Source organism: Gymnodraco acuticeps, unplaced genomic scaffold, assembly GCF_902827175.1.
Source record: "Gymnodraco acuticeps unplaced genomic scaffold, fGymAcu1.1, whole genome shotgun sequence".
In the NCBI taxonomy this organism is placed as follows: domain Eukaryota; kingdom Metazoa; phylum Chordata; class Actinopteri; order Perciformes; family Bathydraconidae; genus Gymnodraco; species Gymnodraco acuticeps.
Window position 1 is genome coordinate 7025313 of NW_022989768.1, and position 72089 is coordinate 7097401.

General features: G+C 42.1%; 2 protein-coding genes across 2 annotated transcripts in view; both read left to right on the plus strand.

Annotated features, from left to right (window-relative positions):
* The window catches only part of LOC117548055 (switch-associated protein 70-like), a 2263-nt gene extending 1726 nt beyond the window's left edge, over window positions 1–537 (plus strand). Inside the window, exon 4 of the mRNA XM_034218998.1 lies at window positions 19–537. Within this exon, the coding sequence (XP_034074889.1) occupies window positions 19–137 (119 nt within the window). The 3' untranslated portion in view covers window positions 138–537. The remainder of the gene's footprint in view (window positions 1–18) is intronic.
* A 17077-nt stretch (window positions 538–17614) lies between these two features.
* On the plus strand, window positions 17615–31564 carry LOC117547979 (neuronal tyrosine-phosphorylated phosphoinositide-3-kinase adapter 2-like; the record flags this gene model as incomplete). The annotated part of the gene is made up of 4 exons (XM_034218896.1): window positions 17615–18635; window positions 19511–19633; window positions 24021–24121; window positions 31279–31564. Coding segments are annotated over 4 exons (1458 nt in total), but the record flags the coding sequence as incomplete, so codon positions are not given.
* Between the last annotated feature and the right edge of the window lie 40525 nt (window positions 31565–72089).

Sequence of the window (72089 nt, forward strand, 5' to 3'; positions counted from 1 at the left end):
TGCGATCTGATTTCTTAGGTCATAAAGGTCCTCAGAGGATCACTAACTGGGGTCCGGCTTCATTCACTGACGTTGAGCTGGAGCTGAGGAAGAAGTCGTGGCAGGAGAGGAAGAACCAGGGCGCTCCGGCTCAGTGAACACACCTCACTGAGGAGGACAGTCTAGGTCTGATAATGTTTAATAACATACACTTACTGAGCCATCTGCAGCGTTAAACGTTTTACTGATATGATTTGGCCTACTTTCTTCTGTAACAAAAAATCTCATCAAGCAATTGTAGGAAGCAGTTCTCTAAAATAATCTGATCATGAGATGCAATTGAAATAGCAGAAAAATACAACTAATAAGTGAATATTTAGTTATTATTTTATGAAGAAATACATCCAGTTTCTTAGTTTGTGCTTTCTGACTTCCTGTGTTTTAATTCATTTTACTGACATGTAATAGAGTACAGCAGTAGATTAATATGTGTATTGCTTTGTCACATTTAAACTTGTATGAAAAACATATAATAAAACACCACTTTTTTTTTCAAAAGTGTATGACTAATTCCATTCAGAGGTCCCAGTATTTCATAGTTTGAGAAGCTGTTAAGACTCTTAAATGTGTCAAAATGCAGCAAGTTCTTTCTGTTTTGGAGGTATCGAGCCTGCTTTCATTCATCATGACTCGTCTACATTTCGATCATGACAAAGAGTGTCCACTAGATGTCACCATATGAACGGTATCATCAGTAAGACAAACCCCAAAATACTGACATTCAGTCTTCTGTTGTTTAAGTGCCTGAATAAGTGTAAGGTGGATACTTATAAGATGTGTTTAAAGAGCCATAGTGTGTCTTCTTCACCAGTGAGTGATGAAGGTGGCTTCTGTCATGTTGTCCAGATGTTATAAGGTGGATGTGTTTTTCCCTCGTCTGGTCGGTGTTATTCTGAACAAGTTCATCTCCAAACACCTTGCCTACCATGTTTATTCCTACTCAGGACGTACATTTTGAAGAAAACCCGCCAAAAAACCCACATTGTTTCACTTTTTGCAAAGCAGCTGGACTTTGTTTGAGTTTTTCTATTCTTTTTCATATTGGGTTTTTGCAGGATTATACAACATTTGTATCTAATACAATTAAAGCTTTTATTGTGTGCCATCAAGGAACAAAGGCAAGGCAAGACAAGTTTATTTATATAGCACCTTTCAATACAAGGCAATTCAAAGTGCTTTACAAAAAATAAAAGACATTAAGAAAATGGCATTTAAAATCATTAAAAAGAAAAGATAATAAAATAAACATTAAAAGAAAAATACATGGATAAAAGTTACAGTGCAGTTTAAGATGTGAATAGTTCAATTAAAAGCAGCTGCAAAAATAAAAGTCTTCAGCCTGGATTTAAAAGTAGTCAGAGTTGCAGCGGACCTGCAGCTTTCTGGGAGTTTGTTCCAGATATTTGGAGCATAATAACTGAACGCTGCTTTTCCATGTTTAGTTCTGACTCTGGGGACAGAAAGCTGACCAGTCCCTGAAGACCTGAGAGATCTGGATGGTTCATCATTTAGCAGGAGGTCAGAAATGTATTTTGGGCCTAAACCATTCAGTGCTTTATAAACCAGCAGCAGTATTTTGAAATCTATTCTTTGACACACAGGAAGCCAGTGTAAAGACTTCAGAACAGGAGTGTTGTGATACACTTTATTAGTGTTGGTAAGGACTCGAGCAGCAGCGTTCTGAATTAGCTGCAGCTTTCTAATAGATTTTTTTAGTGAGACTTGTAAAGACATCATTACAGTAGTCCAGTCTACTGAAGATAAAAGCATGCACACGTTTTTCCAAATCCTGCTGTGACATTAGTCTTTTAATCCTAGATATATTCTTTAGGTTCTTTAGATTCTTTAGGTCTGTTGTTTAGTAGGCAGACTTAGTAACTGTTTTAAAGTGACTGTTGAAACTCAGGTCAGAGTCCATGACTACACCTAGATTTCTGGCTTTATCTGTTGTTTTGAACATTGCAGACTGAAGCTCAGCGCTAACTTTTATACGTTCTGCCTTGGCTCCAAAAACCATTACCTCAGTTTTATCTTTGTTTAATTGGAGAAAGTTCTGACACATGCAGTCATTGATTTGTTCAATGCACTTACTCAGTGTTTGAATTGGAGCATAGTCTCCTGGTGAAATGGTTACGTACATTTGTGTGTCATCTGCATAACTATGGTAACTTATTTTGTTGTTTTTCATTATCTGAGCCAGTGGTAGCATGTAGATGTTAAAGAGAAGAGGCCCCAAGATGGAGCCTTGAGGTACCCCACATGTCATATTTGTCAACTCAGATGTGTATTTACCTATAGAAACAAAGTTGTTTCTGTCCTTTAAGTAGGATTCAAACCAATTTCTTCTTATTATAACAAAGACATGTGTTTTTATAAGGAAGTGGGCACCGACCCCACTAGACCCGGAGCAATAACACACAAATACCAGCAAGGATAAAAGCAAATCAAAACACATAATAACAAGAGCATTCAACAGCACATTAACACGTCATAGAAATCATTCATTTATTTAAAAGAAAGACTCCCATTGCCAACTTTACAACAAACATGTATTTGTTTAGAATATCTGAAATAGTATAATTCTGAATACAATTGAGAAAAGGGGGTGCGGAGACTTTTTACCTTCTTTGAAGAGAGTGTCTTATTTTCTTGAATTAAAGAAAGTATTGGTCTTCTTCTCAGCAGTTTTGTTGGGGACTATTTTCAGCCAATTATTCAAATCTGTGGCACCAAGGACTTCCTGTACAGAGACACTTGTTTGTAAAGTCAACTCATTGTTGGTTTGGGCTTTTTCTTGGGATTTGCTAACAATAAGACACATTTTTAATATTGCAAGCCTTATCTTATAAGTCAGGAAAGTTGAAAGTTCATTTTATTTTTATTTTTCAAAAGGCATTTCCGTTGTTATCTGATTTGCCTGATGGGTATCAGCCAGGATATGGTTGATCCACATACACATTTTCTTTGTCATTATAAAACTCAGTATTTCCCGTATATGTTACATTTGTTCATTCACAGTTTTTGGTACCACAGCAACAGCTTGCCTTTCCAAATATTGTCACACAGTAAGGTAAATCGAGTATTTTACTTTGGCGAGGGACTGGTATCAGATGTTTATTCTCGGTATTTGCAAATTGAGTCACGGTATCAGAAACTTCAGGTGGACAAAGCCAAATGTGTGCTTCCCTAGTAACCAGCCTGTTTGTGTTACAGGTCTGTACAGCTTAATATTACTTCATTGTTCCAGTTATCATGTAAACAGATAAATCACACCTGATGCACGCGACTTGCAGCAGCAAAGGCTCCGTTCTTCTGCGTCTGTGTCAAAACAAATCATTTTGTGCAACAAAGGATCTCTGTTCTGCAGGTACACCTCACCTTTGTTTTTCAACCCTCATGTTTCGGTAATGAAAGAAACTAAGTTACAGAATCTATCCGTGGGTAGCCTACTTGTGTGTCTCGTGTCTACCAGCCCACACAAAGATCATCTTTACTTTCTGTTGTAAAAACTCTCAATCTTAATTTGTTGGAGGGAAAGAGTCAGTTCATGTTGAGTTCAGAGTTGTCAGAGCGGGAGAAGAGATAAGAGCCTGCATTCATTCGCTGATCTGACAGTCAGCAGCATGCAGATCTCTCTCTACCGGTGGGTCACTGATAAGATCAGACAGAGACACGGATTGCAGGAATCTCTGAGCTAATACTATTAAAGTGGGTTTTTTGTACTGCCATTAAAGACGTTTTGCACATAGCTTCTCCTTTTAAGGACATTTTGTTAGTAACAGTTCACATAAGGAAACACAAAGATTAAAACATGTTAAATGAAGAGCTAATGATTGATAGGTTTCAGGATTTTCCATGCATTATTTGTCTTGAGTTGTTAATCTGGTGTATGATAAATGGATTAGCTGCTCACATTTCTTCTAAGAGATATTTATATCTCAGACTCTCAAAAAGTATGTTGGCGTTTTTTCCCCTCCCATTCTCAGAATTGAGTTTCTAATCTGCATTGCTAAATTGCACAAGCCCCCCGCCCAGACATTCCAAAAATAAGGATATCCCCCGCTGTCTCACCCTCGCCACATGTGTCCCAAAAGCACCCTAATGCCCCTGACCAATTCATCTGAAACTGATTTTAAACAGGAACATTTTTTGGGGGGGATTGTCTGCTGGTGAAGAAATGCCTGGCAGATGCCTCTTTTCAGGGTTAGATGACTTCCCACAGTGACTTCACAGCCTCAAGCTTTCACACAGCTGAATGGACTCTGAGTTTCGCTGCACAGAAAAACCGTGGATCACTTACCCTGGCAAGAGAACAACATCAGGGCTTCAGACAAACACCTCAAAGTGGGTCAAGGAAACATCAACTTTAGTAAACCCCACCCTTAAAGTTATAAATCAAATGTGTAATTGTCCTTTTCTGCTCATGGATGAGCGGGCGGTGTCCGGATAAGATCATCTGGAGCTCAGTTGAATCGTGTGTTTGATCATCTCCCAATCTGACCCCCATGTGCTGCAGGCAGCTGAGATCATCCTGGTTGCTAGGGTGGGACTCGTGATGAGTGACTAGATGGTGAGATCAACATTTGGAGCAGGTGCCCTCGGCAAGGGCCACAACCCATAATACATTTTACCATAGTATGTACCATGGTATACCATGGTACTACCATGGTACCTCAGATGTTACCATAGTGTACCATAGTACGTACCATGGTACCTCCGATACTATAGTACATGCCGCGGTACCTCAGATAACTGGTACTCCATAGAGTGTTCAAATGGTACTACAGACATTACCATGGTATGTATCATGATAATCACTCAAGACCCATTGTATGAATTTTTTTTAGTTTAGTATTTTTTATTGCTGGTTTGAGTTGGTTTCCCTTTAGGTAACATATATCTTTAAGGCTGCGAGGCCCCTGAGCAGTCAGTTATCAGCCCCTTCATTGCCCACATTGCAGAGGCACCCAGGAAATAGAAACTGCGACATAGTCCACATTCATAGCAACCATAGGGCTTCATGGAAATCAGGATTTCGAGGGCCGATAAAACAAATCAGTATCATCTGTCACCAGAGTATTTTTGGGCTCATTTGAAAGGCTAATAAGCATTCTTCTCAGAAAAATGCACTGCAGCTGTGCCTGTTCACGAAGCATACGGGACCCAAAATCCAACAATATGCCATTTTGAATTTAGACTGCTTTTGATTTGTCTTTTAATGTGAGAGCAGCACGGTTCTCTAACCACACTGAACTCAGGAAACAACATCTAGCATAGTTACACAAGATCCCAAAGACACAGCACTGCATTTTAGAATACTGCTGCTCTCAGGGAAAATAGATGCTTTCATCAGTAATGTGTCTTAAGTTTCAGAGAAGAAGTCAGAGGCAGTCATGAAGCCAACTCATGCCATACTTATGTAGCAAGATGTTTCCCTCCTAAAGTTTTAAACTGCTAATTTTCATGAATCTGCAACATTTCACTGAGAGGACGAACAGCTTTGTGGATTCAATGTGTAAAATGGCTCTTGAGTATTTCTGGCTCTGGAGGAAAGGATTCCTATCATGCCACTCCTCACAATCCCGCTGGATAACTTCCGCTGCTCCCTCTGTTCGTGGGCAGGGGTCCTAATCTCCGTGCCCAAAGCAAGAGGCTAAAAATGGAGAGGACTGCCAAGGGATCTGCCCAGATGTTGGCTTGCTGCAGCTGTGCACCTGCTCTGCAAGCTGGGAGATCGTACTGAGGGACAAACAACCAAACTCTGCTTTCCCAAAAACAGCCCCCTTCTTCTGACACCCCGCTTCCTCTCAGAGACAAACCCTCTTTGGACCACAGGAGTCCCGTTCAGAGCGCCAACCAGGCGCCACAGAGTGAGCTGGGGCTTGTGCTCGGGCCCATATTCATTGCTGGCAAGTTAGACACCCATTATAATCATCATCATCATCATCATCATCATCGTCCCCTTCAGGCCCTGTTGGCTGTGAGCAAAAACAAAACACGAGCAGCAGCCGTGTCTGATTACCTTTCATTGAGTCAATTCTGTAATAAAGACAATGTGTTCATAGGAGGCCAAAAAAGTGGTACCTCCTGTATCCAATGAGCCATTGTTTTATAAAGATACGAGTCATGTTATCAACTCTGTGTGGCACAGCGGTGCTTTGTGCTCTGCATCATTATACTCTATATTAGCCTGAGTACAAATAATAACTAAATAATCAATCAATCAATCAATCAATGTTTATTTATATAGCCCAATATCACAAATGTTACATTTGTCTCAGTGGACTTCACAGTTTTACAGAATATCAGTATGACAATACGACACCCTCTGTCCTTAGACCCTCACATCGTACAAGGAAAAACTTCCAGAGAAAACCCACAGTTTAAAGGGAAAAATGGGAGAAACCTCAGGGAGAGCAACAGAGGAGGGATCCCTCTCCCAGGACGGACAGACGTGCAATAGATGCCGTGTGTAAATCGAAGAGATAATACATTTTACAACATAGGTAGTCCAAATGTTTGGAAATGCATGTGTCTATAATAATAAGATGAATCCACGAGGATGTCAACAATCCTGTGGGAGCCATCAGGGAAGTAGTATGGTGAGAGTCTGGCAGGACCGCAGAGACAGGTTCAGCCACGACTTGAAGTCCAGGACTCAGATCCAGTGCTCAGGATAGAGGATCCAGGACTCAGGATCCAGGACTCCGGATCCAGGACACATGACCACAGCAATAGGATCAGCCTCGACTCAGGATCCCGGCGTATACAGACACAAAAAAAGAGATTTGGGGGAAGCTGGGTTAATCGGAACATGAGAGTACACAGGTACAGACAGACAGAAGGAAGAAGTAAGGTGTCCCCCGACAGTCCAAGCCTATAGCAGCTAAACTAACGTGTCTACGTACATGCACTCCCTTAGGATAGGTTGAGGGATAAGGGGTAGCAAGTAAGAAGTAAGGAACAGAGGTGGAGAGGCACCACGTATCTACGTACATGCACTCCCTTAGGATAGGTTGAGGGAAAAGAGTAGTAGGTAATAACTATGTCATTAGTTCTGCAGGTACTTGTCAATGATACATTTGCACTCTTGGTTCTTGATCTAATTTTAATTGTGGTTTATGAATAATGCATTTAATCCACAGCAAGATTACTGCATAATGTTAGAGATTTAAAGGGATATCTGGTCCGCTTTTCAAATCTCCGCGCGTCCCTATCAAGCTGGTTAATACAGGAAGGAATCCAGAGCTACCAAGTAACCGTTAAACAATAATCTACTTTAATGGTAATATGACAATGCAATACAATCATTACAATACAACATAATATATTACAATTATATTGTAATGGTTAAGGAGTATGCCGGCCTACTCCTGCCCTGGTTCGCGTGCTGCTGAGATCCTTTCGGTCGGGGCAGCATGTGAAGAGAGACCGAACGCCAGGGATCTCCAGGAGATATACCAGAATAAGAAGGAGGGGTTAGGGGTTAGGTCAGCTGGTCATCTTTTCAGGTCATCTCATTGGGAGACGCAACGCTGGCCAGCAGGAAACCAAACAGGCTCACTTTCCAACAAAAGGTCTCAAGGCCTGCATACCTACACCTCCCCCACAGAGCAATAAAACCCTGTTTACTCCAACCAGCCCAGAATGTTTATAGCCATTTTTAGTCCTTACATTTATGAAAGGATAAAACAGAGAAATCAATATAAAACACAAACATAGGTATTGTTTGAACAGTATTCACTTAACTGCTACTATTGATAACCACCAGAGAAACCCAAGGGACCTCTCTTAATATCTATCTGGAATTTGCAACAAGACTTTCTGCCATTTCAAATGTAACACATTTCTTAAATATCAGATGATAATACTCTACAATCCCCCTTTTTATCTCCTTCTCCAGAGATAAACTTAGACAAGGCATTTTGAAAGATACCCACTGTCATTCTTTCCTACTGTGTCCGTCCCCCAAACATTGTATAAACCTTCATGGAGACAGAACACCACTTTCCATGGCAGTGAAGGAACCATGAGGGGGCAGCTGAGTGCTAGAATTATCAGCCCCCCCCCCCCCTCGGAGGATTAGCCCACAAGGACAGCTAATAGGGAGGGGGAGATGCGGCTTTCCCTTCACGGGTGGAACTGATCAGAGAGAAGTAGACTCCTCTGCTGCCTCGACAAGTCCCCTGTGCCGTCCTGGCTTGCCGTGTCTTTGTCCCCCCGATCCGCTGACGGCAGCTTCTGGGCTGCCTGCTAGAGAGATGTCTTCCTCCTCCTCCGGCCCGCTGATGGCGGCTTCCGGGTCGATGCTGTAGAGATGTCTTCCCGATCCTCCTTCTCCGGCCCGCTGATGATGCCTCCCGGGTCGTCTGCTGTAAGGATGTCTCCAGGGTCCTGCTCCTCCAGTCCGCTGCTTCCGAGTAGTCCACGTCTGCCAGGGCCACGTCCGTCCTGATGTCGTCCCCTGGTCCTAGCAGGTGGTTTCCCCGCCGCACACTGGCTCCCGTGGTACGAGCTGTCCCCCTTTTCTCCCAGGCAGACGGCATAAGAGGTCCGCTGGGTCACTCGGTCGGGGCCGGAGAGCCTGGGGTTGAGCCACTTTGTCCTGATGACTTTCAGCCAGACGAACTCTGCTGTGTCGGCCTCGTGCTTCTCGGGTCCCCCTTTTGGCGCCAGCAACCTGTGTGGAGAAATCTGATACAACTCCCTCAAGTCTACGCTCAGCTGTTTTGACCCACTTGGAGCCTGTTGGTGGGGTGTCTTGAAACAACAGCCGTCTGTGAACAGGTTTTCCAAATTAATTGTAGACCTCCTATCTGCCAGTGCAGCTTCAGAATCTTAATACTTGGATTGTGCCAACTAAATAAGAACCCCAACATCTTTAGGTAAACTAAATAACATATTTCAATAGCTCTGAATTTCTGACAAGCATCCGTGTTTATTTTTAAATGAAATCCTATTTAAAATCCAAATATAATATGAACTGCTAATGTTTCTGGTAAAGAAACACACTAATGTTATGGATTCAAAAACAACCAAAATCACGATACTAACAAAGTGAATGATTTCCTGGTGATACTGCTTTTACCTGTCAGTGCTTAGATATTATCACGCTGAAAAAATGAATACAGAATTCCAACAAACTGTCATCAAATGTCTTTCTATTCTAAATTTAGATGAAATGTATATCCCCATAATGACCTAAACAATAAAGTCTATGGCTTTTACTTCTTTACCAGGCTAGTTACATGATGTTGTCTAAATTAAATTCTGTCTCAATACACTACTATGTTTTAGCTTTAACTGTAATATGTTCTTTCTACATTTCAAACCTCAGTTACTCTAATGTCTGTTAAAATATTACAAAATTGTTTCATTATCACAGGTCAACTTCTTCAGTATTCTATTCTGGAATTACATCTCTCACAGTAGCCCCTTGGCCACTGATTCTGTGTTACCTGTTATAATTCAAATCAATATTTAGAAACATCTCAACATTCATCAAACAGTATCTTATCCCCAGATATGGAGCAGGTTAATTACATTCAATGCTCAGTTTGAACATCTGGGTTGGGGTGGAAGGTTTCTGTCAATCCATAAAAGAAAAATGTAAATTGTGAATATTACAGCCATGTTGACATTTATACATTATACACACTCCCCCCTTTTACACATGAAATCATGTGTAACAAAACCCTGTAATGGGAGGGGAACAAAAACTGTCAGGTAATTGGTTAGGGACATAACGAACATTATTTACAATTTGACATCCATTATCATTATTTCCACAGTAAACACTTCAGTGAAAAGAAGTGTTCCTCTCCGTCCTTCAGGCCTAAAAGAAACAGAATCTTCAGATTTTAGTTTTACATTTGCAAACCGCCAACTCATGTGAGAGTAAAATATCATCAAGTAGATTAGAACCGGGTCACATGTGCGGTTTCCCCTTTTTGTGGAATTTTTAGGAAACCTCTCGTTTCCCTTGGAGCACCAAAATAATATGTTAGTCCAAAAACATGCTTGGTTAGTTATTGTTTTAGAATCATGCAGTTGCACTGATCACATGCCGGCATTCATTCACACTCACACTGTCTGGTTGTCATGTCAGGTTTGGTCAGGTACACCCCAGAGTCAGTCATCCACAGTGCCTTGTCAAGTTACACTGTCGGTCAGGGTCAAAGGTCAGTTGGTCTCCGTCTTTTTTGGCCATGTGTCGTGCTCTGCAGAGACTTTGACATTTCAGCATAGGCCAGTATCCTTTGTCTACAAAAATATGTATATATGGAGCGCCATCATTTATTCTAACTTGTCATTGGGACTTCTGCCTCCCACTTTTCCTGAAACTTGGTACAAAACTCACTTCCTTCGAGTACTACTACTACTGCAATCCATTTACACCTAATTAGTATTAAAATGTCTAATGATCTATTTCAGAAACTTGTGTACATAACTATTATCTTGAGTCAAAACATTACTAGGATCTGTGTCGCTCTGCATTTCATAGCTCATTATACTCATTTATCTTTAATTCTGGTCTACTTAAAAAACAATGTTAAACTCTTTAGCAGTGTGTGGAACCTTGGGTGTCCGAACATGCAACAATTACTCCCTCCTTTATCAAGGATTTAAAACCGAAGTCGTTTTATATTTCCATCTTAAAGCCCTCCTATGGTAATAACTATGCTACAATGGTGAAATCAACACTTTAGATTGGAATTTTATATGTGGCTTGGCACCAGCTCTCCCTTTAACATTATTAATACAAATAAAGATTTGTCTTATAGAGTGGTTCCTAAAACTATCCTTTTAATGGTGATCAATATTGTAACAAATGAGATCACTACTTTATTCACACGTGAATAAAAATCTCTTAAAGAATGATTTGTTAAAAGATTGAAGAATATGGTTCTACTCTGTCATGTCTTCCCCTTTATCCCTCAGTGTGTTTTAGGATGATTCTCATTTTACTTTAATAGTTTCCTCTTTACCGCTATTTTTAATTTACCACTTGATTAATTCATGGTTAATAAATCTTTCTGTCTTTACATATTTATGAAGTTAATTCAAGTTATTTAAATGTGCGTTTTGTGAATAAGTGTGTTTATGTGTAAACTCACTCATTCCCGTTCTCCTTTTCTCCTCCCCTGGTTTTCTCAAGCCGTGACCCCGGCGTCCTCACTTCTAATCGACCATGCCAACTCCTCTGATTCTGTCTTCTCTTCAGTCCATCAGCTGTTGAATCCATCCGCTGTAACTTTTTTTAGGCAGCCATTGGCCCAGTTACATCTGCAGCCCCATCATGCCACTGTTGTTGCACTCCTCCTTTACAGTCTCTCTGCTGTTTTTATGGAGGGCGGATTCTGCTCTCATGTCCCACACTCTGCTATTGTGCCAAATCTCGCGGCGCAGTTTGGAACTTCATGTCCTGTTTGAGGGACCGATGAGAGTTTGCCTCTTTGTCAGCATGCTGGTTTGGTTCTGGATGCCTCAGGTGGAGATGGTTCTGGATGCCTCAGGTCGTTGTTGGTTCAGCTCTGGTTCTCTGTCTGTACGATGGAGAAGGAGGAGTCTCCTGTTGGATTAGGTCTTTTGTCTGTTTGGAGGGTCGGGATCGAAGCCTTTCTAACTCAGAGGGGGAGTCCAGGTCTCGGGACACATTACCTATAAGAAGTCTAGCACACTGATGTTAAATAAATCCAACCCTTTCCACTCTGTCTCTTTCTAATCATACTATCTGTCTTAGTCGTTAAATGCCATCTAAACAACATAATTAATGTCTACTAATGATATTAGAAAAACTCACTCTAAAAATTGTTTCATCCATTGTTACATATTTACCCAACACAACTCTGAAATACTTACATGTTTCCAGCATCACATATTCCACACACTACGAAAAAAAAACATCCCCATATTTTCTCTCATTCTAAATCCCACTGTTACTTCGAACAATAGTAAACCTGCAGAGCACACCAATCGGATCACAGTAATGAAATTTGAATCAAGTGTAGGCCTATGTCTACTTTCTGAACATTTATTTATATTGTCTAAATTCCTTGTCTATGATGTGCAAACAGTTCGAGTGTAAAATGTGTTTTTCACAATGTATTTACACTCTACAGATTCTTGAGTTTACTCATCTCCTGGTGCTGTCGTTGTAAAAAAATGTTCAATTCCTTATTGTTTTGTACCAGTTTTCCAAAATCAGTTCTAACTGCCGTGCCGTTTCTGGAAAGGTGGCGGTACGGCTACACAATGTGTAAGAAGGTGCCAACATGTTCCTTTTTTAACTTTGATTAATATACTGGGCTATTGTCGTTGTTACTATTAACGTGCTTCCCGTCTTCAATACCGGCCAGCAATGTAATGAAAAATGTCAAGGGTGTGCTACCCCCTTTCAGCCACTAGATGGCAGCAGAAAAATGTCAAGGGTGTGATACCCCCTTTCAGCCACTAGATGGCAGCAGCAGAAGTTTACAGACAAAGGGAAACGCTCTCCCTCGATTTAACATATAACAGACCTCTGGCTTTTAGCTTTCAGCCTTGGTCTGTTATTTAACCCCAGTTTTAAAAGGCGACCCGATCTAAAATATCGTGTTTCCAGGTTTTGTCGTGCAGGAATCAAACCTCGCACCCAAACAAACTGCACCGTCTCCACGCCACTCAGGAATAAACTACCTGCAGATCCGCGCCAAACTGCTCTATTTACGTTACGCAGGACTTTCCGTCTACCTGGCGATCAACGTTCACGTTTTGTATATAACTTTCCTAACATAGTAAAATATGCATTGTATATTCCATTTAAACTTTAAAAACACTGTGCAACGCCTACAGACAATCCTAAAGTTTTAGTGTATCCAATTACAGACAGTCGGTTTTCATAACAGGCGTCTGCGTACCTTTATTTGTAGAGTTGTGCAGGGCCCTGCCGATTGTCTGAGATGTTTGAAAGCGTTTGTTCCCGACCCATTCTGGTCGTCTGGATTCTTCCTCAGCTTCGTTATATCTGGCACGTCGAGGGTCACCATTTGTTAGAGATTTAAAGGGATAACTGATCCGCTTTTCAAATCTCCGCGCGTCCCTATCAAGCTGGTTAATACAGGAAGGAATCCAGAGCTACCAAGTAACCGTTAAACAATAATCTACTTTAATGGTAATATGACAATGCAATACAATCATTACAATACAAAATAATATATTACAATTATATTGTAATGGTTAAGGAGTATGCCGGCCTACTCCTGCCCTGGTTCGCGTGCTGCGGAGATCCTTTCGGTCGGGGCAGCATGTGAAGAGAGACCGAACGCCAGGGATCTCCAGGAGATATACCAGAATAAGAAGGAGGGGTTAGGGGTTAGGTCAGCTGGTCATCTTTTCAGGTCATCTCATTGGGAGACGCAACGCTGGCCAGCAGGAAACCAAACAGGCTCACTTTCCAACAAAAGGTCTCAAGGCCTGCATACCTACACCTCCCCCACAGAGCAATAAAACCCTGTTTACTCCAACCAGCCCAGAATGTTTATAGCCATTTTTAGTCCTTACATTTATGAAAGGATAAAACAGAGAAATCAATATAAAACACAAACATAGGTATTGTTTGAACAGTATTCACTTAACTGCTACTATTGATAACCACCAGAGAAACCCAAGGGACCTCTCTTAATATCTATCTGGAATTTGCAACAAGACTTTCTGCCATTTCAAATGTAACACATTTCTTAAATATCAGATGATAATACTCTACACTTGGGATCCCCCAGTCAGAGCTGGTTGATGTCGCCAGGGAAAAGGAAGTTTGGGGCTCTCTGCTGGAACTGCTACCTCCGCGACCCGACCACGGATAAGCGGGAGAAGATGGATGGATGGATGGAGGCTTAAATGCTAATGGGAGTTGGGTTTGCACTTCAGTCTTTTTTCTTTTGGTACCGCCGGTGATATTCACGTTCGGGTGATGCCTTTTCAAATGAGTGTGCAAGTTTGATGTATTGCCAGCCGCGTAACCAATGTTAGTTGAACAATGCCGACAAACAGCTTTGGTTTGGTCCACCTGTCTTTGTCCGTCATCCTTGTACGTAACTGTGAAACCAAAATATTCCCAAACCGGAGACTTCAATGATGCTGGAGGATTTTCCAGCTCAACTTTATCTGCGTTCGCCATTTCGACAGTTCCTCAAATTACTGACTACATTTTAACGCATCCCTGTGATCAGCTCTCTAGTATGCCTCTCGTCCAATGAAATGACTTGTACGCTCTATGACGCGTTGAACCCAATGTGAGCAAATTACTGAGACGCAGCACTTGAGATTACTTCCAAAAAGTTGTTCACGTTCTCAATTTTTTACGTTTAACGTTATATTCGTTACACACGTGTACCGAAGTGTACCGAACCGAAGGGCCCATACCGAATAATTTCGGTACGTGTCCCGTTATACCCCTATTGTTTACATAAATGGTGATCAAACTGTTTTGAGACCCACTGAGATAACTTAGACTAAAGTTAACTATCTAAACACTGAGAGAGTCCTTTACCTCACTGAGCTGACGTTATCTGACAGGAGAGGACTTTCCTTAGACACTTAGTTGTAGAAACAGCTTCTAATATCCGTTAGCGCAGCGACAACTTGCTCTCTCTCTCGCTCACTTGTGCGCTCGTGCCACACACACGGAGCTGAGCTTGAATGAAACACCCAGAAGTAGGCTACTTGTACTGTACTGTAGCATATCATTTTCGAATCAATCATTTTTCAAATTATGAATTTCACATATATAAAAAGAAAACATACATTTATTGGGGTTGCTTAGCAGTTGCTAGGCCAATTGTTGGTGTTGCTGTAGCAACTGCAAGCTACCGCCTGGCGCCGCCCCTACACCTACGATAATTACTTTATCAACAGTAATATTCACATTAATCGGGCGGCGCCGAAGATACACCTGCCTTTTACTTTTTCCTGCGGAGGGCCGAGCCCCGTTCAACTCACTAGCAACACAGAGTGGGCTTCGCTCGTGTGGAGGCTACTGCCAACTGTCATCGCCGGCGCCGAGCCCTGGGCCAGTAGTCCGGGCCCCGTCTATCCAGGACGGGTTTCCATCGGCGGATCGGGTAGGCCTATGCTTACCTGCTGAGTGGATCTTGCCCGCTCTTCCCCTCTGACTATTACGATGGCGTATTTTCCTGTGTTCCTCTGCCTTGTCGTGGCATGGAGTTTTAGCGGCTATGCTATCGGCAACCCAGACTCTTTACGCCCGCGGCTGGTTACCGCAGATGGTGTGACATCCACACGGGGCCATGAACATAATGTGTCGCATGTGATTCGTTTTGGAAATGTTTCTCATTGAAATTACTGCCCCTGGGTTCGCGAGATCTGTTGTTTTCCTGGGGCCTTCACCGTGGGAAACCCTACAGATGCCCTTTGCCAGTATTCTTCTTCTAACTCTTCTAGTCTCCCGACTATAACGAAATTTAAGCAGAAGTGCTTAATCATGTTGCTTCTACTTCTGTCTGGTATTCAGCCTAATCCTGGTCCTTTAATGGCATGTAATACCCCAACGGACTTTAAGAACTTGTCTGGGTTACACATCATCCATGTAAATGCTCGCAGCCTGCTTCCCAAAATGGATATGTTGCGAATTTGGTCAGAGTCAACTGGAGCTGATCTAATTATTGTTTCTGAGACTTGGCTTTCAAAGAAAATATTGGATAAAGATGTCGGAATTGACGGCTTCAATATTTATCGTTCGGACCGCCCCAGGAAAGGTGGTGGCGTGGCGATTTACGTAAAACATAATCTTGCTGCACAGGTCATCTTCTCCAAATCTGCTGTTAAGCAGTTTGAAATCTTAGCACTAAAGATTGATTTATCTGGTGGTCAGTTTTTAACTGTTGTTGGTTGCTATAGGCCCCCTTCTGCTACAAACGACACATTATCCTCGCTAATGCAGCTTTTATCTCAACTACAGTTTAAGGAAATCATCCTGGTAGGTGATTTTAACTGGGACTGGCTTTCACCAGTGTCTGATGATTTTAAAATTCATTGTATGTCGCTAAATTGTACACAATTAATTCAAAGTCCTACTCGTCTTCACACCAGGTGTCTAAATAAATCATCTCTTATCGATCTTTTAATTACTAATCAACCCCATAAATATACTGCAACCGGGGTCTTTGCTAATGACCTAAGTGATCATTGTCTAGTTGGTGCTATTAGGGATACCAAAATCCCCCGTACCAAACCCTGTGTTGTTCTGAAAAGAAATGTTAAGCACTTTATAGAGCAAGCCTTTCTTCATGACTTAGTTCATTTAAAATGGGATCGTATTTTATTGATTGGTGATGTTGACCATGCTTGGAAGTATTTTTATGACAGTTTTAGTTATTTTTTAGATAAACATGCTCCGTTTCGCCGGTTCAGGGTGAAGGGCCGTGATAACCCCTGGTTCACTTCTGATCTGGCAGCCCTCTTACGCAAGAGGAATCTCCTTTGGGCTGCTGCGAGGAAGACAGGTTCTGAGGCTGACTGGCTTCTTTTTCGTCAACTGCGTAATCGCTGTACTGCTTCCATTAAAAAAGCCAAAAGCGATTTTTACTTATCCCAGACCACAGACAGTTTAAACGATCCTAGGAGATTTTGGCATACCATCAAATCCCTCTCTGCCAGCTCTCGCTCCTTAGAGCTGCCTCCTAACATTGTTGTTGACTCCACCCCTGTGTCAAATAAGACAGAGATGCTTAATTGTTTTAATAAACATTTTATTGCCTCCAGTTCCTTGTTTGACACATTATCTTTTGGTAAATCATCTCCCTCCATCACCACCAGTCATGCCACTAGTAGCCACACTTTCTCCTTCAACCCCTTCAATGTTGGGGAGGTTTGTAAGGCTCTAAAGGGCCTAGACCCCAAAAAATCAGCAGGTCCGGACGATCTCCCCCCTTATTTCTTACGGCTAGCTGCAGATATTATAGCCAAACCACTTTGTCATGTTTTTTAATCTTTCTATAACAAGCAATGTCATTCCAGATGTTTGGAAAACTGCAAATGTTCTCCCCTTATTGAAAGGTGGTGATCCCATGGTGATGAATAATTACAGACCAATTTCCAAGCTCTCTATTTTAGCTAAAGTACTTGAAAGGCTGGTGAATGATCAGGAAAGGAGGGCATCTAATTCCTCCAGGAATTCCCCTACATGACCTGGTGGTAGAGAACAACCATGATTAATTGAATAAGGTAAGTTATTGTATCGGTAACATGGAGTAAAGTGTGGGAATAGGTGAAAACTCAATTTAAGGAAGATAAGAAGTGCCTCCCAGTTGGTCTGGGTGTTTGGGTGAAGCAATAGCCTGAGTTCAGAGCTGCAGGGGTGGAGGTGTTGAAGGTTGGGTGGAGGGTTGGTTGTTGTATGGTGTGATCCACGTGTCGGTGAGAGCAAGGAAATTCAGTGATTGTTGGGAGGCGTAGCCTCATAAAGCCGAGGTTAGGACCTTTTTGTGTTTCACCGTCAGTCAGACCATCAGTAACACCAGGCTCCTTAGATCAGATCAGATTCTTCTCAGTGTCTGTGCTCCTGGTTTAAAATCCCTGTCTGTCTGCAGCTCGATGCCATCTCTACAACGAGGACTACAAGAAAATGCCTCCACCCAAACCCAAGAGGAACCCGAACACTCAGCTCAGCACCTCCTTTGACGAGTCTTACATGGGCAACCTCGGCAACAGGAAGGCTTCGAGTCCGGCATCGAGAGACGGTGAGGAGCCGGTCTACATCGAGATGATGGGAAACATTCTTCGTGAGCTGAGCGGTCGGGAGGACGACGAGCAGAGCGAGGCGGTCTATGAGGAGATGAAGTACCCGATGCTGGAGGACTTCCTGCAGGACGCTCACAGTGCCATCATGGACTCTGAAGTCTGGGAGACCCGGGGTTGCGACATCCCTCCCCCATTCCCCAACCTCCTGACGCATCGTCCACCGCTGTTGGTCTTCCCCCCCGCCCCCGCTCAGTGCTCCCCAAACTCAGACGAGTCGCCCCTAACCCCTTTGGATGCCGGCCGGCTGCCCGTCATGGATAACGTTTCCTTCAGCAAGTCGGGCGGTGCTGAACATCCACAGATCTCCACCCACCATCGCAAGGACAAAGACAGAGACCGGGACCGGGACCGGGACCGGGACCGAATCCAGGACCGGGACCTGTCCTCCACCTACACCATCACCTCCTCCGGACGCTCCTCAGCTCCGCCTCTCCACCCCTACAAGTCTTCTGGCTCCACCCACAGTGGTCATGGTTACCCGCGCAGCCAATCAGCATGTCCGTCCCCGGTTAGCATGGGGCGCTCTCTGACTCCTCTGAGCCTGAAGAGGCCGCCGCCGTACGACGCTCTTATTGCGGGAGGAAGTATTCCTCGCTCTTCCTCTTCCTCATCCTCCCACCGCGGAGGAGGGGAGGGCGGAGCCAGACTCAGTAACTCCTCCTCCACTCACGGATCAATGCAGAACGTGTCGATGAGGTCAAAGACTCCCACCAGCCCATTGGACGAACTCAACCATCTGTTCACCTCAGGAAGACATGTGACCAAGAAGGGAGGCAGGAAGAGCCGTGGAAGTGAAGGTACAAAATTAGTACTGCATCACATTGGTTTCCAATTTGTATTTCTGTTCAATATGTGGGGTTTTTAGAACAAGAAAGGGTCTGAAGACAGAAAGTGAAGGTTAACCGTGAGTCCTGCCTCAAAACCACAGCAGTCGTAAACCAGCCCTCACTATAAGCTTTATAGGAGAGTCTTCAGTCTATAGCAGCAGAACTAGGAGCTGGTCCCAGGTCAGTCTGAACCAGCCCTCACTATAAGAGGAGAGTGTTTAGTCTATAGCAGCATAACTAGGAGCTGGTCCCAGGTCAGTCTGAACCAGCCCTCACTATAAGAGGAGAGTCTTCAGTCTATAGCAGCATAACTAGGAGCTGGTCCCAGGTCAGTCTGAACCAGCCCTCACTATAAGAGGAGAGTGTTCAGTCTATAGCAGCATAACTAGGAGCTGTTCCCAGGTCAGTCTGAACCAGCCCTCACTATAAGAGGAGAGTCTTCAGTCTATAGCAGCATAACTAGGAGCTGGTCCCAGGTCAGTCTGAACCAGCCCTCACTATAAGAGGAGAGTCTTCAGTCTATAGCAGCATAACTAGGAGCTGGTCCCAGGTCAGTCTGAACCAGCCCTCACTATAAGAGGAGAGTGTTCAGTCTATAGCAGCATAACTACCAGCTGGTCCCAGGTCAGTCTGAACCAGCCCTCACTGTAAGAGGAGAGTCTTCAGTATATAGCAGCAGAATTAGGAGCTGGTCCCAGGTCAGTCTGAACCAGCGCTCACTATAAGCTTCATCAGATTAAACTGGAAGCTGGTTCTTCAGGAGAGAAGTCTATGTTCTCTGTTGTCTTGGCTGAATAAACGAGGGTTTATGTCTTGTTCTCATGTCTGGTGTTGTTGTGTCTCAGGAGACTCCCGGTCTCTGCCGAGGCACGGAACCAGAGACAGAGATGGGCAGAGCAGTCCGGTTTCAGGCCGGATGGGGAGGTCGTCTGTCAGTCCGACCATGATGCTGTCCGGAGGTTCAGGAGGTGAGTCTGAGGGCTATAGGACTACTTCATATTTGTCAGATTTACCTCTTCAGTTTTTACCACATCAGATTTACCTCATCAGATTTACCTCATTAGATTCACCTCATCAGATTCACCTCATCAGATTTACCTCATTAGATTCACCTCATCAGATTCACCTCATCAGATTCACCTCATTAGATTCACCTCATCAGATTCACCTCATTAGATTCACCTCATCAGATTCACCTCATCAGATTCACCTCATTAGATTCACCTCATCAGATTTACCTCATTAGATTCACCTCATCAGATTTACCTCATCAGATTCACCTCATTAGATTCACCTCATTAGATTCACCTCATCAGATTCACCTCATTAGATTCACCTCATCCGATTCACCTAATTAGATTCACCTCATTAGATTCACCTCATCAGATTCACCTCATTAGATTCACCTCATCAGATTCACCTCATTATATTCACCTCATTATATTCACCTCATTAGATTTACCTCATTAGATTCACCTCATTAGATTCACCTCATCGGATTCACCTCATTAGATTCACCTCATTAGATTCACCTCATTAGATTCACCTCATTAGATTTACCTCATCAGATTCACCTCATTAGATTCACCTCATCAGATTCATCTCATCAGATTCACCTCATTAGATTCACCTCATCAGATTCACCTCATTAGATTCACCTCATTAGATTCACCTCATCAGATTCACCTCATTAGATTCACCTCATCAGATTCACCTCATTAGATTCACCTCATTAGATTCACCTCATTAGATTTACCTCATCAGATTCACCTCATTAGATTCACCTCATTAGATTTACCTCATTAGATTCAACTCATCAGATTCACCTCATTAGATTCACCTAATCAGATTCACCTCATCAGATTCACCTCATTAGATTTACCTCATCAGATTCACCTCATCAGATTCACCTCATCAGATTCAACTCATCAGATTCACCTCATTAGATTCACCTCATCAGATTCACCTCATTAGATTCACCTAATTAGATTCACCTCATTAGATTCACCTCATCAGATTCACCTCATTAGATTCACCTCATTAGATTCACCTCATTAGATTCACCTCATCAGATTCACCTCATTAGATTCACCTCATCAGATTCACCTCATTAGATTCACCTCATCAGATTCACCTCATTAGATTCACCTAATCAAATTCACCTCATTAGATTCACCTCATTAGATTCACCTCATTAGATTCACCTCATCAGATTCACCTCATTAGATTCACCTCATCAAATTTACCTCATCAGATTCACCTCATCAGATTCACCTCATTAGATTCACCTCATTAGATTTACCTCATCAGATTCACCTCATTAGATTTACCTCATTAGATTCACCTCATCAGATTCATCTCATTAGATTCAACTCATCAGATTCACCTCATCAGATTCACCTCATTAGATTTACCTCATTAGATTCACCTCATCAGATTCACCTCATTAGATTCACCTAATCAAATTCACCTCATTAGATTCACCTCATTAGATTCACCTCATTAGATTCACCTCATCAGATTCACCTCATTAGATTCACCTCATCAGATTCACCTCATCAGATTCACCTCATTAGATTCACCTCATTAGATTCAACTCATCAGATTCACCTCATTAGATTTACCTCATTAGATTCACCTCATCAGATTCACCTCATCAGATTCACCTCATTAGATTCACCTCATCAGATTTACCTCATTAGATTTACCTTATTAGATTTACCTCATCAGATTCACCTCATCAGATTCACCTCATCAGATTCACCTCATTAGATTTACCTCATTAGATTCACCTCATTAGATTCACCTCATCAGATTCACCTCATTAGATTCACCTCATCAAATTTACCTCATCAGATTCACCTCATCAGATTCACCTCATTAGATTCACCTCATTAGATTCACCTCATCAGATTCACCTCATTAGATTCACCTCATCAGATTCATCTCATTAGATTCAACTCATCAGATTCACCTCATCAGATTCACCTCATTAGATTTACCTCATTAGATTCACCTCATCAGATTTACCTCATCAGATTCACCTCATTAGATTTACCTCATTAGATTCACCTCATCAGATTCATCTCATTAGATTCAACTCATCAGATTCACCTCATCAGATTCACCTCATTAGATTTACCTCATTAGATTCACCTCATCAGATTCACCTCATCAGATTTACCTCATTAGATTTACCTCATTAGATTTACCTCTTCAGATTTACCTCATCAGATTACCTCATCAGATTTACCTCATCAGATTCAACTCATCAGATTTACCACATCAGATTTACCTCATCAGATTTACCACATTATATTTACCTCATTAGATTTACCTCATTAGATTCACCTCATTATATTCACCTCATTATATTCACCTCATTATATTCACCTCATTAGATTTACCTCATTAGATTCACCTCATTAGATTCACCTCATCGGATTCACCTCATTAGATTCACCTCATTAGATTCACCTCATTAGATTCACCTCATTAGATTTACCTCATCAGATTCACCTCATTAGATTCACCTCATCAGATTCATCTCATCAGATTCACCTCATTAGATTCACCTCATCAGATTCACCTCATTAGATTCACCTCATTAGATTCACCTCATCAGATTCACCTCATTAGATTCACCTCATCAGATTCACCTCATTAGATTCACCTCATTAGATTCACCTCATTAGATTTACCTCATCAGATTCACCTCATTAGATTCACCTCATTAGATTTACCTCATTAGATTCAACTCATCAGATTCACCTCATTAGATTCACCTAATCAGATTCACCTCATCAGATTCACCTCATTAGATTTACCTCATCAGATTCACCTCATCAGATTCACCTCATTAGATTTACCTCATCAGATTCACCTCATCAGATTCACCTCATCAGATTCAACTCATCAGATTCACCTCATTAGATTCACCTCATCAGATTCACCTCATTAGATTCACCTAATTAGATTCACCTCATTAGATTCACCTCATCAGATTCACCTCATTAGATTCACCTCATTAGATTCACCTCATTAGATTCACCTCATCAGATTCACCTCATTAGATTCACCTCATCAGATTCACCTCATTAGATTCACCTCATCAGATTCACCTCATTAGATTCACCTAATCAAATTCACCTCATTAGATTCACCTCATTAGATTCACCTCATTAGATTCACCTCATCAGATTCACCTCATTAGATTCACCTCATCAGATTCACCTCATCAGATTCACCTCATTAGATTCACCTCATTAGATTCAACTCATCAGATTCACCTCATTAGATTTACCTCATTAGATTCACCTCATCAGATTCACCTCATCAGATTCACCTCATTAGATTCACCTCATCAGATTTACCTCATTAGATTTACCTTATTAGATTTACCTCATCAGATTCACCTCATCAGATTCACCTCATCAGATTCACCTCATTAGATTTACCTCATTAGATTCACCTCATTAGATTCACCTCATCAGATTCACCTCATTAGATTCACCTCATCAAATTTACCTCATCAGATTCACCTCATCAGATTCACCTCATTAGATTCACCTCATTAGATTCACCTCATCAGATTCACCTCATTAGATTCACCTCATCAGATTCATCTCATTAGATTCAACTCATCAGATTCACCTCATCAGATTCACCTCATTAGATTTACCTCATTAGATTCACCTCATCAGATTTACCTCATCAGATTCACCTCATTAGATTTACCTCATTAGATTCACCTCATCAGATTCATCTCATTAGATTCAACTCATCAGATTCACCTCATCAGATTCACCTCATTAGATTTACCTCATTAGATTCACCTCATCAGATTCACCTCATCAGATTTACCTCATTAGATTTACCTCATTAGATTTACCTCTTCAGATTTACCTCATCAGATTTACCTCATCAGATTTACCTCATCAGATTCAACTCATCAGATTTACCACATCAGATTTACCTCATCAGATTTACCACATTATATTTACCTCATTAGATTTACCTCATTAGATTCACCTCATTATATTTACCTCATTATATTTACCACATTAGATTTACCTCATTAGATTTACCACATTAGATTTACCACATCAGATTTACCTCATCAGATTTACCACATTAGATTTACCTCATTAGATTTACCTCATTAGATTCACCTCATTATATTTACCTCATTAGATTTACCTCATTAGATTTACCACATTAGATTTACCTCATTAGATTTACCACATTAGATTTACCTCATCAGATTCACCTCATCAGATGTACCTAATCAGAACCTCTTCAGATTTACCTCATATATATTTCTGTTAGTTTTGACTGATGTAATAAAATCCACAGAATCAAAGTCAGTTTGTAAACTCGGCCGCTCAGCGTCGACTTCAGGAGTTCCTTCATCTCAACGTCCCCTGCAGGACCCCTCCCACCCGGCCCTCAGACAGGTACTGTGAACACCTGTCTGTCAGTTTGTCAAACACCTGTCTGTCAAACACCTGTCCGTCTGTCTGTCCGTCAAACACCTCTCTATTTACTTGTCAAACACCTGTCTGTCTGTCCGTCAAACACCTCTCTATTTACTTGTCAAACACCTGTCTGTCTGTCCGTCAAACACCTCTCTATTTACTTGTCAAACACCTGTCTGTCTGTCTGTCAAACACCTCTCTATTTACTTGTCAAACACCTTTCTGTCTGTCTGTCCGTCAAACACCTCTCTATTTACCAGTGTGAGAAAAAGTTTTTAGAGAGTACTTGTCCATGGACAAGTGAGTTTGGCAATTTACTTGTCCGAATACATTTTTCACTTGTCCATAGCTATACTTTGTGCATGCATTAATGCACCTATTTTAAATATGATTACATATCAACATAAAGCACACAAGAATCTAGGTTACTGTAGGTAACATTTTATTGTTTATTTGTTCATATTGTTCACAGTGTCTGGTTTCTGAACTTCTACCATCAAGGCACATCAAATGAATGTCAGATATAAAATAATAAGATAAAACAACTAAGTACTAACAATATAATGTTTTCTCCTCTGTGGGACTAGTAGACATGCTAGCAGAAATGTATGGCTTCAGGCTCAGGGTGGTTGTTCACTGCAGCTGTCTCCCGAGCTGTGGGGCAGCACTCCACTGGTTCTCCTCACACCGAGCTGTGGGGCAACAGGCACAGGTACGTTGCTGTTCACTGCAGCAGGCTTTGGGGCAGCTTTGACATACCTCTTGTTCTTAGCAGATGTTTTCCATTTCTGGATGGCTGGCTCTGGGTCAAACTCACCACTGTGGTGGTGATGTGACTGACCCTCATGAGTGACCCCAGAGTTTCATTGGTCATCTGGGATTTTCTGGATGTTTTTATGAGGTTCATGAGTGAAAATCCACGCTCCACGGCAGCAGAGGAGGGAGAAAGGGTGACCATCATGTACACCAGAACCAGGACGTCCTTCACATCTGGGTGGTTCTCAGTGAGAAGGTCACTTATGACCTCCTTGGGGGGCTGCCTCTGCCTGTACTTCAGTCTGGCCTTGAGAGCTGGCCACTGTCTAGGGATGTTGGTTACCTCCTCCTCACTGAGAACGGACTCGAAGTGGGTCACCATGTTCATAACCTGAACATCACCATATGTAGCTAGTTGTGCGTCTGATCTTGGGACGTTCCTGGGGTCAAGAACATGGAAATCACTGAAAGGGGTATCCTTCAGGAAGGAAAATCTCTTCTCTAGGAACTTCTCAGAATTCTCCAAGAAGGAATTCTTCACTGTTTCTGGAATACCTGTTCCTTTCAGTGAAGTGATGTGTCCATTGTTCTTACTGTCAAACTTGCCATCCTTGCAGGTTGCCATGTAGGCAGTGTAGACATCACCTCTATTATGCTTAAGGCCTTCCAACTTGATCCTGGCCTCACACAACTTTACATCAACATCATAAATGAACAGATCATTACTCTGGAATGCCAGACTCACGTTGGCCAACACTTCTAAGACATCTACCATAAAGTGGAGCCCATCAACAAACTTTGCAGACTTCAGTACCTTCAAGTACCCCACACACTTAGCTCCTTCTTCTGTTTTTCTGTTTGAAGCCTCTTCCATGTGTAGGATGACGGAGTTGTAATTTTTTATTACAGCCTTGTATGCCCGGAGTCTTGACGCCATCCACCTAGTGCCACAGGGTGCTGAGAAATAGACAGGATCCTCGTCTATAATGGCTGATATGGCATTCACCTCCCTCCTACGTTTACAAGATCCATAGTAGAATCTGTAGATGGGGTCCACTCCTTTCTCTACGATGTCAATGAAGTCAGTGGCTTTGGTGGCATCTAGGAGCGACAGCTCCAGCTTATGTGGAGCACACCAAATCGAAATGAGTACATGCCGTAACAATTCCCGCAACTTCACAATAACTCCTCCCTTGGCACCTTGGTTAACGCTGGCACCATCAAATGTGCAGGCTATTATTTTCTTCTTTATGTCTCCATCTGTTAGGTCGACATGATGTAGTGCCTCGAGGAGGGCTGCCAGAACACCATTAGCATCAGCTGACTTTACAGCCATGATGTCAATGAACTCTGTGGTTGGAAGTCCATCTTTGACATACCTGAAGATAGAAAATAAATAAAGTGCAATAAAAAAATGGAAAATGATTTGGCTTATATAAACCTTCCCACACCAGTGTTGCCTTCACCTTTTTTTAAGACTAAGAACACTAAAAAGCAACTTCACCTTCATTCGCTTTAAACAATGTATCTATATACTTTACCTGTTACAAACTTTTAAGTTAACTGAAAATTGAAACTAATAAACTGCATCAATAAAATGATTGTGAATTAATGACTCATAAACAAAAGGCCCTTTTTGGAGATAAAATGTAACTTAAATAAGACAATATATGCACTTACAAAATAATTCAAAATAATAATTACCTAACATATACATTCTCCTGTTCTGTCACAGATATATCCGTGGATCCATCTCCCATCAGAGTGAAGAATCTTGAAGCCTTGAGGTCTTCAGAAACTCTGTCCTTCTCAACTTCTGCAATGGCCTGCACAAATGCCTTGCACCCCTTATCGTTCCGGTACTGTGTCTGCATTTTAATGCCATTCTTCTCTCGAAGTTCGATGAGGCCCTCAAATGAACGGAAAGGCAGCTTTTGTTTGGCGACATAAAACGCAGTGTTGAACATGGGTTTCAGTTGGTCGTCCATATTTTCTGCCTGCTTCTTGAGAGCCACAAACATTGGCCCTGTGCCTTTCTCTGTGACCTCTTTCCTTTGAATGCAGAGAAGATTATATTTGCTGGACTCGTGTGACTGAAGTGTCTAAATGCGTTTTGACCCTGTGACACCCTCGTACAGTTTACTGTTGTGGTCAGCAATGGATGGATATTCTCTGCAGACCTCACAGAACATGATGTCGTCCACACATCTTATCCATGGAAACTGGGTTTTCCAAGTCTCAATAAATGTTCTTTTCCTCTTGGGTGTCAGGGCGATGTCACTCTTGGCCTTTTTAGATGGACCAGCCATTGGTGAGATAACGGAACATGGCCTTTTAGCAGAGGCTTTCTCGTGACTGGGGGGCCCATCGTTCTGCTCACACTCTGGGACTTTCTGAGGACTCGTTTCAGCATGTTCAGGCTGTTGTTCATACTCCTGTTCTTGCAGACAAATTATAGATTTTTGTCAACATGAATTTTAGGTACTCGTAGACTCCCCACAAACCTTTCTGCATTTTTTTGGGGTTTTTTTCTGAAATACTTTGATATGCCCCTTTCAAGCCCCTTGGTACATAAAGAGCCCCTTTCAATCCCCCCCTTTTAAATTATTTTTTTATTTTTACATAGGTCTACCCCTTTTTTATTATTATTTTTTTTAATTTCTTATTTCATAGTTTTTCATTATTTTTATTTGTATCTTCGATTTTATTTTTGATTTGATCAACCTGTGTGAATCTGTGCTGTCCTGTTTTTCACCCTTACCCTGTTGCTGTTTGAACTAGGCCTACTGAATTTCCCCACAGGGATTGTAAGTCGCTTTGGATAAAAGCGTCAGCTAAATGCAATGTAATGTAATGGATTAATAAAAGTCCCCTTTCAAGCCCTTAATCCACTATTTTCTGACATAATTTATTTCAATTATTTTCCTTGTTAATTTAACACACAATTTTACAACTGTGAGAATTATGTGTACAAACCTTCTTAGAAAATAAAAATCTTTTGTTGCCCTCTTGGGGCCACTAGAACCTTCTTCTTCGCCATCGTATTTTACATTTTCACGCAGTTTTACGACACGACGTAAGTGAGTAAAAAGGAAACGTAAAGCGGTTGCAAACAACAACGGCGGACACGGACAATTTGCGAATGAGTTATGCCTTTTGTAAGCTGAATTTGTCAATAAATAGGGGCGAAAAACGTCACTTGTCCATCGGACAAGTCAATTAAAAAATCTACTTGTCCGATGTTGTGAATAACACGTCCCGGACAGTGGGACGTGCACTTTTTCGCACACTGATTTACTTGTCAAACACCTGTCTGTCTGTCTGTCTGTCAAACACCTCTCTATTTACTTGTCAAACACCTGTCTGTTTACATGTCTGTCAAACACCTCTCTATTTACTTGTCAAACACCTGTCTGTTTACATGTCTGTCAAACACCTCTCTATTTACTTGTCAAACACCTGTCTGTCAAGCGCCTGTCTATTTTATCTGTCTGTCAAACACCTATCTGTCTACTTGTCTGTTTACCTGTCAAACACCTGTCTATTAACCTGTCTGTCCTTTGCTGAACAGAAAGTAAAAAACATTTTAGATGATATCTCCGAGCCATTAGCTGACTGATATAAGAACTGTAACATGTAAACGTATAAACACGAAAACATGTAAACATTTAAACATACAGTATAAACATATTCGTTGAGCTTATTGAAAGTGTTTCTCTGATTAGTTTAAAGTTATTTTAGTATTTTCTGTTTTGTGTGCATATTTTGTGTTTCAGTAAATCTTGTTTTGTGTCCTGAACTGTAATTCTGAAGTACATTTTAAAGTGTTGATAAACTCTATAAATAATGTGAATAATGACACTAACACAGGTATATTATTAAACACTAACATTAAACTAACCTCTCTGAAGCTGATTACTGTTTACAGAGAGGATCTGCTTCAGCTGGATATACTAACATTTCAAACGCTCATCACTCTGTACCTGTGTGTCAATGTTTGCTCACTTTATCACAATAAAATATATGATTCCTCTAAACTCACAGATATACTTTACATTTCTGAATGAAAGAAATATATTACATTACCTAAGGAATACGACCATCTAATCTCAAATCTCCACCTCTGTGCCAGTGGCGCCTCCAGAAATGTTTCATAGGGGTGGCCAAATGGGGCCTCTGAAAATCTTGGGGTGGCCCACCAAAACCAAGCATTTAATTGTTGTAAAAGTATAGACTAGATGAAAACAATGGCAAAGAGAATCACCTACTGATATACTTTGGTTTTTTATTTTACATTTTCTGATACTATTCATCTGAAGTGAATATAATACGGATAGTTAACATTTAACTTCAAACAACATTTAAAAGAACCTTGTTTTGTGTTATACATGTGTTGGTGATTTATTTATTTATTTTTTTATATATGCTAGTTTTAAAAAGACAAATACAGCTTAATTTAAATAAGTTCCTTTATTGTAAGGCACAAAATGTTCAGCATTCTCAACACATACAATACACAACAGCAACACAACATGTTCTTCAGTTATATTATGTCTCTAGGTTATACATTGTTTTAGACTGAACAAAGCTGTGTCACACTGGGATCAAAGATGATTGACATGACTTTATTAAATCAAGTTTTAAAACATGACTATTTTATTTCAACAGGACCCAAAAACACAAGGGGTATAACATGATAAATACATACTGTGATTGAACACAAAAACACCATCTATTATTGACCTTTATAGCAAATTCAAAACATTATAAATGATACAAAACACCACCTTTTAGTATTAGACAGAAAATAGGTGACGAGACATATTTGTATTTTTTTTAGATGAGGCCACTGTGGTGAGAGTAATACATATAGCTTGTATTCCATTTGTTTTGAAAATGTATATTTATACTTTATAAACAAACTGGTTACCCTTTTTTTAAATTAGCATACAGAACATTATGAAAACAAACTTGACTAATGGTCGGCTCATAACCTCAGAACACAGAAGAGGAAAAACTGCATAGATTCTCGTTTCATTTTGAAGGAGCTCCAAACCTAAAGTGTGTAGAAGACTTAAATGATTACAAAGGTCACAATCACATTAATAAAACTGTATTTAGGTTTTAGTTTCACTTTTACAACACAGAGTTCCACATGTACTTTCTAGCATGTAAGGCCATCTCCTCACTAGCCCTATGCTGCTGCTCCCCTGCCAGCTCTGTATCTCCTTTACTCATCTTCTTCTTACAATAAGAAGAGATGTCTGTTGACTTTCTCTTCATTTTCTGCAAATTGACATTACACACAGCAGTGATTAATAGTAGCCTACGCATTACACCAGCCCAGCATACCGACATCAGCTAACGTTAGCTTAGCAAGCTAAACTAACTAGGATAGCCGCCAAAGTGTGTTTACAGACGAATTATACCTGAAGTCAAGCCAGCCTTTACTGAGCCCCGAGCCTTTTTTCCAGGTCTTCCAGCGTTTTTCTCGTTTTAATGCCATTGAACACACATTTTGATCAGAATAGCAGCTAAAGCTAAGCATATCTCCGTTTTTTGCTACCTAAAGCTAACACACTAAAGCCTAAAGTGTTGTGGGGCTTAACAGGCAACGAACAAATATGACTTACCTTCTAGAAGTCTGGTGGATTTTTGTTAACTCCAGTCCAGTCAGTAGAAAGAAACGTTTTGCTGCAACCTGCTGCTGTCTGTGCAAATCTCAGAGTGGTACGCGCGAGTATCAGAGTGGTGCGCTGAGTATCAGAGTGGTGCGCCCAGTATCAGAGTGTTACCATGGTAGCAGAGGGAGAGGGAGGGGCTGCAGTATGAGCGTTGGAAGCTCAAATCAAGCGACTCGCTGGCTGTGTATTTGTTGTTAAATATCAGATAAACTACTGCGCATACGTGACTGGCGAGGCGGTGTGTGTGGTGGGGGGGCCAGTGGGGGGGCCATCAAATATATCAGGGTGACCATGGCCCCCCTGGCCCCCCCTGCTGGCGCCACTGCTCTGTGCGCTATAGTGCACGCTTTTAGCTTGCCGCGCACCTGCCCGTTTATCCAGGGCTTTTGATTGGGGAATTAATTCAGTAGTCTTTGGTACTATGTCATCGATGCATTTTCCAATGTAGCAGATGACCGTGTCCTTGTGTGTGTTGATGTTGTTGTCCTCAAACACACACCACTCATGTGTGTGTGTCTGTCTGTCTGTCTGTCTGTCTGTCTGTCTGTCTGTCTGTCTGTCTGTCTGTCTGTCTGTCTGTCTGTCTGTCTGTCTGTCTGTGTGTGTGTGTGTGTGTGTGTGTGTGTGTGTGTGTGTGTGTGTGTGTGTGTGTGTGTGTGTGTGTGTGTGTGTGTGTGTGTGTGTGTGTGTGTGCAGATGCCCTGGTTGTGCGGAGACGCCACCATGATGGAGATGATCGAGAGGAAGCGAGTTCTGTGTCGGGAGATTAAAGGCCGTCAGCGCCCGGAGAAGAATCTTCTGAAACAGGACAGCCTTCCCATCCTGCCCAGCTGGAGGAGGAAGCCTCCGCCATACTCCGCCCCCCCCAACACACACACCACCACCGTGTTCTGGGACACCGCCATCTGAAACACACACACACACACACACACACACACACACACACACACACACACACACACACACACACACACACACACACACACACACACACACACACACACACACACACACACACACACACACACACACACACACACACACACACACACACACACACACACACACACACACACACACACACACACACACACACTGGTGCAGGTGTTGTCCTGTCCGTCCAATCAGAGCGCAGGATGGGAAGGTGTAGCAGAGGTTTCTTTTCTACTCGTTATTTTTCTATTTGACACTGAAAAGATTCAGATGGTTTTAAAGTCTGACCGTCGTGTAGCACATCGTGTAAAACAATATGAGTATCTGTGTGGATAAGAGTCAATCATGTTTTTGTATTTTAAAAATCTGTGACGCTCGTCTGTGCGTGGAAGAAAAGTGGTGATATTTTATATTAAATACATTTTATTATAATGAAAAAATATTTCCAATTGAAAGTTGAGAACATTTTGGCATGTTGTTATTCTGGTCTCACCGACTGTCCCAAAACACACATTAACTTCAGATTAACTGCAGATTATCTCGACATTAACTCCAAATGTTCTCCAGATCTACTTCAGATTAATTTAATTTTAACTTCAGATTTACAGAATGTACTGAAGGTCATCTGAGTTACTAAAGGTCATCTGAAGGTTCACTGAAGGTCATCTGAGTTACTAAAGGTCATCTGAAGGTTCACTGAAGGTCATCTGAAGGTCATCTAAAGGTACTGAAGGTTATCTGAAGGTTTAATGAAGTTCATGTGACAGTGTGTGTTTTCGGGCCGGTGAAGGAATATCTGTTTTCTGAAAGAAATGTTTACTGATCTTTGTGATGGATGTGAACGAGCAGATTCATTAGCATGTCAAATCAATGGTAAGACTGAAGCAAAGCATTCTGGGATACAATGATGAAACCTGTAAATCAGTTTTAAGTCATCGGGAGATTAAATGTTTAAATATGCACTAAAACATTTCAGAGTTAAACTCTGACGAGTTTCTTTTTTTCAGAATAACTTCAATTTACTGTTTGAAATGTGTTCTGATTTCATACCTGAAACTAAATTCACTTTAGGCAGCTAAAGACAACACAGTGAAGCTAACTGTTAGCCTGTAGCTAAAGACAACACAGTGAAGCTAACTGTTAGCCTGTAGCTAAAGACAACACAGTGAAGCTAACTGTTAGCCTGTAGCTAAAGACAACACAGTGAAGCTAACTGTTAGCCTGTAGCTAAAGACAACACAGTGAAGCTAACTGTTAGCCTGTAGCTAAAGACAACACAGTGAAACTAAATGTTAGCCTGTAGCTAAAGACAACACAGTGAGGCTAACTGTTAGCCTGTAGCTAAAGACAACACAGTGAAGCTAACTGTTAGCTTTGGGTGACCAGACATCCCCGTTTTCCGGGGACAGTCCCCGGTTGAAACTGTCCCCGGAAATGTCCCCGTTTTTTAATATACCATAGGAAGGTGAAATAAAACGTTTGATGTCAGAAAACACTGGGTAAACAGACTATGGTCAAGCCAGCCCCCACTTCGGAAAACACAGTCAAGCCAGCCCGCACGTTGTATTGCGGTGTGCGAATTACGGTAGAGGCCTGTAAAAACTGCCTTCAAAATAAAAGCGTTTATTCGGTCAATAACAAATATACCTAAAAAACACACCAAACATATTCATATTGGAGCTTAAATTAAGAAATATGTACTATATAATGTGATCAATAGTAATTTAAAACAAACTACGTATAACTACCACATTATAACTGAGTGAATGTAAAATGTAAGGATACAGTTATGAAGACATATCGGACAAAAATAAAATATAAAATAACAGAAAGTAATGTTATTTTAGTAACATTACTTTCTGAAGCACAATTTAAAATGTATGCTGTTTTGTTAAAATCTCAAATTAGATCTATTGTCCATCTATATTTTGATTATTATTTAATGGAACAGTCCATAATCACAGAATCATTCGAAGTCAATAAAATACTTATTTCTCTTCAGGGTGATAGCAGGAGACCCCATCTAGTCAATCAGAGAAAATCAGGAAAATCTGACCCTAACCCCTAACCCTAACCCAGAGTTTCAAAATAAAATACTTTTGAAATCTCATATATGGGCTATCGTCCTTCTGTTTTTATACGAGAATAAATAAAAAACTTTCAAATTTTCAAAGACTTATTTCATTCCAGGGTGATAGCAGGACACCCCATCTAATCACTCCGAGAGAATCTGGACAATCTGATGTACAGTTTCAAAATAGAAGACCTTGGAAGTCTCATATATGAGCTATCGTCCTTCTGTTTGTATCCAACAGTTAAAATGTTCAAATTAAATTGAACCAGAATTGTCCCCATTTTTTCTTTAACAGTGAAGAAAATTGGATATGTTAATGATGTTTTGACCGCAAAACTCAAAATGTCCCCGGTTTTAATTTTGAAAATCTGGTCACCTTATGTTAGCCTGTAGCTAAAGACAACACAGTGAAGCTAAATGTTAGCCTGTAGCTAAAGACAACACAGCGAGGCTAACTGTTAGCCTGTAGCTAAAGACAACACACTGAAGCTAACTGTTAGCCTGTAGCTAAAGACAACACAGTGAAGCTAACTGTTAGTCTGTAGCTAAAGACAACACAGTTAAGCTAACTGTTAGCCTGTAGCTAAAGACAATACAGTGAAGCTAACTGTTAGCCTGTAGCTAACAACACTTTAGCTGGGGTTGGATTGAACTGACCCAAAGAAAAATGGAGAGCTCTCCTGGGTCCCGGAAGGCACCGTATGGGAACATTGAGTTAATATTTTTGTCGTTAAACAAAGTTTCAACACAGATCTTTTTTTTGTTGTGTTCAACAGTTTGTTCTCTGGTGATTTACCTTACTGTTTTTATATTTAAAATAAATGTAAATGTCACCCTATGGCCTTAGTGTGGTACCTTTCCTCAAATATGTTGGGACCAGTTGTCCCAACATGAAACCACTGATCTGCGATCTCTAGGACTCCAAGCTGTCAGCGATAGAAACACATTTTAACTAAATAAAAAGTTTGGAGATTCATCTAACCCCTATTGAACACATGATAATAAAATCATTGGTAATCTCTTCAAAATAAAATAAACGCAGTAAAAAGCTGTGACCACAGGGGGGCAGACTACACTTGATTACAAACAATTCAATTACAATTCAAAGATGTTATCATCAGATGCATGACATTAATGCTCATCATGAGAACAACATGTTGCATCTCCTCTCTTTAAATCAGCTCTCTCTCTAAATACAGTTTATCGTGTTTATGTACATATTGTTGTTATAATCATCTTAAAATAGTTTTTAAATAGATGTTATAAAAGTCCTACTTCATTTAATTTGTTTTGGTATGTATTATTCTTTCTGTGTCTTTGAATGCACCACATACACCACAGGTAATCCCTCGTAAATAAAACCTCCAGGTAGTAAAACCTCCAGGTAGTAATACCTCCAGGTAGTAAAACCTACAGGTAATAAAACCTCCAGGTAGTAAAACCTCCAGGTAGTAATACCTCCAGGTAGTAAAACCTCCAGGTAGTAAAACCTACAGGTAATAAAACCTCCAGGTAATAAAACCTCCAGGTAGTAAAACCTCCAGGTAGTAAAACCTACAGGTAGTAAAACCTCCAGGTAGTAAAACCTACAGGTAATAAAACCTCCAGGTAATAAAACCTCCAGGTAGTAAAACCTACAGGTAGTAAAACCTACAGGTAATAAAACCTCCAGGTAATAAAACCTCCAGGTAGTAAAACCTCCAGGTAGTAAAACCTACAGGTAATAAAACCTCCAGGTAATAAAACCTGCAGGTAATAAAACCTCCAGGTAATAAAACCTCCAGGTAGTAAAACCTCCAGGTAGTTAAACCTGAAACCTCCAGATAATAAAACCTACAGTTAATAAAACCTCCAGGTAATAAAACCTACAGGTAATGAAACCTCCAGGTAATGAAACCTCCAGGTAATACAACCTACAGGTAATAAAACTTACAGGTAGTAAAACCTCCAGGTAATAAAACCTACAGGTAGTAAAACCTCCAGGTAATAAAACCTAAAGGTAATAACACGATAGTTACGGCTGTAACTACGGTTCTATGAGTCCCGGATAACCGCCAGAGGCGGTGCTTTAGCATTGGATATATCCATCGCACGCATGCGCAGTTCGAGTACCAATAACCACAAAGTCACCTGTGACCCACGTGACACCGGCTACATAGGCCGGCGTAATCAGAGGATCTGTTCCCAGAATCTTCTCGCGAGCACACAAGAATTCTGAGTGACAGGATACTCTGGCGGTCATCCGGGACTCATAGAACCGTAGTTACAGCCGTAACTATCGTTCTATTTCGTCCCTAATGACCGCCAGAGGCGGTGCTTTGGCACTGGATGACTTATACCAACCATGTCATGAAGAATCCAAGCCCTTGCTCACTACCGAAAGCAGCGGAGCTTGGCAAAAGGACCACGCCCAAAGAATGGGGAGTGGTGACATTAACCCGATAAAAACTGGAGAATGTGCCAGAAGACGCCCACGACGCCGCAGCGCAGATGGTCTCCAGGGGCACCATTCTCAGGGCAGCCCAAGATGTTGAGATGCTCCTTGTAGAGTGGCACCAAGAACAGAGCCCTGAGGGACCTCTGTAGTTAATTGACAAGGGTCGGACTCGGACCCTCTCCAAGTCACCTTGTAGGTGCGGTTTTTGAGGTATGAGGTGAGGAGGGAAAGTGCAGAGCCTGAAACTCCAAGTGTTTGGAGAGTGCGAAGGAGGATCTGATGATTCACTGTGTTGAATGCAGCAGACAGGTCCAACAGGATGATGACAGAGGAGAGGGAGGCTGCTTTAGCATTGTGCAGTTCCTCAGAGACAGCAAGGAGGGCAGTTTCTTTGGAGTGACCTGCCTTGAAACCAGACTGGTGCGGATCCAGAAGGTTGTTCTGATGGAGATAACAGGAGAGTTGTTTAAAGACAGCGCGTTCAAGTGTTTTAGACAGGAACGGGAGGAGAGAGACAGGCCTGTAGTTTATAACATCAGACGGGTTGAGAGTGGGTTTCTTTAGGAGAGGGTTTACTCTTGCCTCCTTGAGACTGTTTGGAAAGTGACCAGAAGTTAGAGAAGTGTTGATGAAATGGTGACGCCGCTGTGTCGTAGGCCTTACAGAGCAGCTCGTCTGTGACCCTGCACTGAGGCCGAGGGCACCTGGCATCAGGAGCCAGAATCGGGGAGGCGATGGCAGGCTCAATGGATGGCAAGCGACCCAGCCCCACCCTCGCCGGATCCTGCATGGCAGCAGAGTGGGAGAGGGCCCTGGTGTCTCTCCAGCATGCATGGAGCTCCCTCAGGTACTCTCCTGAAGGAGGAACGGTGAGGGGGACAGGGGCAGGGTTATGCCTGAAGAAGGCGCTAGCCTGAGCCGAGTCGGCCTGCGGAACCTGAAGCTGCAAGCGTGCCAGGGCCGCACGAATAATGGCCGCCATGGAATCGTCCACCGTGCCCTGCAGAGAGCTCTGAGCAGAGGAGTGGGAAGCCTCCTCGGGGGTGAGCGGGGTCCCGCCCCCCCTTCATATAAGAGGTTTAGCCAGAGCCGCTAGCGACATGGCATCCTCAAGCAGAGGTGTGAAAACCGAAGGAGGGCCAGGCGGCAAGCTAGTTGCAAGCTTAACAAGCTTAATTTTTAATTTTTAAAATAAATATTGTTATTGTTATCAACACAAGAGGGATTGAAATAAATACTGAGAGATAGGAAAGTTTTATAGGTAGGATTTGTGAAGGAGAAAAGTACTTTATTGATTGTTTTTAGTGGTTTGAATTGGAAATCAGATCGTTTTTCAGTAAGAGAGACACATAGCCATTTAGTACAACTAATCCGTTTTGTTGCAAATAAATGAATTTTAGAGTAAAGATCCAGGGTCAGGTACTAGGTGTATTGATGCGTACTAAAAAGAACGACAAGTAATAATATCCCCAGTTTAAAGTATAAAATCTAAAGTATTAAGGTTAAGTGAAAAAACTAAAATGGTGAGATTTAGTGTTAAAAACTAAGGAACAAACATATATATTGATGGAACAGATATTTTAGAATTAGGTAAAAGGTTCGGATCCATTTAGTTAAAATAATCTGTTCTTTAGAATATAACTGATCCAAAAATGAGGTTTATTAGAGAAATACAGTCCATGATTAGTGATTTGTAGAGCTACTGCTGCAGTAGGCCCTCCATTCGTGGTCTCCTGCCTCCATCTAGTGGTGACAGAGGGGAGTGCGAGTACATTTTTCTCACTTGGTCTGTTAAACAGAATAAGATAAACATTGTTATTGTTAGTAACACAAGAGGGATTGAAATAAATACATAGAGATAGGAGAGTTTTTTAGGTAAGATTTGTGAAGGAGAAAAGTAGATTATTGATTGTTTTTAGTGGTTTGAATTGAAAGACAGATAGTATTTCAGTAAGACAGACACACGTACACATTTAGTTAATTGATCTGTTTTGTTATATATGAAAGATGTAAAAAGCAGGAGTATCTGAAGATCCAATTGCCATATATTGTAGTCTATCTACAAACAGAAAGAGTACTATGTGTGGAGAAAATGGTGAAACAACCAAAGTGGGAGATAGTCAGTAGTTTTTTGTTCTCAAAAACAGAGGTTTTTGTGGAACAAAAATAGTCCTTTGTGGTTTTTGTTTCGAACACTTCCTCAGTGATGGACCCAGAGGTCACCGGGTGTTTCAGCCATTATCACCAGACACCCTCACTCCAGGGTGGCCCCGCCGGGATTGATCAAGTTCCCGGTGTAGTGTTATTGTTTTCAAATGCTCCCAACTAGGGGAGTGAAAGGACTGGTAGGTCGGCCAGGTCAGTAAGCTTTAAGGTGGAGAGAAACACTGGGTCAACAGACCAGAATGAAGTGGATAAAACAACTTGTACGTAGAGAGACACTGGATTAGTAGACCCAAATTGAGTAGAGTAAATAGCTTAGGTGGAGAGAGACAGGGTTAGCAGGCTAGAATTAAATCTCATGAAAAGGGTGTACTCAGGTCAGAATTGAAAGAAAACTACAAGGTAGACTCAACAGGAAGTATGCTTAATTGTTGTTCTGACTTCAAGGTTAGGGTTAAACCCTAACCCTAACCCTAAGGTCCCGAAGTGGACTATAAGAGAGTGAATACAACTGTATATTTATTATATTGAATCAATAATGTTTATAATATAAGTATCAAATAGATTAAATAAAAGAAAAGGCAGAGATATCAAGTCCCTTTAATGTGTTAGGCCGCACCAGTCTGGATAAGGTCAGGCCGGGCTAGGGTTAGGGAATGCTACGGCATTGGGACAAAATTAACATGGGATCACTCCGGTCATTGTACGTACTTCGTCTCACTGGAATATTAACGGTCAGATTGAATACAACATCGACCCATTTTATCCGGTCAATGACGGGAGAGTTTTGAAAGTGACAAAACACTGTTTTCACACATTTAATAACACTTAAACAATTAAACAATGTTTACCCAGGATTCAGACACCTTCCCTGGCTTGTAAAATGTGGTGATGCGCCCTGGAGGTATCATACTATTTAAACAAAGTTTACCCTATTTAGAGAGAATGGACGTCCATTCTCAGGAGACGTCTGACAGTGGTGCGGTTACCCAAATTGACAGACCTAATTTTACCTCTATTTAGAGGCAATGGACTACCACTCTCGGGAGAGGGACCTCCAGCATGTGTCCCTGAAATGGGGACTCAGAGGACAGGCTGCTTCACAGCACTATGTAACCCAGGAAAGAAGCTTGAAACCTGTCCATTTCATCCACATTTGACTCATGAAATGTACAGCAGAGTCACTGCTGTAAGCAGGGTCCCACGCACACAGGCAGAGATCCAGGGTTAGGGTTAGGGTTAGGGTTAGGGACTGTGTTTGGAGATGCATAACGTGGAATGCTTCCTGCCATTTGACACACTTCCTCACAATGGAACTGGTATGTCAGCTTCAAGGAAGGTGCGTGGATATAGTGGGATTAGCGGATTCTGGGTGACAGCCTGCTGGTCCTCCTCGTCCCTGAGGTGCTGGAGAGAGCTCTCTGTCTGGGTGAGACAGCCTGCTGGTCCTTTCACATCACTTTTACCCAGCTTCCAGACACTAATTACGGCGTGATTTAGCCATGTGCGTCACCCTGGATACAGCTCCTCTCCTGGCTAGTGCTGCTTCACAGCATGTGAGGTGCTGGAGAGAGCTCTCTCTGTCTGGGTCACAGCCTGCTACTAATTACGGGGTGATAAAGCCATGTGCATCACCCTGGATCCAGCTCCTCTCCTTGCAAGTGCTGCTTCACAGCATGTGAGGTGCTGGAGAGAGCTCTCTCTGCCTGGGTCACAGCCTGCTGGTCCTTTCACATCACTTTTACCCAGCTTCCAGACACTAATTACGGCGTGATTTAGCCATGTGCATCGCCCTGGATCAAGCTTCTCTCCTTGCAAGTGCTGCTTCACAGCATGTGAGGTGCTGGAGAGAGCTCTCTCTGCCTGGGTCATAGCCTGCTGGTCCTTCTCGTCGTCCCTGTATCACTTTTACCCAGCTTCCAGACACTAATTACGGGGTGATAAAGCCATGTGCATCACCCTGGATCCAGCTCCTCTCCTTGCTAGTGCTGCTTCACAGCATGTGAGGTGCTGGAAAGAGCTCTCTCTGTCTGGGTCACAGCCTGCTACTAATTACGGGGTGATTTAGCCATGTGCATCGCCCTGGATCCAGCTCCTCTCCTTGCAAGTGCTGCTTCACAGCATGTGAGGTGCTGGAGAGAGCTCTCTCTGCCTGGGTCACAGCCTGCTGGTCCTTTCACATCACTTTTACCCAGCTTCCAGACACTAATTACGGCGTGATTTAGCCATGTGCATCGCCCTGGATCAAGCTTCTCTCCTTGCAAGTGCTGCTTCACAGCATGTGAGGTGCTGGAGAGAGCTCTCTCTGCCTGGGTCATAGCCTGCTGGTCCTTCTCGTCGTCCCTGTATCACTTTTACCCAGCTTCCAGACACTAATTACGGGGTGATAAAGCCATGTGCATCACCCTGGATCCAGCTCCTCTCCTTGCAAGTGCTGCTTCACAGCATGTGAGGTGCTGGAGAGAGCTCTCTCTGTCTGGGTCACAGCCTGCTACTAATTACGGGGTGATAAAGCCATGTGCATCACCCTGGATCCCGCTCCTCTCCTTGCTAGTGCTGCTTCACAGCATGTGAGGTGCTGGAGCGAGCTCTCTCTGTCTGGGTCACAGCCTGCTGGTCCTCTCACATCACTTTTACCCAGCTTCCAGACACTAATTACGGGGTGATAAAGCCATGTGCATCGCCCTGGATCCAGCTCCTCTCCTTGCTAGTGCTGCTTCACAGCATGTGAGGTGCTGGAGAGAGCTCTCTGCCTGGGTGACAGCCTGCTGGTCCTCTCACATCACTTTTACCCAGCTTCCAGACACTAATTACGGGGTGATAAAGCCATGTGCATCACCCTGGATCAAGCTTCTCTCCTTGCAAGTGCTGCTTCACAGCATGTGAGGTGCTGGAGAGAGCTCTCTCTGTCTGGGTGACAGCCTGCTGGTCCTCCTCGTCGTCCCTGGATCCAGCTTCTCTCCTGTTTAGTGCTGCTTCACATCATCTGAGGTGCTGGAGAGCGCTCTCTGTCTGGGTCACAGCCTGCTGGTCCTCCTAGTCCCTTTTACCCAGCATTCACACACTCATTCCTGGGTAAGAAAGCCATGTGCATCACCCTGGATCTCTGCCTGTGAGTGTGGGACCCTGCTTACAGCAGTGAACCTGCATGACAAACATATGAATCAGGCATTTCAACACTATTCACTATCATGGGGCTATATAAATCAAATTGCGGGTAATTAGGAGCACAATTGTACCTTTTACTATTTAAATGTATTTGTATTATATATGTTTTGGCTATTAAAGTGACATTTCTGGGTGACTTTGTCAGTTTATGGAGCTTAGCCCACAATTCCCGGAGGTTCTGGGCCGAATTTGGGAGCTCATCGGCGGCCTGTCAATGCACCCCCAGCCGTGGAAAGCAAAAAAAAGTAAATAAAACGGTCAATTACATGTTAAAATAATTAAAAATGAAGTTCCTGTCCATTTCATGTATATTTCCTCGTGTCCATTTCATGTACATTTCCTCGTGTCCATTTCATGTACATTTCCTCGTGTCCATTTCATGTACATTTCCTCGTGTCCATTTCATGTACATTTCCTCGTGTCCATTTCATGTACATTTGATGGGGGAGTCACATGTGGATGAAATGGACCCAATTCCCGGAGGTTCCGGGCCAAATTTGGGAGCTCATATGCGGCCTGCCGTGCACCCCCACCCGTGGAAAGCAAAACAAAGTAAATAAAACGGTCAATTATATCTTAAATTCATCAAAATCGTAGTTTTTAAAAATTCTCGAAAAACGGCTAAGTGCCAACGGGTGAGGGGCTCAAGTCTTCGGCGCTTCCGGCGGAAGCCCCGGAGACATTTCCACTGACCCGTTGCACTTTTCAACGTAGAGGGGAATACTGACCTCCCCTCCTCCGTTAAGAATTTTCATTCATCTTTTCCAAGCTACCTTCTGCACGAAATCGGAAACCCGGTTTTTGAGAGCACTTAGAAAAAAACGGGCTATTTCTGATGATGGGGAAATCATGGAGGAATGCGTCCGATGCGTGAGCACTTTGGATCGGATACAATTGTTGCATGGATGACTCCCATCATGGTTCTTACCAAACTTTAAGTATTGATTCCTCTGGAGGAATTCAAGGGGAGTTACCACGGAATAACGAGACACTATTTCCGGATTCATTTTATCCATTTTCACCCCTTTTCTATGGTTCTTCCAAAAGTTAACTTGAACTTTTTCTGACTCTGGAGGAATGTAGGGTGAGTTGTCAGGGGACTCTACCCGCCTTAGGAGGCACTATTTCCGGATACATTTTATCCATTTTCACCCCTTTTCTATGGTTCTTCCAAAAGTTAACTTTGACTTTTTCTGACTCTGGAGGAATGTAGGGTGAGTTGTCAGGGGACTCTACCCGCCTTAGGAGGCACTATTTCCGGATACATTTTTATCCATTTTCACCCCTTTTCTATGGTTCTCCAAAAAGTTAACTTGAACTTTTTCTGACTCTGGAGGAATGCAAGGGGAGTTGCCAGGGGACTCTACCTGCATTATGAGGCACTATTTTCGGATATATTTTATCAATTTTCACCCCTTTTCTCTGGTTCTTCCAAAAGTTAACTTTGACTTTGTCTGACTCTGGAGGAATGCAAGGGGAGTAGAAATTGGACTCTTCTTGCCGTTTGTCTTGTCAAAATTGAGGGGTGTGTTTGAGGGGAGGGCCCTGGCCCTCTCTTTTCTCCCTCCCAGAGACCAGCTTGTGCTCCCGCTGTAAAAGGCAAATGCGCGGGTACCCACTGCCACTCACCCTGAGCCTGGCTCCCGAGCAGGGCGTTCTCCCCGGCAACCCGCCAGCAGATGAAAAACACCCACCTCTCTGCCTCTTCCGAGGGACGAGGGCACCGCGCGGGGGGGGTCTGCTGGAGGCTCCTGCCGGGTGCTCCGTCCTGCGTTTCACCGGGACCCGGCTCGAACACTCGGAACTCTGACTCCAGCGCGGTGTGGCGGCCTCGCCCTGACCGTCCACCGTGCGCCCTCTGGGTACCTGACTCCTCTGCCTCCTCCGGGGGCAGGTGCGATGGGTTCAATGCCTCCTTCCCCCGGGACGGAGCGCCCGGAAGGTACTGTTATCCCCATGTTGTCGTACCCAAAACTGTCTTGTGAAAATGTGAATTAAAAGCCCATATGCACTCTGTGTTCGAACACATTTAAATCAAAGTCAACCTGTGTTTCCTTTTAACGACGATATGCCTCCCAAGTGTCCGCTGTGCAAGAAGCCCTACCTAGCTCTGAGTAAGCACCTGAAAAACACGCACCGTGTGCACAACACCATGGAGAGGAGCATCATTCTGTCAATTGCAAATGGAAGGATCAATATAAGGTGCCATGCCTGTATTATTGTCGGATGCGAATATCACGGTACCAGACTTGACCGCCATCTAATCAAAGATCACAGAGAGCTATCCCCGGAGGAGGCACGTGTGGCCCTTCGTAAGATCAAGAAAAAAGTAGCAATGGATAAGCTACAGGCTCTCCGGCAAAGTATCCCTGCTATAGAAATGAGAACCGCTGTGGATGATGCATTTGATACAGAGGAGGACGTTCTGGGACACCCTCCAGCCCTCTCCCCACATACGGTCTGTGAAAACTAGTACTGTCTGGAAACAAGTGCTGAGAGGGACATTCTTTTGAATGAGGTGAGGACCCTGCGCTACAAGCTGCAGAAGCAACTAAATACAAATCAACCGAGGGCCGAGACACACACTGAGTTTATTGAAGATGAATCAGTGGCTGTAGCTTCCAGCAGCACGACCACGGCTGAACAATCGGTCCCTCCCCATTTCTCCCCCGGGTCCTCTGGAAAGGGACGCGGGAATACAATGTGGAACATCAAGCTACCTGGACTCATGGAGGAGTACATCAAAGCTTACGGGGAACATCTCAATGGAATCGACCCTACGCCAAAGCAGAGAGAAAATACAATTTCAAGGGTCAGCCGTATCAAAACGTTCATCCTGTATATGATACTTGATCGTACACTCGTGTGCGATTGGCTGTTCCTTAGAGATGTGAAAAGGATCCGTTCCTGGCCCCGAAGCTTAATGGATTCTGGGAAGAAAGTCACAACGGCTGCCTTTTACCTGAAAAATGTGGCACATTTTGTGAATTACATGTGTGACGCACCATGTCTGTGGACCCGGATAAATCAACACGATTTGCGCTATATCACGCAAGAGGTGAAGTCCGGCCTGCGGTCCCTGAAGCGAAAGGTAGTGGTACACCAAATGGCTGTGAAGCGGAACAAAATAGACAATCTGCCATGCCAGGCAGACCTTTTGTCCTGCATCACTGCTGCTAAGAGGCGCATTCCAGAACTTCTTGAACAGATGGCAAGCAATCCAACCAACGCAACACGTTACTTGCTTTATGGGTACATAACTCTCAATTGGAGCTGCCTCTACGGTCATCGCCCGGGTGTGTACGCCAACCTCACTAATGCTGAATTCATAGATGCGGGAAAACGGGGCAATGAATATGGCTACTTAATTCACGTCAAAGAACACAAGACGGCCAATGCGTTTGGGGAAGCGCAATTGCACCTGTCAAAACAGGAGTTCGATTGGATCCAGAGGTGGATGGAGATAAAACAATCCTTAGCCTGTAGGCATAGCCAATTCTTCCTGTTCACAGAGGGGAAAGGACCCTCACAAAATGTAAGCCGCGACTTGAGAATGGCATGGAAAGATGTGGGGCTTCAAGGTACCATCACGTTCACAGAGCTCCGCACTGCCCTCGCTGACAATGTAAGTAGAATATAACATATTGTCTGGTGGCATCCCGCATGACACAAGTTACATCCACTCATTTTTTTTTCAGGCCAAGAAGTTCCATGAACCGGTGAACCGTAAAAAGCTATCCGACTTTATGTGCCACAATACGCATACTGCTGACAGGTTTTATGCAATCATGCCGGACATAAAGGAGGCTGCGGAGATACGCAACATGTTTACGGAGTCATTGGTTGCAGCAGCTAAATCTGGAGCAGAAGCAGCGGCTCAAGCAGGAGCTGAAGCTGAAGAATCAGCCTCAGAAATAGACATTTGCTCAGGGGACACAAGCAGCTCTGATGAGGCCCTTAGCACCGTTATATACAATGACACCACAGAATTGTCGTCTTCCACAGACGAGGAATTAAATCGGGATTAAAGGAATAGTCAACAGTCGAGGAGAATGGAAGTGGACCAAAATGTACCGATTTTAGACATTCACGTGTGCAAATACCTGTATGTTAATGTTTCTATGTTGTATTTATGTGTTTAAATAAAGTAATTTTACCACAAAAAAATAATTGTGAAACTCCTTCAAGGTCCCCAGGGGCATGTGGTTCTGGTGGGTGAGTTTAGTCAGAGTGAGGATGGCTCAAGTGTGGGAGGATGTGTAAGGCAGAGGAGGGTAAAACAAGTTAAAGTGTGAACCTCCAGCAGGGCAGGTGGTGCTCTGAATAAGGCCGACTATGGATGCCGATGTGCGGACGGTAAAGCACCGCAAAATACACCCCCTTATAGGTTCCCAGGGCCATGAGAACATCCGGTACAGGAGGGTGGGTGCTGCTGTGAATAAGGCCGACTATGGATGCCGATGTGCGGACGGTAAAGCACCGCAAAATACACCCCCTTATAGGTTACCAGGGGCACGAGTTTCTTGAGGGTATAATCATCTGGGTTTAGTCCGTGGGGGAGTGCTTAAGTTCAGGGGCCCGGGGTCCCAAGGTGCGCGAGGTTATGGAAGTACGCATGTCAGGGAGATATGCTGGAGGTCTGTAGTCCGTGTTTTGGGGCTCTGTGAGCGGCCAAAGTGAGGTGGTTTTCCCGGTGTATTTCATGGAAGTCTGACATAGCCTGTGTCCTATGAAATAGCCTGTTTGCCCATGTCAAATCTTATTATGAGGCACTATTTTGGGATACATTTTATCCATTTTAACCCCTTTCTCTGGTTCTTCCAACACTTATACTTATTTAGCCTGTGGAGGAATGCAAGGGTAGTTATCAGGGGACTTTACCTGCATTTTGAGGCACTATTTTGGGATACATTTTATCCATTTTAACCCCTTTCTCTGGTTCTTCCAACACTTATACTTATTTAGCCTGTGGAGGAATGCAAGGGTAGTTATCAGGGGACTCTACCTGCATTTTGAGGCACTATTTTGGGATACATTTTATCCATTTTAACCCCTTTCTCTGGTTCTTCCAACACTTATACTTATTTAGCCTGTGGAGGAATGCAAGGGTAGTTATCAGGGGACTCTACCTGCCTTAGGAGGCACTATTTTGGGATACATTTTATCCATTCTGTACATTTGGCTGACCGCGACTGGTAGTTAATGTCGCTACGGGGGACGCGTATATCCCTAAGGTATGTCAGGGAGATATGCTGGAGGTCTGTAGTCCGTGTTTTGGGGCTCTTGGAGCGGCCAAATTGAGGTGGTTTTCCCAGTGTATTTAATGGTAGTGTGACATAGGCTATTTCCTCATGTCAGGGAGAGATGTTGGAGGTCTGTAGTCCGTGTTTTGGGGCTCTTGGAGCGGCCAAATTGAGGTGGTTTTCCCGGTGTATTTAATGGCAGTGTGACATGTCCTGTGAAATAGCCTTTTTGCCCATGTCAAATCTAGTTATGAATTGATAACTTTTAATAGTAATCTCTGTTTGTCATATGTTCATAAAGTGCTATCTATTCAGAAATAGCACATTCTGAATGACCCATTTTAATTGTAAACTGAATTAAAACAGTCCCCCCGAACTTTGCAATTAATATACCCACGTTTAGCAAGCTATTTTCGGTTATAAATCTTATCTTATCACCATGGATGTGCCTGTATTTAACACAAAAAAAGATTACAGCACCGGGTATTCCCAGGCGGTCTCCCATCCAAGTACTCAGCCGGCCCGACCCTGCTTAGCTTCCGAGATCGGACGAGATCGGGCGTGCTTTTTAAAAAAATCTTTTATTATAACAAAAACGTAACATATTTACATTTTAAAAACCATACATATTTTTTTCCCCGGCATCCTCATTATTCTTGACCTTCTTTCACAAAGTGATACTCTATGCCCCCCTCCTTCACTTCAACGAGTGAGCAACCCTCCACCATCATGTTTACAAATGCATCCCTTTTCATGTAGACAAATAGCATCTCTATATCTCTCTTCAAGCTTCTTTGCATTATGTCCCATACCTCTAATTTTCTTCCCTCATAGTGTGCGTAGTTCCTCCTGACCTTGACTGCATACCTTGCGTGACTTAATACAAGGTTCAGGAGACCCACATTGCATTCATTCTCCTTCCCTCTCCAACCAAACATCCACAACTCTTTCCACTCCATCCTCCTCAAAAACCCCCCATTCCAGCACCTCTCAATCAATTCTTTCATTCTTCCGAAAAAAAAACCCAAATTAATACATTCAAAAAATTCATGCATAACGTTTTCCACTCCTACTTTGCATACATCACATTCTTTCTTTACTTTCTTATCAAACATACTCACAATTAAATTATTAAATACCCTATTGTGCCTTAAAAGGAAATCAAAATGTTCACACTCCACATTATTTCCTTTCACCCTCAAGTTTCCCCATATACCTCCCGCTTCTATTCCATTAATTACCCTCCCCCACACTTTTTCCCCTGCTGGCCTCCTTGTTATCTCTTTTGCCAGCATCCCATATATTTTCCCCGTCTTGACACTCCCCAGTTCACACATATTATTCCCTTCACCCACATATAGCTTTATCTCATTCTCATTCTTACTCCCCCCTGCATTCTCACTCTCTATCATCCTTCTCCATTCATCAGGTATCCCCTCTTTTATGTTCTCCATGATATTATCAGCTGTGCCGGTCCCCATTATAAACTCTTTACCCCTCACCTCATCCACCACCACCTGTGCTCTCATAAAACCCGGCACAAACTCGTATACCAGGTCTTTTATGGTCCTGAACCCCGTTCTCCACATAGGCAGGTTAAACAAGACAGCCCCCCCCCCCCTAGTTATTTTTGGATTCAGGAAAATGGGCTGCTTCCATACCTGCTCAACTCGTTTACATTCATATATCACTCTGGGCAGCATATTGCCCCATGCATTCATCACCTCCCTCTGAAAGTCGTTTAACCCTCCCATGTCTCCTTGTCTTATTGTCATGAAGACAGCACTATCCCCACATCCCCCACATCTTTCAAGCGCCTCCCTCATAAATGTCTTCCATACAAATTCTTTCTCTTTATCCAGGTATTTGATCATAACTTTCACTCTTAAGGCCTTAAGCTTCCTTTCAAGATTGATCAGTTTAAGGCCTCCATCTTTGTATTCATTCTCCATCACTTCTTTGGCTATTCTAACCCCCTTCCCATCCCATATGAACTCACTTATTATTTTATCAATTTCCTTTATTACTTTCCCAGGCACATCCCTCACAGTCATCACATATACCAATTTACTCATTATTAGCCCGTTTATTATTATTATTTTCCCCCTCAATTTCAATTTCCTCCCCTTCCAACACCTCAAAGTCTTACTGATCCCCTCAATAATACCCTCATACTGCACATCCCTTCCTACCTTGTCCTCAATTCCCATATTTATCCCTAACACTCTAAAATATTCTTTATTCTCCTTCAGCCCCATCTCCATCTTCCCTACCCTTCCCCCTCCCAGCACCATATATTCTGATTTATCTTTATTTACTTTAGCCCCTGACGCCTCTCCATATGTTTTAATGACTTCAAATACCCCCCTAACACTTCCCATGTCCCTCACCATCACCGTTGTGTCATCCGCATACTGGAAGACCAGACTATTCCCCCCCCCCCTGGCACCTCTATTCCTCTTATATTCCTACTCTCTATCAGCATTGCCGCAAACGGCTCAGCTGACAGAGCGTACAGCATCGCAGAGAGAGGGCATCCTTGCCGGACCGATCTCCCCAATTTAAATACGTTTGTGATTATCCCATTAACTTTAACACAACTCACCGCCCCAGCATACATCCTCTTTATCCATCCTATCATCCCCTCCCCAAATCCCGCTCTCTCTAACACCTTAAACAAATATATATGATTAACCCTATCGAATGCTTTGTTTAGGTCCAGGCTCACAACCACCCCTCCTATGCCCTTCTTCATGTAATCCATCGTGTCCCTGATATTACACACTGTGTCACTTATTTCTCTCCCCGGAATACTATAAGCCTGTGTGCCACCCACTACCGTCCCTATCACCCTCTTTATTCTATTCGACAACACCCGTGCTATTATTTTGTAATCCGTGTTGAGCATTGTCAGTGGTCTATAATTTTCTAGCCTATCCCTACTTCCCTTTTTAAATATTATACTAATAACCCCTGTTGAGAGATCGCCCGGCAATTCCTCCCTCTCTTCCAACTGCTCGAAGAGCGCACACAGAATAGGCACCAGGGCCTCCCCAAACTCCAAATAGAACTCGGTCGTAAGGCCGTCTAGCCCTGGGCTTTTATTACGCCCTAACCCCTTCAGTGCATCCTCTATCTCCCCCTTTCCTATCTTCCCTTCACACATTTCCTTCCCTTTTTCACCCAACCTCCTCTTCATACTATTAAGTGCCACCTCTAAGCTCCCCTCATCTATCTTTTCCTCTTTGAACAAATCCCCATAAAACCCCTCTACCCTTTTAGCAATCCCGACTAAGTCCTTAATTATCTCCCCATTTTCACCCTCAATTTGTGCTACAGATGAAGCACTCCAGATCAGACTCAGGTGGGTGTGTCCCAGTCAAAAGCCCAGCGGATGCCAGCAGCTGGGGGTGTTGCCAAATTGCTAGGGGGCGTTGCCCAATTTCCCCATTTGTTCAATTACAGGATTTAACCATGAGATGGCGCTTCATTCACAAAATACACAAAGACAACTGTTTGCAAAGTTTGCAGCTCTGCAGTTGTGTTTGCTGAATACTGTAGCATTTAATCACTTATTTGTTACTGTATGGTTTTCACAGGCTACTATAATGAAAAAACATCAATATTTTAGATCAAATAAACTATATAGTTTGCTTTATGCAGTATATTTCTTGTAATATTGTTGGGGTGTTTTTACACAGTACAGTAGATTGAAGTAAATCAACTTATACATTAAGATAAGATAAGATGGACCTTTATTAATCCCGTGGGGAAATTCAGTAGTTCAAACAGCAACAGGGTGAGAGTGAAAAACAGGACAGCACAGATTCACACAGATTAATAAAATCAAAAATAAGATGAGTGATAAAAATAATAATAATGAGAAACTATGAAATAAGAAATGAATAAAACTAAAATATAATTATCATATCATGTATTATAATGTATTGTATTATTAAGTAATATCATACATTAACCCCATTATAGCAGATGCCACATTGAATGGATGAACACATTTATGCATCAATAATTATTATAATAATTATTTCTAAATACAAGTTGTAAAAATACTTATATGTATTTAATATTAACCCTTTGGAGTCAACCGTCACGCCGGCGTGATCAGATCACATGACCTGTGCCGCATAATAACAACAGTCCGGACAACATTGCCGTGTGTTTCTGTCGAAAGTACTGGCTTGGAACTATATCCCAGTCTTTGTTTCATGCAAAAAGACCCAGTAAACACGGACATACGATGATATAAAGTTAATACAGATATATTTCAGAAGTATGAATAATGGAAGTCCATATTTTAATATCTTCGCCGTATTTGATAATTTTACGAAACGGAAAATACTGGAAACTGTAGATTCTGCTCAACAGGATGTATTTACCAGGGAGGGGGTGAGGTAATCAGGTAAACGGAGTGATACGAAACGAGACAAAGAGGGACGGCGGGAAATGAGAGAGACGAAGATATACGAAGACAGGCGGCGGGAGACGAAGAGAGACGGCGGGAGACTGGATTGAAGCAAAGTGACAGACAAACATTGAGAATTTAGATATAGTTAGATAGATTTAGAGTTTTGAAGATTCAACTATGATGAAGAGAACTCTGAACGTGAGTCAAGCTTTAAGCTTGTTTTTGGACATGGAGGAGGAGGAACCTGTGATGTTGCCCTCTGTGTCGTATTGACAGAAACTGCTTTGAAGCGTGGCACAGATAAAGACAGAAAAAAAAAATATATATATATATATATTTGTATTATATTTATAATAACACTTTTGCCTTATCAGAATGAAATCCCATGCTACCTCAATCAAACTTTCACATTATCATAGTGACATCCCATGTATATATTTCCAGCTTTTAAATGGTTTCGTTGTGTATGTTTGTGTTACCTATGAAAAATAATATCATTTTCAAAATCTGTTTTTACATTTTTTTTTGTGATTTTGGGTCCAAAATGTTCATATAGTAGAAGATCACTGCTCTAAACAAAGTCAAAAATCCTACATCCAAACGAAATAAATATAATTAATTATGATGAATACGTTAAGTCTTGTTCATTGTTTTTCACTTTTATTAAATGTTTGATATTTCCGGTGGAAATGGTGGACTATCGGACATTCAAAATGCAGCATATTTTCACTCTTACACACATATATTCTCCTTTTACATACATACATTTTCACTCTCACACACGTATATATTTACACTCACACATTCATACATTTTGCTCTCATATTATCATATTTCAATGCACACATTCATATATTGTCACTCACACATTCATGCATTTTGTTCTCATATTCATATAATTGAATGCTCATATTTATACATTTTGCTCTCATGCGAAATCTACTAAAACAAAGTATGTCATGGTAGTGGTCAGCTGTTAAACACAAAAGTGTATCTTAAGGGCTGTAAATATAATAAGCCTGTTGTCAATTTTAGACACAGGCTTATTATATTTACAGCCCTTAATAACATTCATTTTCTGGACTCAATGTGTGTCTTGGCCGTTTTCTTTGTTCCAAGCAAACGAGTGCTTTTTGTTTTGAAATCACTTCCGTGAGTTTCGCGGGCCTCCTCCCTCGCTCCACTGACCATCAGACCATTTAGTAAGGTAACAAGCAAAAGGGCAAAAACGCCTCTCAGACGCTCTTCCATTTACTTTTTTAATAAAGAAAAACAAATGGTCCGTAGATACACGGACTCATATAGCCTATGTATGTATACTGTAAGGAGAATGTATGTGCGTGAGAGGACCAGTAGGAATTACGGCATATCAATATGCAAACACAAACCTACAGACTGGGGGATGGGAGATCACAGGAGTGGGGGGGGAGGGGGGGGGGGGGGGGGGGGGGGGGGGGAGAGCTGTGGAATGTGACCCTTGGGAGAATTCCTCCACACATTCCGATGGCCAATTCGTTTTAAACAAAGAGTTCGCAACACAGGACAGCATAGGCAACATGGGGGGTGGGGGCTGGTGAACGGTCTGGTCAATGTTTGTAAACACAATCCCCAGGATGTGTCCTAATCAGGAGCCGGGTAAATGAGAGACTGAGGAGCCCCCGAAAAACAGATCCCGAAATAGCTCGTCCTGGTTTCCGCAGCAGATAGGCCTACAGTATGGTGTCTGTTATGTCAGTTATTTTAAATAAAACGTTGAAAACTGAACTTGAAAATGGTTTCCTCTTTTTATTTTATTTATCATTTTCGGGACGGGGAGACGTGTGTGATTAAAAATTAATTTGCAGAAATGTAAAGTGATCTAACTAAGTTCTATTCATATTCTTGACGGGAAGAGCAGTGTAAATGGGTGGCCATATGCATTTGAAAAGCAATATAAATCACACAGTTATTATACAATAGGCTATAAAAGCACCATCGATAACCATTACCTTTATCCAATTCAAACTTTGGACGGGAAAAAGGAAGGTGTATATGGTTGGGTTATACTGTAGGCCCAGGGGCGGCGGGTGCTGTAGGCTATGAAGGCTAAGCCTTCCCAAATCTTTGTGTAACTGCATCCTGGTAAAATAAAAATATAATGTATTTGACATTAGCGCTGCTATGCAGCCACCTGTGCCCTGTACCACGAAGCCAGTTCAACAGACCCTGGATATGCTTGAGTTATCTTAACTAACCCTAACAAACGCGATCTCGCTAAACGGTCCTACGGCGCTGGTTATCAACTCGGTAAATCAAGCCAGGGTTTCTCTCTCCAGCTGAGAGCGCGTTCACGTGAAAGGGGCGGGGTTAGCTACATTTGACCAATCACAAACAGGGACAAGTGTACTGACAGCACAACATCATACTTCATTAATGAAAAGTAAACTAATATTAGACAAATATGAACTTTAAACATCCATGATGACTTAAACATATAATCCAGGATACAAGCCACATAGTGGCTCATTAAAAAATAAACTACCGAGTGTTTGAAAGCGTACAACAGTTTTATGATACTGCCTCATCTAAAACACGAGGGGATCTGACTTTATTACATTTGAGTTGAGTGTTTCGTCAACTTAATGTGTCGCTTAAAATAATACGTCTGCATACAGTATATGTGACAATGTAACTAAGTGTTGCACGGCCAGATACGGCTCGAGAAGCTGACTCAGATAAGGAAATATTGTGATATCGATGTGAGATCGATGATCTGATTGATGATGTGATGTCAGTGTGATATGAATGATAAGTGCGACACGTCGGCGTCTTCTCTGCATACGGCAGTTTAAACTGCATTTCCTTTTTCCTGTAATATGACTTGATAGATTTAAACTCCGCACACTGAGCTCTGATCGGTCAGCAGGCGGTGCTTTCACTGAGTTGATGTATTTTCTATACCCGGAGGCGGGCAGCGTAAAATGAAAAAAAAAGTTATTTAGCCTTCCCAAACCTGAGCCTCACGCGCCGCCTATGTGTAGGCCTACTGTATACATACAAAGGCCATTCAAGCTAGAGTTCTTCTGGAAATGTTCACATCAGGTACCTTCAAGTTAAACAATACTAAACAATTAACACAGTAGGCCTAAATTATGTGGATTGAACCACATTTATTTCGTTAAAAATAAACGAAATATGATTTAGTTTGAATGATTAAATGTCATCAGGCACCTTCAAGTTAAACAATCAGGTGCACACTTTAATGTGCCGCCACCTCCGGACTCGGCTTGACTCGGTTTAAAGAATGCACAAATGTGTTTAATCGTTTATGTCAGATATGTACTAAGTAGCCTAAATACATTTGTTCCTGCTCAAGATTAGATTCAACTTTATTGTTATTGCACATATTGCAGGTACTGAGACAACGAAATGCAGTTTAGCTTCTAACCAGGGGTTCAACAAGCAGCGAAAAGTAATGTGCACAATACTACAGAAAACAATTAACACAGTAAATTATGTGGATTAAACCACATGTATTTCGTTAAAAAGAAACGAAATATGATTTTGTATGAATGATTAAATGTAGGGTGAATTGCCCTAATGTGGGAAATTTTTTCATTTCAGACTTCGGGAATATATTGCGATATGAAGCCGATACAATAAATCAAAATCCAGTAGGCCACCATTCCAAAATCCCCAGTAATATTAGACACTAATAATACAGTAAACTATTAACACTGTACATATTATTGTTTGCCCGTGGGATTAGGATGATCGGTAGTGAGACCCGTGCTGCATTTTCCTCCGGTCGGATGTGATATAAAAACAAAGCGGTTATTTTTGTTGTTGTAAACTCACGTGGATTAAATTTAGTGCATTCATTTCAACTCGCGAACATATGTACATTAAATGATCGTGAGGATGATGATTGAAAATCGTTTGTTTGAGCCTGGATGCATTTCCTGATCTAAAAACATAGTGATGGTTTTGTACTTACGCCAACGTGAATTAAAAATTATTTTGTTAAATAAAAACATGGGGATGTTTAGTAAATGATTACATGTCTCTTATTTAGCACAGAATATGATCCTAACCGTGACATATGGATCTTAACAAATATCCGCTATATCAGATACCTGTAGATCAGCTGTTTATTTCACATGAGTTCCAGTGTGGCAGCTTTTTAATCACGGCTCCCCCTGGTGGATCCATTATCCATTGCAGCTGGTTTCATTATAATTAAATGTATTTATCAAGGGGGCGTTTCAAGTCCTGCGGGGGGGTTTTCCTTTTCAGCAGGGGCCCACCCCGTGCCGATCACGGACCCGCACGGGTAGGCGTCTGAAATGGAGCGCTTCATCTGTATGTAATTTCCCCCCTGTTTCCTCTTCTCTAACTCTAAAAAATAACTAGTGCATTTTTCACCCTCCACCAAATATTTTGCCCTGCTTCTCACCATAGCCCCCCCACATTTCTCCCTTTCCATCTCACCTAGCTCTCCTTGTAGTCTCACATAATTCCCCAGATCTCTTCCTGCCTCCTCGCTCATCCTCCCTTCCTCTCTTTCCAACTCCCTTCTAACCTTCTTCTCTCTCTTTCTTTTCTACCCCTTTCACAACTATACTTTATACTCATTTTCTTAATTTCCCTTTTAAACCTCTCCCACCACCAAGCTACATCCACACCTACCCACCCTCCCTGTTTTGTGATACACTCTTTCACTTTGCTCCTATATTCCTCTTCTTTTAGCAGCAAACCATTCAAGCACCACACCCCTCCACTTTTCCCCCTATTCCTTTCATTCAGCCCATAATAGAAGATAGCATGATCACTCATAGCCACCGCTTTATACCCAATATTATCTATTTTCCCACCCATGCTCCCCTTACAATACACCATATCAATTCTACTCTGCTTTAACACCCCCTCCACCACCTGTTTCCTAGAAAACACCCTTTTATTCCCATTCCTTTCTCTCCACACATCATACATCCCATTCGTCCCCATCACCTTTTTTAACATTTCACGAGAGGAATCCCTTTTGAAAACCATCCCCCCCGCCACATCAATTACCCCACACCACACATTGAAATCCCCCACAATCATACTATTCCTCCCACACTTTCCCTCCAACCCCTCGAAGAACTCCCTCCTTCCCTTCTCCTCATTGGGGGCATATACATTAATTAATTTATACACTTCACCCATATATTCAAACACCACACCAATCATCCTCCCTTCACCATCATCCTCAACTTTCACCACTTTTTCCACCACCCCTGCTTTCACCAAAATAGCCACTCCCCTAGCATTCACTCCCCCATTATTAACATAAACATCACCCAACCAATCCTTCCTAACCTCTTCCACACATCTCTCATCCCAGTGGGTCTCCTGTAGACAAATGATATCAGAATTGCATAATAGTATCGCCTTTTCCCTCCTCTCCTTTTGCTTTAGGCCATTCCCATTCAAGGATGTGATTAACACCATCATAACAAAAAAACGAGAGAACATCACATTATTCCTTTTGTTTTTGTTTTTCCCTCACCCGCTGTCATCGTCCATTGTCCTCGGTGCTATAGGCTTCCGATTTCGGCTCCGTCTCTGACTCCGATCCCTCGCTTTCTCAATCCTTGGTTCTTCGTAGTTTACATGCTCTCTCCTCCTCTGACTCCTCGCCCCTCTCTTCTCCTCTTTCCCAGTTGGCTCTGTCCCCGTCTTCCTCTCCACGTCCTCTCCATCTTCATCCTCCACCATCATTGCGCCCAGCTTTTCTCCGTCTGGCTCCGTCCCCACCACGCCTTCTGGTTCCTCTCCCGCTGGCTCTATCACCCCCAGAGCCTCCATCTCCTCTCCACCTGGCTCCTCCGCCACCAAGGCCTCCGGTTTATCCCCCGCTGGCTCCGTCTCCGCCAAAGCCTCCAGCTCCTCTCCTCCTGGCTCCATCACCGTCAAGGCCTTCAGCTCATCTCCCGCTGGCTCTGTCACCTCCGCGGCTTCCGGCTCCTCTCCCGCTGGCTCCATCACGTTCTCCATCTCCTCGGCCTTCTCCCCTTCCAATTTATCCACTGCCTCCACATCTACTTCTTCTTCCACACCTAGAGCCATCGTCCCTAGCTCTTTGCCCTTCCCGCCTTCTTTGCCACTCTCTTCTCTTCCTTTTCCCATTTCCTCTCCTTCTTCCGCAGCCCTTCTCTTCTTCCTCTTTTCTTCACTCGAACTTTCATCCTCACTCTTTCCTCCCTCCTCACTCCCCACCTTCACCCCTTTATTCCGCTCAAAAGGTCTTTTCCTTCTTGATTCCCTCTCATTCCCATCCTCCTCCTCACTTGTTTCCCCCTGCTCTCCAACCATCACTACAGGGACTTGAACTCTCCCCTCTTCCGTGACCGTGACGGGGGCAGGGGGGTCAGAGGGAGGGGGGGGGGGGGTAGGTGGCCGAAGTAGGGGGTGTGACAGGGGTTGGGGGGCGGTTTAGGCACTCCATCAGAGGCTTCCGGCTTGGATGGGGGCCGGGTGTAACCCCGGGGGAACATTGGTGTAGGGGAAAAATCCTCAAACCCCTCCCCTCGTCCTCCCCTCTCTCTCTCACAGTTTCTAGCAAGATGCCCTGCCTCCTTGCATCTATTGCACGTAACTTTGGGGCATTCTCTAAATATGTGACCAGGTCTGAGGCACTGCCTGCAGACCTGGGTTTGTCCATCATGTTTAACCGCAAAGAACTCATATCCCCCCACCACCGCGAATTTCGTGGAGTAGGGGAGTGAGCGCACCTCCCCTCCAAATATCACCCTTAGGTGCCTAGTTCCGTCTACCACCTTTGACCCCGGGATGGTTCTCCTTACTATCTTAGATACCGGCTCCACCCCCCATTCACCCAATTTGATTAGGATCGCTCCATCATTTATATACACTGGCATGTTCATAAAAGACACCGTGACTTCATTCTTCCTTAGCACCTGTGCAGATATTATGACCCCTTTCACCCTTAACCCCTCTAGCAACCTTTCTTTCCCATCCCAAGTTTTCATTGTAACCTCGTATTCCCTCTCCCCTTTCGTCCTGCACCCCAACACTATGCCACATGACTCTTGAATTCCCACCACCACATCCATCACCGTCAGCATAACACTTCCACCCTCCACGAAGACCTTTAATGTTAAATCTGCCCGAAACACATCTCCCCCTTCCTTTTCACCCACCTTTTCGATCCCTTCTTTACCCCCCCCCCCTCCTTTTTCTTTCTCCTCTTTCTTTCCCGATTTGCCATCTTTTTTCCCTTCATCTTTCCCACCTCCACTGCCCTTTCCATGTTTTTCCCCGCCTGTAGGCTGCCCCTTTCCAGAGGGCCCTTCTCCCGCACTTTGCTCACCCTCTTCCCCCCCTTCCTGTGCATTACTTCCATCATGTCCCTTCAGCAGGCATACTGTCTTTCCCCCTCCATCGCCCATTTCCTCCTTCCCCTCCTCCACTCTGGAGTATTCAGCTGTTAACGCAGCAGGAGGGGGATGGGTACTCACTTCTGGTTTTAACTTTCCCGTGGTTGGTTTCCTTCCCACCATTATCCTTCTCCTTCGTTGTCTTCTTTGCGTTCTCCACCAATTGCTCTCCGTTTTCTCCTTTCTTTGCATTTGTATTTCCATTTTCGTCTTTACTTTCTCCCATTTCCTGTTTCCTGGTAGCATCCGTTAGCTTAGGCTTCCCGATTCTTTCGGTCAGCATTTCCTCCATTCCCGCCATGGGATCTTAATGCTAGGGCCTCCCCAGACAGCAGTGCTGTTTAGGGAGATATGTATCCACAAATGCGCTTTCAAATCGTTCAAAAAAATGCACTTTCCTCGCGTTTTTCTCCCAAACAATTGAGCACCTCTTCCTGTGTACAGCCGTCCAAAACGCCCCTAGTGTCTCAGGGTGGTATGGCTGTAAGCAAAGAGTTTGAAGGGATAATGGCTTATTATAGCAGAGAGACGCTGGAGTTACCGTCATGGAGGGGCTGCAGGAACACTTTACCCGCCTTGTAAACACTTTTCCCTGGGTAAAACAATCAATGTATTTCCACCTGCTTTCCATCAGCACCCGACAGTCATTTCAAACGGTTTTAAATCGTTTTTAGCTGCTTAGTCCGTCATTTTGGGCTCTGTGAGCCGCCACATAGAGGTGCTTTTCCCGGTGTATTTCATGGAAGTCTGACATATACATAGACATATCCTGTGTCCCTGTATTCACATCACTTTTACCCAGCATTCACACACTCATTCCTGGGTGATAAAGCCATGTTCATCACCCTGGATCTCTAATGCACGTACGTACCTGAAGTGGACAAAAACCCCTACTTAGGGTTAGGGTTAGGTTAAGGGGCTAATTACCACCAGCCGTGTCGTTTACAATGTGTATATCTGGGGCTACGAGGTGGGCATCTGTACGGGACCTGCTCTGGGTGATAGGTGAGAGACACACAGGTGAGACAGATAGGGTGAGAGACAGATATGTGAGAGACAGACCGTCGGCAAGACTGTAGGACGACATGAAGTGTAGTTATGGCACATGGTCAGATTCTGCTATTTCGACTAAAATAGCAGAATCTGAACTACCAGTTTTCATCGCATGACTCTGTCTCCTGAATTAAAACAGTTCCCCCCCGAGTTTTAAGACCAATTTACCCATGTTTAGAACACTAAAATGGTGTGTGCGCACCCATCAATGAAATTAATGAAAAAGTTGTATTTCTGCTCCTGAAATTGGGATTTTGGTCCGTTTCATTTCTGATCTTATGAGCATTTCACACACACACACACAGCGATGACCTGAGAGACAGGTGGGACACAGACAGGTGAGAGACACACAGGTGAGACACAGACAGGTGAGAACAGACAGGGGAGAGACAGACAGGAGAGAGAGTTTTCTATGTGTGTCAGAGAATTGCATTGCAGCACACACACACACACACCCCCCCCACACACAAAGGGATGCAGCATCGCAAATTTATCCACTTTGGAGTGCCTTTAGGGGACATACTACATATCAAATCACATCTACAAATTGAGCCGAAGCTAACAAGCATAGTCTCGACTGCCTAGAATGCGGGGAATGGGGAGATAAACTCATAATTCGACTTTGAAGACTTGAAATGGCCATAAGTCGTTCCAACAGGTGGGCATGCTTACCCCATTTGGTGTGTGCGTTGCCTCCGCCCCCTCCAAGGTGCACAGCGAGTTTGAAGCAAATTGGTGATTTTTTTATTTTAAATATTCACTAGGTTAAGGGGCTAATTACCACCAGCCGTGTCGTTTACAATGTGTATATCTGGGGCTACGAGGTGGGCATCTGTATGGGACCTGCTCTGGGTGATAGTTTAGGCCCACGGCTATAATGTGTGAGAGATTTGGGCCCGGCGGCGGTCTTCCTTGTTACTGCAATTGGAGTTTTAAAACTTAAAACGGCCATAAGTCGATCCAGCGGGTGGGCAACTGTAGCCCACTTTGTGTGCGCGTTGCACCCGCCCCCTTGCAGGTGCCCACCGAGTTTGAGGCAAATTGGAGCATTTTTCAGTTAAAGGGACCTTTAAATGTATGTAATACACGTGGAATAAATACTATCTGTTGCCTAGGAGAGGGCGCCAAATCTTGGGTTTAGGGTTAAGGATAGGGTTTAGGGTTAAGGTTAGGGGTTAGGGGTTAAGGTTAGGGTTAGTGGGTTTAGGGTTAGGTTAAGGGTTAGGTGTTAGGGTTAGGGGTTAGGTTGGGGAAGAGCGCAGGGCTCCGGAGGAGCCCTGCGTGGTGCACTGGCTCTCGGTAGATAGATGTTTAAAAACATTTTAAAGACCTCCGTAAACATAAACCTTATAAAAACCCTTTTAAAAGCATCATAAAAGCTCAGTGAGGACAAGATCATTTCGAACGAATGGTTAAAAAGTGCAGAGCGGAGCCGGACCAAGGAACGGCGGCAGAGGGTTAGGGTTAGGGTTAGGTTTGTGTAATAGCCACCAGATCTCCCCATGTCGCCCGACGACTTCATGGTTATACAGAGATCCAAGGAAAGGCACGCGCACTAGAGGACGTGTCGGCTCTTACCCTAGCTTAGCATCATGACTGAATCATAAATATGTAAAGGTGAAGTAGACAGGGTAATTTGAGCTTGAAGGACAGAGACACGGGGGAGGGTAGCGGGGTTACCGCGGATGCCACCCCTTGCCGCAATGGCCGTATCTGTTTATAACCCGTTTCCTTTCGTACGCCCCCAAGGGGGTTCGGAACAGAAGGGGTTGGAAAAGCAGAATGAAAAAGTGGAGAGAGAATGTAGTTTAGATTTAGGCGAAGAGCCAAAGTGATCCAGGTTAATGGTCAGATTAAAGGCAAGCTGGTCTTCTTAGGGAACAAAATAGTCTGCAATTAAAAAGAAGATGGTCTATTTATAGATATTTAGTTAAGAATGTACCATTAGTTAAATTTAGTGGTTATAATTAAATGTCAGATAGCCCAGAGAATGTGGTTTTTAAGATTTGATGGAAACTAACTTAGGGTTAGGCATAACATCTAAAAGGTTATGTTTAGGGTAAGATTAAAGATAAGATGCTACATTTATTGCTGAGAAAATGGAGGAATATTAATCTACCCTCCAAAGAAGTCTGTCATAAGACAGGAGGAAAACACTGTGTGTGTTTTGAGCGGTCCAAGTAGCCACATTAAACCGTTAGAATTCTGTTTGAAGATAGAAGGAGTACGCTTTTTATAAAGATTTATATTAAATTAGACCAGTAGTCAGAGTAGTTAGGTATAAGATGATGTACTGATTGATGTAAACTAATTTAGGGTTAGGGTTAGGTTTGTGTAATAGCCACCAGATCTCCCCATGTCGCCCGACGACTTCATGGTTATACAGAGATCCAAGGAAAGGCACGCGCACTAGAGGACGTGTCGGCTCTTACCCTAGCTTAGCATCATGACTGAGTCATAAGTGTGTAAAGGTGAAGTAGACAGGGTAATTTAATCTTGAAAGACAGAGACAAGGAGGCTAGCTGTGGTTACGGCGGACACCTCCCCTTGCCGCAATGGCTGTATCTGTTTATGGCCAATTTCCATTCGCCGCCCCGAAAGGTTCGATCCGGAAAAGGGGTCAGAAAGAAAGGTCAGACTGAAAAAGTGGGGGGATAATGTGGTTTAGATTTAGGCAAAGAGCCAAAGTGATCAAGGTTAATGGTCAGATTAAGGGTAAATTGGTCTTCTTAGGGAACAAAATAGTCCGCAGTTAGACTGAAGCTGGTCTTATTATTTGATATTTAGTTAAGAGTGTACCATTAGTTAATTTTAGTGGTTATAATTAAATGTCAGATAGCCCAGAGAATGTGGTTTTTAGGATTTGATGGAAACTAACTTAGGGTTAGGCATAACATCTAAAAGGTTATGTTTAGGGTAAGATTAAAGATAAGATGCTACATTTATTGCTGAGAAAATGGAGGAATATTAATCTACCCTCCAAAGAAGTCTGTCATAAGACAGGAGGAAAACGCTGTGTGTGTTTTGAGCGGTCAAAGTAGCCACATTAAACCGTTAGAATTCTGTTTGAAGATAGAAGGAGTACGCTTTTTATAAAGATTTATATTAAATTAGACCAGTCGTCAGAGTAGTTAGGTATAAGATGATGTACTGATTGATGTAAACTAATTTAGGGTTAGGCATAACATCTAAAAGGTTATGTTTAGGGTAAGATTAAAGATAAGATGCTAAATATATTGCTGAGAAAATTAAAATTAGAACAGGGAAATTAGTGGATTTTTGTGTTATTATTCTGTCAGTAATCATTCCCGTTTGAAGATAGAAGGAGTACGCTTTTTATAAAGATTTATATTAAATTAGACCAGTCGTCAGAGTAGTTAGGGTTAGGTTTGTGTAATAGCCACCAGATCTCCCCATGTCGCCCGACGACTTCATGGTTATACAGAGATCCAAGGAAAGGCACGCGCACTAGAGGACGTGTCGGCTCTTACCCTAGCTTAGCATCATGACTGAATCATAGGTGTGTAAAGGTGAAGTAGACAGGGTAATTTAAGCTTGAAAGACAGAGACAAGGAGGCTAGCTGTTAGGGTTAGGGTTAGGGTTAGGTTTGAGTAATGACCACCGGATCTCCCCATGTCGCCCGACGACTTCATGGTTATACAGAGATCCAAGGAGAGGCACGCGCACTAGAGGCATTGTCGGCGCAAGCTCTAGCTTAGCATCATGACTGAATCATAGGTGTGTAAAGGTAAAGTAGACAGAGTAATTAAAGTTTGAAAGACAGAGACACGGAGGAGGGTAGCGGTATTGTACCACGGATGCCACCCCTTGCCGCTTTGGCCGTATCTGTTTTTAGCTCGTTTCCATTCGTCATCCCCAGGGAGGCTCGACTAGAAAGGGAGCGGAAAGAAAAGTTTCTTTATGGCCCGTATCCTTTCGTCATCCTCAAAGGAGCTCGATCCGGAAAGGAGTCGGAATAAGAGCAGAATGAAGAATTTAGGAGAGAATGTGGTTTGGGGTTAGGCAAGGAACCAAGGTGGTTAAATTGTAAGGTCAGATTTAAGGGTAAGTTGGTGTTCTTGGGGGACAAAAAAGTCCGCAATTAGACTGAAGATGGTCTTATTGTTTGATATTTAGTTAAGAGTGTACCATTAGTTAATTTTAGTGGTTATAATTAAGAGTCAGAACGTCAAATAGCTTTTTATGGAGAAGTATCTTAGGATTAGGCAATAAGACAAAGTGGTTAGGTTTAGAGGTTAAATTAAGGATAAGATGGTCTATCAATTGAAAAGTATTAACTTAAGTTTAGGCATAAAGTCTGAGTGGTTAAGTTTAGAGGTAAGATTAAAGATTAGGCCCTACATATATTGTATTAGATATATTCAAGTTGTGTAAAAAGACTGGACCGATTTAATAAAAACCATGTGTAATTTTAGAATGAAAGTGAGCTAAAGATAAGATTAATTAGAGAGATATTTGTCCCTGATAAATGATTTCATGGATTAAATGCCGTCACAGGCCCTCCATCTATAGTTAATCTGCCTCCATCTAGTGGCGACAGAGGGGAGTGACCGAAAAAAATGTAGAATGCAGATAAGATGCTACATTTATTGCTGAGAAAATGGAGGAATATTAATCTACCCTCCAAAGAAGTCTGTCATAAGACAGGAGGAAAACGCTGTGTGTGTTTTGAGCGGGGTTAGGGTTAGGTTTGAGTAATGACCACCGGATCTCCCCATGTCGCCCGACGACTTCATGGTTTTACAGAGATTCAAGGAGAGGCACGCGCACTAGAGGCATTGTCGGCGCAAGCTCTAGCTTAGCATCATGACTGAATCATAGGTGTCTAAAGGTAAAGTAGACAGAGTAATTAAAGTTTGAAAGACAGAGACACGGGGGAGGGTAGCGGTATTGTACCACGGATGCCACCCCTTGCCGCTTTGGCCGTATCTGTTTTTAGCTCGTTTCCATTCGTCATCCCCAGGGAGGCTCGACTAGAAAGGGAGCGGAAAGAAAAGTTTCTTTATGGCCCGTATCCTTTCGTCATCCTCACAGGAGCTCGATCCGGAAAGGAGTCGGAATAAGAGCAGAATGAAGAATTTAGGAGAGAATGTGGTTTGGGGTTAGGCAAGGAACCAAGGTGGTTAAATTTTAAGGTCAGATTTAAGGGTAAGTTGGTGTTCTTGGGGGACAAAAAAGTCCGCAATTAGACTGAAGATGGTCTTATTGTTTGATATTTAGTTAAGAGTGTACCATTAGTTAATTTTAGTGGTTATAATTAAGAGTCAGAACGTCAAATAGCTTTTTATGGAGAAGTATCTTAGGATTAGGCAATAAGACAAAGAGGTTAGGTTTAGAGGTTAAATTAAGGATAAGATGGTCTATCAATTGAAAAGTATTAACTTAAGTTTAGGCATAAAGTCTGAGTGGTTAAGTTTAGAGGTAAGATTAAAGATTAGGCCCTACATATATTGTATTAGATATATTCAAGTTGTGTAAAAAGACTGGACCGATTTAATAAAAACCATGTGTAATTTTAGAATGAAAGTGAGCTAAAGATAAGATTAATTAGAGAGATATTTGTCCATGATAAATGATTTCATGGATTAAATGCCGTCACAGGCCCTCCATCTATAGTTAATCTGCCTCCATCTAGTGGCGACAGAGGGGAGTGACCGAAAATAATGTAGAATGCAGATAAGATGCTAAATTTATTGCTGAGAAAATGGAGGAATATTAATCTACCCTCCAAAGAAGTCTGTCATAAGACAGGAGGAAAACGCTGTGTGTGTTTTGAGCAGTCAAAATAACCACATTAAACCGTTAGAATTCTGTTTGAAGATAGAAGGAGTACGCTTTTTATAAAGATTTATATTAAATTAGACCAGTCGTCAGAGTAGTTAGGTATAAGATGATGTACTGATTGATGTAAACTAATTTAGGGTTAGACATAACATCTAAAAGGTTATGTTTAGGGTAAGATTAAAGATAAGATGCTAAATATATTGCTGAGAAAATTAAAATTAGAACAGGGAAATTAGTGGATTTTTGTGTTATTATTCTGTCAGTAATCATTCCCATCCCACAATACGTCAGCTAGGTGTATCCGTATGGGAGTTTTGCCTACTCGCTTTAAATAACGTCAACTAGTGGTTCAGGAATGTTCTAATAAGAACTGCAGATCACCAATAACCAATCAAAACTGACCAAAACCATCAAATTAAATAGTGGTGGGAAAGAAAACGAGCGACTCAGTCAATCATACTAAGGTTCGAAGCAAGTCCCCCGTTTCTCCAGGCTCCGGCTAGAGAGGAACGCGCACAAGAGGCATTGTCGGCTCATGCTCTAGCTTAGCATCATGACTGAATCATAAGTGTGTAAAGGTGAAGTAGACAGGGTAATTTAAGTTTGAAGGACAGAGACAAGGAGGCTAGCTGTAACTACGGCGGACACCTCCCCTTGCCGCAATGGCGGTCTCTGTTTATGGCCCGTTTCCTTTCGTCTTCCCAGAGAGGTCCGATAAGAATGGGGGTAGAAATAAAGGTTCCTTCATGACCCGAATTCGATCAGAATGGGGGTGGAAATAAAGGTTTCTTTATGACCCGAACCTGGTCAGAATGGGGGTAGAAATAAAGGTTTCTTTATGACCCGAATCCGATCAGAATGGGGGTGGAAATAAAGGTTTCTTTATGACCCGAATCCGGTCAGAATGGGGGTAGAAATAAAGGTTTCTTTATGACCCGAATCCGATCAGAATGGGGGTGGAAATAAAGGTTTCTTTATGACCCGAATCCGACCAGAATGGGGGTAGAAATAAAGGTTTCTTTATGACCCGAATCTGATCAGAATGGGGGTAGAAATAAAGGTTCCTCTATGACCCGAATCCCTACATCGTCCTCAAAGGGGGTCGGCCAGAAAGAGGTTGAAAGAAAGGTCAGGATGAAAAAGTGGGGAGAGAATGTGATTTGGATTTAGGCAAAGAGCTAGATTGATCAAGGTTAAAGGTCAGATTTAAGGGTAAATTGTTTTTTTTTAAGGAATAACATAGTCTGTAGTTAGACTGAAGATTGTCTATTATTTGATATTTAGTTAAGAGTGTACCATTGGTTAATTACAGTGGTTTTAATTAAGAGTCAGATAGCTCTTTATGGAGATGTATTTTAGGGGAAATACAAAATTGAACCAAAATATATTTCTAAATAAAAGTTGAATTTAGAGATTTTAGAGACAAGTGTACCATAAGTGGATTTTAATTGTTTGAATTGAAAGTCAGATAGTTTTTTATGGAGATGTATATTAGGATTAGGTAAGTAGGCAGAATGGTTAGGTTTAGAGATAAAATTAAAGATGAGATGGTCCACCAATTGATTGATATTAACTTAAGTTCAGTCATCAAGTCTGAGTGGTTAAGCTTAGGAGTAAGATTAAAGATAAGGTGCTACATTTATTGCTGAGAAATGGAGGATTATTATTCTCCTCTGCTGAGTAGTCTGTATAAAAACAGAAGGAGTACGCTTTTTGTAGTGAATGGTCAAAATAGCCATAATGAACAGTTAGAAGTCTGTATAAATACAGAAGGAATGCGCTGTTTGTAATGAGTGGTCAAATTAGCCACAATAAACGGTAAGTAATCTGTATAAACACAAAAGGAGTACGTTTTTTATGGAGATTTATATTAGATTTAGATAAGCAGCCAGAGCGGTTACGTTTAGAGGTCAAATAAAGGATAAGATGGTGCACTGTTTGATGGATACTAACTTAAGTTTAGGCATTAAGTCTAAGTGGTTAAGTTTAGGGGTAGGATTAAAGGTAAGGTGCTACATTTATTGCTGAAAAATAGAGTAACATTCTACTCATCTCCTTAGTGGTCTGCTATAAGAGAGGAGGAATACGCTGTGTGTGTGTTGTGAGTGGTCATACTAGCCACAATAAACGGTGAGACCTCTGTCTGAAGACAGAAGGAGTACGCTTTTGTAGTGAATGGTCAAAATAGCCATAATGAACAGTTGGAAGTCTGTATAAATACAGAAGGAATGCGCTGTTTGTAATGAGTGGTCAAATTAGCCACAATAAACGGTAAGTAATCTGTATAAACACAAAAGGAGTACGCTTTTTATGGAGATTTATATTAGATTTAGATAAGCAGCCAGAGCGGTTACGTTTAGAGGTCAAATAAAGGATAAGATGGTGCACGGTTTGATGGATACTTAACTTAAGTTTAGGCATTAAGTCTAAGTGGTTAAGTTTAGGAGTAGGATTAAAGGTAAGGTGCTACATTTATTGCTGAAAAATAGAGTAACATTCTACTCATCTCCTTAGTGGTCTGCTATAAGAGAGGAGGAATACGCTGTGTGTGTTTTGAGTGGTCATACTAGCCACAATAAACGGTTAGACCTCTGTCTGAAGACAGAAGGAGTACGCTTTTTGTAGTGAATGGTCAAAATAAGCCATAATGAACAGTTGGAAGTCTGTATAAAATACAGAAGGAATGCGCTGTTTGTAATGAGTGGTCAAATTAGCCACAATAAACGGTAAGTAATCTGTATAAACACAAAAGGAGTACGCTTTTTATGGAGATTTATATTAGATTTAGATAAGCAGCCAGAGCGGTTACGTTTAGAGGGTCAAATAAAGGTAAGATGGTGCACTGTTTGATGGATACTAACTTAAGTTTAGGCATTAAGTCTAAGTGGTTAAGTTTAGGGGTAGGATTAAAGGTAAGGTGCTACATTTATTGCTGAAAAATAGAGGAACATTGTGCTCACCTCCTAAGAGAGGAGGAATACGCTGTGTGTGTTTTGAGTGGTCATACTAGCCACAATAAACGGTTAGACCTCTGTCTGAAGACAGAAGGAATACGCTTTATATGGAAATTTGTATTAGATAAGACCAGCGGTCAGAGTAGTTGGTTATAAGATGATGTACTGATTGATGGAAACTAACTTAGGGTTAGGCATAATATCTAAAAGGTTATGTTTAGAGTAAGATTAAAGATAAGATGCTACATTTATTGCTGAGAAAATGGAGGAATATTAATCTACCCTCCAAAGAAGTCTGTCATAAGACAGGAGGAAAACGCTGTGTGTGTTTTGAGCGGTCAAAATAGCCACATTAAACCGTTAGAATTCTGTTTGAAGATAGAAGGAGTACGCTTTTTTATAAAGATTTATATTAAATTAGACCAGTAGTCAGAGTAGTTAGGTATAAGATGATGTACTGCTTGATGTAAACTAATTTAGGGTTAGGCATAACATCTAAAAAGTTATGTTTAGGGTAAGATTAAAGATAAGATGCTACATTTATTATTTGAGAAATGGAGAAAAAACCATTCTCCCCTTCTAAGTGGTCTGTCATAAGACAGGCGAAGTGCGCTGTGTATATTTTAAGCAGTCCAAATAGCCACAATGAACTGTTAGACCTCTAGCTCCCATGTCTCCATCTGGTGGCGACAGAGGGGAGAGACCGAAGGAAGTGTAGAATAGAGAAATACCTCATGAAAAGAAACTATTTTGTAATAACTAAATAATGTAAAAAGTGGAATTAAACCTTTGTTAAAGATCTCTCAAAATAAGGTGTTAGGGGGACACCTCAGATCTCCCATTTAAAATGGGAGCAAAATAAAATGATAAATTCCTTAGTAAATACAGATATTCAGATCAAAGTGTACTACAAATGGATTATAATGGTTTTAATTGTGAGTCAGATAGCCCTTTTGTGGAGATTTATTTATAATTAAACAAGAAGTCAAAGAGCTCGGGCTCAGAACTTAAGTTAAGGACAAGAAAGTCCAGTGTTTGAGTGATATTAATTGGAGTTTAGGTAATAAATCTGAGTAGTTAAGTTTTGTACATAAGATAAAATAAGATGTTATATTTATTTGCTGAACCATGGAGGATTATAAACCTCACCTTTTTTAGTAACCATATTGTGGAATCAAAAGTTCCAATGCCCTGGTGAAAAATAGTCAGTTTTTTTTGTACGCCCAAATATAAGTATTTGGTGAACAAAATAGTCCTTTATCATGGTTGGAACACATCGTCAGTGAATGAACCTGAAGGTCACAGGGGGTTTCGACCATTATCTCCAGACACCCCTACTTCAGGGAGGCCGCCCCAGGTGATCAGTCCTGGTGCTGTGTTTTTTTCTAAACGGTCCCAACTTGGGGAAAAGGACTGGTAGGTAAGTCAGGTCTGTGAGCTTTTAAGGTGGAGAGCGACCCACTGGGTCAACAGACCTTAATAGAATATATTTAATCACCCTGGGTAAAGAGAATTGTATAAAAACCTTGAGAATTAGTAAACCAGAATTAAATACTAGGTCAGCAGACTCAAAAAATGTAGCTTCAACCACCGGTAGAGGGACATATAAACCCATTGTGTTGATTAATACACTAGAGTTAAAAAACTGGGAAGATATACCAGAATAAAGTAGATTAAACCACTGTAGGTAGAGGGAGACACACCTTGGAGAAGAAGATTAGAATTGAGTATTGGGTCAAGAGACCAAAATGAGATTTAATAACTTTAACTTGTTAGACTGCACCAATCTGGATAAAGTCAGGCAGGATCAGGGAAACCGGGCTCAATCAATCTCCACTGTGATGGGGCACAGTCAGACCGAAAGGAACCACACCCTCCCTAACAGCTCCGGCCAACTGAGATCCGAATGAGGGTTGGACTGCCACAATTAAGACCAGACCCGTCAAGGTTGGGGGGAACCGGACTAAATCAATCATAAACGGCGATGGGGCGCTGTCTGATTAAATACAAATACACCTCCCCTTATCCATCCGACAGGTCTGATTCCAATTCTAAATTGAATTACAAGAAAAATAGTAATCTTATTAGAAGAAAGAAATAATTATTATAATTAAAGTATCACATAAATTAAATAGGAGACATGCAGAGGAAAACTCTGTAGCATTTACTTATCCAATACCAACTCCCCAGCTATATTGGAAGTGTATATAATATAACCTATTTATCTATGTTTATAAACCATGTTTTATCTCAAAAGGGGTTTAAATGTAGTAACTATAATGTAAAAAATTAAATGTGCTCATTACTGACTGGATACCTAAATCATTTAAGGTAGAATCAAAAGGATTATGACAGTACCACAGTTAAAATAGCGTTCTGAGCCGCCATTTTGTAGCCTTGTTAAAATAAAAACGATCTATTTATTTGGGCTTCTCAGATATATTTAACCTCAATCGAGTCTTAGGTTTAGCATTTATGATATATTAATAATTAAATGTAATCACTGCCGACATTCAATGGTCAATTAATCAGTGTAAACCTGAGTGAAAATAACAAAGTTAGCTTTAGGTAGCCATCTTGTGAAGCTAAAAATAAACGATGTATTAATGTAAGTGTTTAAAGCCTATTTTACCTCAAATGAGTCTTGTGTTAGCAATACTAACGTTTTAATAATTAAACCCGATCACTCCCGATATTCAATGATCAGTTAATCAGTGTAAATCTGAGCAAGGGAAGGAGTTAGCATCATGTAGCTTGTAAAGCTAACTATAAACCGATCTATTTAATGTAAGTATTTTAAGCCTATTTTTCCTCAAATGAGTCTCGGTTAGCATTACTAACATTTTAATAATTAAACCCGATCACTCCCGATATTCAATGATCAGTTAATCAGTGTAAATTTAGAAGAAAGGAGGAACGGAGTTAGCACCATGTAGCTTGTTAAGCTAACAAAAAAGCGATCTATTTAATGTAAGTATTTTAAGTCTATTTTCTCAAATGAGTCTTAGTATAGTAGCTATAGGATTTTAATAATTAAATGTAATTACTGTCAACATTGAAAAATCTATTTTGGATGTAAATTTATTTTAAATACGATCGCGTTTCAATTCTCCCCCAGCGTTATGTCTGTGCACTCCATAACGAAGTATTTATAAAGCTTTTAAAACATGTTTTCCCCAAAATTGTGTCTTAATATAAGGTTTAACTAATGTAAACAATTAAATGTAATTGAGTAGACCTTGATTAATCCGTCGAAAATATACATTATTACAGATTTCATTATTATATTTCTCCTGCTACGTATTTTCCTACCCTGAGTCTGCAGACAGCTGTTTGAAAGGAAGTGACGTAATCATGCCTGGCGGGAAGGTCCCATGAAACAGGAAATGCATGTTTGTAATGGAATCACGTGTTGTGGTTAGTAGAATGTAAACCCCACAGGTCAAAGGTGAACATTTCACGTGGTTCAAAAACATTGACCTCCCCATTAGCTACTGTTAGCTTAGCCAAAATGGAGGGTTAATAAGGCCATGTGGCTTAGATACTCTGATTGGCTTAACGGTAGGTGGAAAAATAACCGGGTCAAGGGTCATAGTTCATAAGTCTTGGGGTCGTGACGTCACCATTAGCATTAGCCTAGCTTAGCATTTAGCTTACAAATTAGCATTAGTTTTTTAGAGATATTTTTTTTTGGTTCTAACATTGTTATGACTTCCCATGTGTTCCCAGTCTAAACTGTTAGCCTAGCATTAGCATAACATTTGGATATTTTTAGAAAAAATTAATTATTTTTAACTCATTCTAATCTTAATGTTTGTATCTATCTAAG